This window comes from Equus przewalskii, chromosome 12 (genome assembly GCF_037783145.1).
Source record: "Equus przewalskii isolate Varuska chromosome 12, EquPr2, whole genome shotgun sequence".
In the NCBI taxonomy this organism is placed as follows: Eukaryota; Metazoa; Chordata; class Mammalia; order Perissodactyla; family Equidae; genus Equus; species Equus przewalskii.
The window spans coordinates 33,895,441-33,948,799 of NC_091842.1; the positions used below are offsets into that span (position 1 = coordinate 33,895,441).

Genomic DNA, 53,359 nt, shown 5'->3' on the forward strand with positions numbered 1-53,359 from the left:
ACCCCTAGCATCTCAGAATGTGACTGTATTTGGAGATGGGGTCTTTAGAGATTTAATGAAGTCAAAATGAAGTCATTGGGGCGGGCCTAATCCAGTCACTGGTGTCTTATAAGAAGAGCAGATTAGGACACAGAGGGAAGATGACGTGAAGACATAGCAGGGTGACGGCCATCTACAAGCCAAGGAGAGAGGCCTCGGAAGAAACCCACCCTGCCAACACCTTGATCTTGGCCTTCCAGCCTCCAGACCTGTGAGACGGCCGATTTCCATCGTTTAAGCCGCCAGTCTGTGACTTTGTCATGGCGGCCCAGGCCAGCCAAGGCAGAAGTGCAGAGTCTGGATGCGGATCCAGGCAGCCTGGGGTCCCTGTCGTTAGCCACCAAGCACCACCCACGGGTGCCGAAGCATCCTAGCACTCAGCTGGGGCTTTCTCCTTGTGGTCGTCAGAGAGACTGAGCAGGACTCAGAAGAAGAGCATCCTTATTCTGTAATTTAATGTTATTAATTCCATGCCCATGTGTCGCCCAAAACCACCACCTGGACTGCCAGAGTATGTCTCTCATGTTGGGAAATATAAATTTGACTAGTTAGGGAGCCAATCAGGGGGTCAGCAGTTAAGTTTTCCGCCGTGGCAGCCCAGGGTTCGCCAGTTCGGATCCCGGGTGTGGACATGGCACTGCTTGGCACACCATGCTGTGGCAGGCGTCCTACATATAAAGTAGAGGAAGATGGGCACAGATGTTAGCTCAGGGCCAGTCTTCCTCAGCAAAAAAAAAGAGGCTGGGCAGTGGATGTTAGCTCAGGGCTAATCTTCGTCAAAAAAAGAAAAAAATCTGACCAGGTAGGACCAGCCTGTGTCTGTGACAAGCCATGGGCCCATGATGCCCAGTGGTCGGCTCTCCAGCCCTTAGTGTGGCAGCTGAGCATCTCCAGATTCCCTGGGCCAGCACGGGCTCTACCGATCAGCTTGGACTTGACCGCCACAAGCCATCTTCTGGGATCTCAACCTGTGGACTGACCCCTCTGTGACCTCATGGTGGAGGGTGAGGCTTGTCAGTTGAATGTGCTTGTGTACCTTCTGGGGATCGTGTTCAAAGGCAGATTCTGACTCAGCAGGTCTGGGTGGGGCCTGAGACGCTGCATTTCTAATAAGCTCCCAGGGGATGCTGATGCTGCTGGCAGGCGGCAAGCGTGACTCGGGCGCTGGGGGTCATGTGAAGACTGACGGTGGCTGTGGGGCCCTGCCATGTGTGGGAACCCGGCGGTCAGAGAGGTGGCTAGTAACCCTGGCAGCAGAAGGTTTAGAGGCCATTTCAGGAAAAAACAAAACAAAACATCTCCTTCCATAATCTTTAGCCAAAGTCTCATTTGCCAGCTTTCTGGCCCCCAAATCTGGGGTCTGCCATGAAGGAGGACCTACAGTAACTGTTTCCAACCCATAGGACCGGTACCTAACAGACTTTTATAATTCTGGAGGAGCAGGGAGGCCTGGGGAACCTCGACACAGGTTCCTCAGTGCCATGCTGAAATGGGGTGAGCTGAGGGGAGCCCCCCGGCTGAACAGGGACGGGGTGAACCACCACTGGTGAGTCGTCAGCGCCTTCTTCTCTGGGGATCTCACACCCTGAGCTCTGACAATCCAGGTTCCAATCACTGCGTGATCCTGGACGAGACTTGGGCATCCATTCTAGAACCTTCTGACTCCTTCTTCAAGGATCACCCACCTTCCAAGCTTAAAAGACACACCTCTTGAGAGAGGCCTTCCACCTTGGATCCCCGTGACTGTTCTGTCGGCTCCAACTTCCTTTCCAAGCCTGTTGTTTGTCTTACAACTTTTTAAATATTGTGATCACTGACAGTTTCACTCCCTTAATAGCAGTTGCCACAACTCGTAAGTATATGTTTGTTTCTTGACTTATTTATCTCACGGCTCCTCCACCAAATTGCACCCTCCCCAGGGCCGGGGAACATGTCATTTTCATTCATCTGTATTTCATTTGTCAACCAGCACCTGCTATGAAGCCTGGCCCCTGGGACGCCCTCCATAAATAGTTGTTGGATGAAGAAACGACTCTTCTTCTAGACTTTAACATGCACGGAATTCACCTGGAGATTTTGTTAAAATGCAGACGCTGATTTACTAAGTCTGGGAGGGGCCTGAGAGTCCGTATTTTTCACAGGTTCCCAGGGGATGTGGCTGCTGCTGGTCCGTGGACCACGCCTTCAGAAGCAGTGGCCTGGGTAGTCTGTCCTTTTCAGCCACCCATCCCACCACCCACTGTCCCCTTTCTCATTGCTCCATGCCTGAGGAGAGGTTTTAAGCATTTCAGAAGTGAGGAAGGGGCTGCTGAAACCCAAGAAAGGATTAATAAAGAAGTCGGAGAAGTTGTAAGGAGCACGGAATGAATGAAGTTGCAGGAGCTTACCTGAGTAGAACACGCCAGGCATTCAGAGGTATCCCAAATGACCCACTTTGTCTAGACCCAGGGGGCTGAACAAAGATGGTCCCACCCTGCCAGCCCAGGGTCTCTTCCACAAGGAGGCGGGCTGTCCCAGGCCTGGAAAAGTTAACCCTCGCTTTCCCAGTGTGTCTCCATTCTCGAGGCCAAGTTCACCACGCACGCTTGGCCTTGCTCTTCTGGGGGTGGGTGCTCCACACTGCCGCAGTGAGGACCTCTGTCCCCACCCCACCCGAGCACACACAGAGCCCTCTCTGGCAGCAGAGAGATGCAGCTACAGAACCTGGTAGTGAATTGAGCTGATGACGGTCTCCTGGGGCCCACGATCAGCCAAGAAAACCCTTCTCCATAGGATGTCAACTCACCACATGCCAAGGGTGTCGGGAAATCCAATGTTAATTTGATGCTCAATGACTATGACCACGTTTGGTTAAAGGACCAGTGCACCTTTTTTTCAAAATGTGGTCCATACACCAGCGGGTGGGGGAAGAGCTCGTTAAATATGCAGATTCCCGGGCTCCACTCAGACTTGCCGTTCCAGCACCTCTGGAAGTGGGGCCCGGGAATGTGCAAGCTTAATAGGTCCCCTGGTTGATTCATCTGTGCTGCTACTTTTCAGAATCTCTGGGCTCACATATTTACTTCCTCCTCTGTCTACGTAGTTTTGATTTCCTTTTGTGTCAGGTCTATTGTGTGCGTGTCTTTGATCATAAGCTGCCTTAAATCCCTTTGAAAGCCCGCGATCAGAGTAAATAGATGAGGGGTCATACGTGACTAGGTCTCCTGGGGAACCACGTTGACCCTTCGATGCTCTTCGTGCCAGCAAGTCCACTATCAAAGGGACCTCACACCGAAGCTGCCCAGTGAGCACGTCCGTGTCACCTGAATGGAGCCCACTGGTCCCTGAGTCCAGCCCATCCTCAGCCCTTTAGGAAACATCTGTGCCCTCGGACATTCTGCTGGACCAAGCTAAGTCCTTCATTCTTGGCTCAAGAGAAGTGCCCATGACAGGTGACCCCCAGACTCTTCACACCTCAATAATTTTTAATATTTTCTTTATATATCTCTCTGCAGGAACTTTGGGGTCTCCTTTGGGTTATTCTTCTCCCAGACCCAGTGTCCTTCTAAAATGTGAGTGGAATCTTGGATCCCAAGTTGCTATCATTTCTCACCTCCTAATTTCTCTGCCTGAGCCCACTCTCGCCCTCCCCTACCTTCTCCACACAGCGGTCCATACAACCAGGTCGCTACGGACTTAAATCCTTCAATAGGGCTCCACTACTCCCAGAATGAAGCCCCAGCCTTACTTCGCCCACTCCCCAACCTCATCCTTGCTCTCTCCTTTCTAGCTGCACTGACTTCTTTCAGACCCTCCTGCCCACCACATTCCCACCCACAAGGCCTTTGAACGTGCTGCTTCCTCCACCTGGGACCCTGTCCCTTCCCTTTTGCCTGGCCAACTCCTAGTTATCCTTCCCGTCTTGGGCCTAGGCTCCAGCACCGCTTCCTCGGGGAAGCCCTCCCTGATGTCTCTGTCCGGGTCAAATTCCCTTCCCGCAGCCTCCTCTTCCTTCACAGCACACTCGTCATGCTGGTGGAGCTGAGTGATCGCTCAGCTCGTTAATTCATTCCAGTGGGGTGATCGTGTGCCCCAGTTTCCCTGGGGCAGCTCATATGTATGATTGTTGTCCCACTGCAATTATTAATAGAACCCCTTACACTCTCTGAAGTGTCCTACTTTGGATGATGAATTATACGGCTACCTCAGTGATGGTCCACGCTGCCAGACTGCAAACTCCATGAGGGCCCGAGCTGTGTTGGTTTCTGCCCATCCTTGTCTTCCCAGCACCTGGCTCCAGGGAACCAGGCAGAGCCTGTCCGGCTGTGTGTGACCTGCCTGGAAAGCGAGGGCGCATCGCTTCCACCATATTCTATTGGTCAACCACACACCAGTCGAGGAGCCCAAAGCTCTTAATGGGCTCAGTGTCAAAGAATTCGCAGACATGTTTTAAGACCGCCACACATCCCCAAGGGCTTGCATTTCATCCATTAACTCACTCATCAAATAGTTACTGATTCCGGTGTTCCCAGCTGAGTAAGGGGGTGAAATCCAGCCTGCGGACTGTTCACCAAGCCATAGCCCTACCTTGGGGTCGTGTCCGCCTGGAGAAGGGACATTTTTTTCCTTTGCACAAAAGTGCCGTCTTTATGCAAGCTGTGTGAACTGAGAGGGCAACTTTTTCTGAATCATTGGTTGGGAAAGGGCACCTTTTTCTAATTTTCACGAAGTCACCATAAAGACTAGCAGAATTCCTGGTTGATCACTCACTATGTGTCAGGCATCAGTGGAAAAGCCACGAGCAAGATGGATACAGCTTCTGCTTTCAGGGAGCCTGCGTTCTATTGGGGAACAAAGGCGATCAGGAGGAAAGCACATAAATACAAATACAAATATATAATTGCAGATTGTAAACAGTGTGATGGGGAAAGGCCCCTCTACGGAGCACCGGCCTGTGCTGGTTGCTGGAGGCTGCACCTGCCTTAGCCAGGCCCACCACAGCTCAGGGGACATCACGCAAGGGAGGAATGAACAAGAACAAACAGAAACACGCTGTGTCCAGAAGGATTTTTTTTTTTTTTTGAGGAAGATTAGCCCTGAGCTAACTACTGCCAGTCCTCCTCTTTTTTGCTGAGGAAGACTGGCCCTGAGCTAACATCCATCCCCATCTTCCTCTACTTTATATGTGGGACGCCCACCACAGCATGGCTTGCCAAGTGGTGCCATGTCCGCACCCGGGATCTGAACTGGCGAACCCTGGGCCACCGAAGCAGAATGTGCGCACTTAACCTGCTGCACCACTGGGCCGGCCTTCCAGAAGGATTTTAATCCCACCTAAGGAGGGAATTCCAAACTGTTCAGGTATAAGGACTTTAAGATCAAGAGTTGCCTTCTCCCAAATGGTTCAGGTACCTTCCTGCCCAGAAGCACAGGAATGGACGAGAATTCCAGGTCTCCTCTTGTCCTGACATTCTTTGAATTTTGAACTGCAAGGCCATGAGTGTGGTGTGTGTGTGTGTGTCTGTCTGTCTGTCTTCCACAGGGAGCAGAAGACACTTTCACTGCCCCATACCCAGAGATTCTTCTGGATTTGTGAGTCTGGCCTGAGCCCCGAGGCTGGGGTTGCCTGCTGGGGCCGAGGGTTACCCCGCTTAGGGGGATGTTTCCACGGGCGTACAGCCTAAGAGACAACCCACCTACACAAAGATATCCAGGAATCTTGCAAAGAAAATCAAAGCAGAACACGCAACAGTGTTAACCAGGATAATGAGTAGAACTGACCAGTGTTGGCTAGAAAGTTCCATGGGATCAAGTGTATTCTGCCCAGTTTGTCCTCTGCTGAACTCCCAGACCTTCAAGCCTGGCACACGGGAGGTTCACCCCAAGTACACTTTATGGGGATGACTGCAAAAATATTATTTCCCTGAGCATTGTTCGGCAGCAAGGGTGGAAGGAAAGGAGTTTTTTTGTGTGAAAAATTAAAAATATTTAGAAAAGTACAAAGGATGCTCTCACTGACTGAAGGAAAAATATTTATGATCGTGCTTAAGCTCCTAGAAAAATGAGAGGACACCCTGGGACATTATTAACCACGGGGACTTTTTTTCTTCTCCTTTTCCTTTTCAGTGTTAAACTACATTCCATTCTTTTCAGAAGATGGGCCAAGAGCGCTGGCCTTTACCTGCCCAGCATGTTGGGGGACACCTGGGGACTTTCTTCTGTGACTCCCCAAGAACCTCCCATGGGCCTTCCTGGGCTCCAGATGTTTGGGTGGTGGTGAGGCCGGTGGTGGAGTGCAAACTCCCCTCCTTGCTGTTACTCTTTCTGAGTGTCCTTCAGGGAAATTCCAATCTGGGAGCACGTGGAAACCCTCTCCCTGTGGTGCCAAACCTCCTGATGAAAACTGGGAACGACAGTCAAGCAGCCGCATGTTTGGGGGGCTCAATGCCAAACGTTTCTATAATGGGAAAAACCCACATGCAACCCCCCTCGGTTCGTCCTGCTCGCAGTACATTTGCGGTCACTACACGGGGCGTCTTGAAAAGACGTGCAAGTCCAGTGCAGCATGGCGATGGGCTGTACGTCCAGAGGTCTGGAAGTTCTGTGGCCGTTGTCTTTGGTGACTAGTCAGGCTTCTTTGTCATAAGTCAAACAGACGAGACTTGTGTTGCAAATTCTTGTTGGACTTACAGGAAGTTTTACCACAGGGAGAAGCGAAGAGACCCAGAGCTCCAAGGTTTAAGTGGGAGGACACCAAGCCTTGCTTCTCTGCTGGGAGCCATGGTCTCCATCCTGCCCCCAACCCCGTCTGGGGGAGTGGGCGACAAGGAAGAAGTGGTCCCTCCAGTGGGCACAACTCTTAATCCCGCTCTAGGAATTCAGATTTCTGGGCTCTTCACACAGCAGGCACTAGGGGCTTTCCCAGTGGTTTCTTCTTTGGCAAATGGGCCGCTGGCTGAGCCATGCCTAGAAGTGCTGACAGCAGGGCCTTTGGTTGGCAGAGGGGGAGTTTTGATCCAACACTAGTTTCCTGTAACTTTCACACTTGGGATTTTCCTAGGTAGCCCTCCTCTGAGGACCTGGCTCCATATCTGGAAGAGGAAGCCAAGAGAAAATGTTGTTTGCGAGGCCTTTGAATGTGTTTACTATATTCCTACCTCCAGAAGCATTGGGAGCTGTAAACCCAATTCAAAGATAGAGTTGGACCCTGAGAGATGAGGCGACTTGCCAAGATAACACGGCTAGTGGGAGATTTTTTGCTGCTGGCTTCATGACTTGCTTCCAATGAAATGTGAGCATGCAGAAGCTTTTAATAGCCAGTGTGTGGATCATCATCTTATTTTCCCAATTCCCTGAGACCAGCAACGGTCCACAGAGAGGCGGCTCCATCAGCCCGCATCCTGAAGACGATATGAACACAGGGTCACAATCAATCCATAACGGACATATAAGACGAGCAAGATGTATCAATACTCGTGTGGTAAGCCACAGAGATCCGGGGATCATTTGTCATCACGGCATAACCTAGCCTATCCTCACTGACACAAAGGCTATGATGAGAACCCAGCTCCCCAAAATCTGAGTCAGTGGAGATTAATTCTTTGTGTATTAGTTATCTATCACTGCGTAACAAATTACCCCCAAATGTAGCAACTTAAAGCAACACACGGTTTTGAACTCACAGTTTCTGTGGGTCAGGAATCCGGCATGGCTTCACTGGGTCCTCTGCCTCAGAACCTCTCACAAGGCTTCCATCAAGGTGTTGGCTGGGGCTGAGGTCTCACCTGAAGGCTCAGCTGGGGCAGGATCTCCTTCCCAGATGGCAAGGTTGTTGGCAGCGTTCTGGTGCTCGGTGGCTGTAGGAGTGAAGGCGTCAGTCCCTCGATGGCTGTGGCCAGAGCTCCCCCCAGTTCTTTGCCACAAGGGCCTCTCTAACATGGCAGCTTATGTCATGAAAGCAAGCCAATCTAGAAGGCAACAGAGTCTGCCAGGGGGACAGAAGTCACAGTTTTGGAATCTAATCATCGAAGTGACAGCCCATCATTTTTGCCTTATCCTATTCGTTAAAAGCAAATCATTATGTCCAGCCCACTCAAACGGAGGGGTGTACACAGGGTGTGAACTCCAGGAGGCAGGATCACATGGAATCCATCTTAGCAGCCTATGCACCAGTTTGTTTTCAAAGAAAACGGTTATTGATTGGAAATTAGTAAAACCTCTGACATCTGTCAAGATTGAACTGACCCACCAACCAAAAGTGGGCTTTGAGCATTGAATCACATTCATATTTGATCCATTCCCATCATGACTTAATGGATTTAGATCGTATTTTCTTGTAGATTCTCCATCCTTCTTGACAAGAGCTCACATATTCTTCTCCATTAAATATTCTGCTACACTCCAAGTTCCGTTAGGCCGTCTTAAGGCTGGGGATCAGATTTGCCTCCAGGCATGGACGCCCCCAGTCGTTCCTTCTGAGAACAGAAAACAGTCTACAGAAGCAGATTACAAGAAAGTGGCAGAACCTTCAAACGTTCAAGGCAGAAAGGACCACAAGAGATCACTGAATTCTCAATTACCTTCTCTCTTCAACCCTGAACCAACCCTCAGCCTTCTCCATGGCCTTCCATTCCTTCCTTACAGTTCTCTCTCTCCACATAAGACGAGCCTTTTATCAACCAGCTTTTGCTGTGAAGAAAACAACCATGATGCCTCAGTGACATGACAATAGACGTGCATCTCTCATTCACACGTCTGCACCTTGGCTGGAACAGCTCTGTGCCCCAGTGGAAGTTCTGCAGGTCACTGACCTAAGGTAGCTCTGTTCCCTGCGTCTTTCATTTTTCTGGGACCGATGGGCTACCGGAGGTATATTTCTCTTACGCAAATGGCAAAAGCACAAGAGGGCAGGCCCTACCGCCCCAGCGCATTCCCAGCCTTTGCCTCTGTCATATCTGCTAACATCTCATTGACCAAAGCCAGTCACATGGCCTAGCTCAAGGTCAAGCGGGGAAGGATGCTCTGCTCACCATGAGGCCATGGCTAGGGTGTGGGTGTGTATGACCGTAAAGAGGGGTGAAGAATTGGGTCCCAGAGCTCAATTGAACACACTTCTTTCCCCCACACCATGTTGAAGTTTCAATCTTGTATTATTGAAACGGCAGGGGTGGGGACACAAGTGGATATAAGGCAGGAGTCTGCCTCCAAGCTTACTGGAGAGACAGGTGTATATTTAGAGAGAGAAAACTAAGACGCGCCAACAGCAGGTAACGGCACGGGGAGGTGGAGCTCTGCAGAGGGTTTGGAAACGAGAGAGGAGCAATGGCTCCATTCCTTTCTTTGGGTCCTGGAGAGGCAGCTTGGTGTCTGGCCAGGTTCTTCCCAGTGTGGGGCACGCCCCACAGCAGGCGCACGGGCAGTGGTTTTAGGTGATACAGGGAGGAGGCGTCGCCTAGCTTTGCATCGTGGAGTGAGAACACGATTCCCTTTTCCGATGATCTTGCAACAGTTCTGATTACAAGAAGGAGAAAGTCTCCTTCTGCCGCTGTGTCTTTAAGGCCTGTCCTGCACTAGCCGCTCTCCCTTCTCTATAGATCCTAAATCTCGGGTTCACCGACTCTTTCAGGCAACGGTCTGGCAAGAATGTGTTTACACTGTTTTCTCTGGGCCGTGTTTATATTTGTAAGCTAGTCTTCTGTTTTTCATGGATGGCACTGGTTTCCTGTTTACCAGGCTGATAGAGGGCTTCCTTTTACATAAATATAGTTCAATAAACAGAGTTGATTTAAAGAAAAATATTAAGTGAATACTACTTCAGGTGGCATGTGGAGATGGCAGGAATGATGGCTTGCCCCTGGTCAGCATTTGGTAAGGAGCGGTAGAATGGGAAGAGAAGAGGGCTTCGCCGCAGCCAGTCTGGGTTCGAACGCCTGCACCATTGCTTGCATTTGGGCAAGTTAATTAGGTAGCTCTTCGGAGCCTCCGTTTCTTCACGGGCTGTGTCATATTGAAGCTGATGTTTGTAAAGGAGCACACAGTAAGCACTCAGCAAATAGCAGAGACCCACCTGCTCCAGCCCCTGCCTGGACTGTCCATTCTGGGAGAGCCGTTTGGGCTTTCTCCGTCCTCCAGGTGGCCATGGGACTGGCAGCCATCGCTGGCCCTGCTGGTGGGTGCACCCAGCCTGGCTTCCTCTGCAGCAGCCAGACCCCACTCTCTCCCCCCTTTATGCTGGGCCTCAGTTCAAATGAACACCTTCCTGCCCCCTCTCCAGCCCTACGAAGAATCCTTTGCTTGGGATACGAAAGTCTTGACTAGCCAGAGAATTTCAGAATGAAAAGAGATGTGACAGGTCAGACACTGGACCAACAGGGGAACCTCAAGACCTTGGGGTGGGGTGGCCCTTTGCAGGGGGTCTCCAATCCCAGAAGGATCTGTAACTTAGACCCAAACAGGCTCTCCCCTTGAGGGCTCCCCAACAGGACTGAACAAAGACAAGTCCCAGAAGATTTAAACATGGCGTCGTCCCAGCCCGACCAGCTACTGCACAGTAAAATAGCATTTTTAAAAAGGGTTTCTAATTCTCGTTAGTGGCACAAGTCACTTGTATTTTGGGGTGTGTGCAAATAACATTAACCTGTTAAATTTAAAATATCCTGTAACATGTTGTGCCCCTGTTTTGGAATTTCTTCAATTTTCCGGTATACTAAATCCCCCCCTTTCACAGCAGATCTGGCCTCCTTCCCCATCCCCCTAGAGCCTCGAGGGCACATTAGCCTTCTCAGTTTCCAGCTGGGGAAACTGAGGCTGGAAAGAACGGCAGTTCCCTGTCTTTTGATGTCATTTCCAGGGACAATAAATTCCAGGGTTGTGGGTTCAAAGGATATGGGTAGGGTTTTGTGAGGGTGCATATGTGGGGGAGGCAGTGACTGGGGGGGGCGTGTGTCTGGAGGAGTCCTGAGACTTGGTTCCTGGTGGCCCTGCCGCTTCCCCCCACGGCTACCGGGACTCGATGTCAGATAATAAAAACAACAGTAGCCAACCTTTGTTGAGCAGTTACTATGAGCCGGGCAGTATGCACGAAGGACCACGTTCAGGTCTTACAACCGCGCAAGGAAAGCGGTCCTATTGTGACCCCCATTTCCAGAAGAGGAAACTGAGGCAGGGAAGATTAAGTACATGATTGCAAAGTTAAGAAAAGTGCCAGAGAAGGGGTTCTAAAACAGGGAATCGGATTCCACAAATTTCGTTCTTAACCCTTAGCCAAGGGAAGAGAAGAAAAGGGGAGGAGAGGAGAGCGAGCTGGGAACCTGAAGTGCGAGCTCAGCGAAGGCCGACTCCTCGCTCCCGGGAGCTTCCCGCTGCTCGCTCTTTCCCCAACTGCGCGGCGGACTCCGCCCCAAACTTGGCCAAGTGGCGCCGGGAGGCGGGCGGGGTCTGGAGGCGCTCCTAGGGCTCCCCTTTCTCTCCAGTGTCTCCCACCGCCTCCTGCGGTCCCTCCCACTCCGCTCTCCCGGCTCCTGACATCACGCCCCGGGAGGCAGGATCGGGGAAGGAGGGGGACGTGGGGAGGAGGGAGGGCGCACAGTCCCAGCCCAGAGCTTCAAAACAGCCCGGCGGCCTCGCCTCGCGCCCCAGCCCGTCGGTCGGTCGAGCCGCCAGCGCCCGGTGAGTTGAGATGGCGCCCGGGGACCGCGCCGCCACGTCGGGGGGTTCCGGGCCCCGTGCGCCGTGGGGCAGCGCGGGCGCGTGCCTCCTGCAGGTCCCGGACCGAGAGAGGTCCCTGCAGTTGGTGGGGAGGGGCCGAGGCCCATCCATGCCCCTAATCCACTCTTCCTCCGCTGGTTTACCGGGGCGCAGACTTCCCGCCTGCGCCGAGCCCGCTCGGGACCCCGAATTCCACCTCCCCACCCCCGGCCAGTCTCCTTCGCCTTTTGCGCCGAGGCGGGCGGGAAAAGTTTGGGGAGGAGTCAGGGCGGCTCCCCTCGCCCCCGCCAACTTCACCCCCCGGGCTCTCGGAGGCCACGGCAGGCCCCCTTGTCGCATGAAGGTCCCCGACGCCCTCGGCGCACCGTTCCCCGCCTCGCGGCGGGCCGCCCAGGCTGGGGCGGTGGGTCCTCCGAGGCAGCACACCCCCTCGGCCCCGGCTGCGGCTCCGTGGCGCCCCCCAGCGACGAGGAGCCGCTTCCTTAGGTCTGGAGCGGCGAAGCCTGGAGGCGCAGCCAGGATGGCGCCTCTCCCCTCCCCTCTCTGATGGGGCTTCGTGGGGGGAGCTTTGAGGGCCCCGCTCATGGATTCCAGAGAAAGAGGAGGCTGTAACTCGTGGATTGAGGGACTATACACTCTCCCTAAATCCAGGGTCCTAAATACACTCCAGGGAGGTCCTAATTTGGGGCTGACGTGGAGACCTCCTAAGTGGGGATCAGTCGGTGGCACCTCAACCCGAGGGAGACCCCACAGAGCTTAGCCCTTCCTCCAGGCCACAGAACCCACCCCTTACTTTGGACCAAGGCTCAGTTTCAGGTTTGGGGAAAGGGGCGATGCCCTCTCCCACGCTCCCGAGATGTGTGTGCTGTGGGGTGGGGGGTGATGTTTGACTTAGCTGTGTGGAAAATGCGGAGACCAGCCGGCAAGGTGACAGGCAGAGGAAAGGTAAGAGGCTTGGAGCCGGCCTTAAGAAGCCCTCAGCCCAAATACTGTGTGATTCCACTGATGTGAGAGACCCAGAACAGGCAAATGTATAGGGACAGAAAGGAGAGGAGAGGTCCCAGGATGGGGGCCCCCAGGGGGAGTTATTGCTGAGTGGCTGCTGAGTTTTTCTTGGAGAAGATGACATTTTGGGGATGGGTAGTGGCGATGGGTAGTGGTGATGGTCACACGATGTTGTGAACATATTTAATGCGACTGAATTCTACACTTTCGAGTGGTTATAATGATCAATATTCTGTTATGTATATTTTATCACAATTTAAAAAAAGCTCTCCAGCCACCTCTGTGTTTCCGTCTGAATCAGTTAGAAATCCCAGAGGCCACTCACTGTTGCTGGCCACCTCTCCCCTGAGTCTGGCCTTGGGATAAGGAAGAGGAAGGAGCATGAGGAAGGGATGAGAACCTGGTTTCGCTAGGAGGCTGGAAGGGATGGGATGGGAACGCAATTGACGGAGCATTTGCAGCCCCGGCCGGCCCTCCGGTTCTCCTGGCAGCCTGGCCCCGGGCCAGCCTCACACTGTGCTGTTTCCATCGGCACTCCCAGGTTGCAGGTGGAGAAAGCCAGGCCAGAGCCCTCAAGTCGGTTTCTCAAGGTCGCTGAGCTAGTAAGTGACAAGAGCCAGACTTTGAACCTCCGTGCGCTTTCCCCCTAAGCCCTCCCCTTTCTTCCACCTGGAGATGCCCTGGGGGATTGTGGGGAAATGGAGGGAGAGCCTTCTGGGGAAATCGGGGCCCAGATGTCCTTGGGAGCCTTGGCAGATGCCCAGCCCGCAGCCGAGGGAAGAGTGTGGGGGTGGCGGGCAGGCGTGGAACCTGTTTTCCCACCGAAGCCTCTGGATCTGCCGCCGGGAAATGGGGCGTTGAGGGTGGGAGGCAGAGAGCGGGCCACATGGCCCCGAGCCACCTGCGTCTCTCCAGTGGGAAAATTGAGATTCACCTGAAATCCAGGGACAGGTGTTTGTGCTGGAAGCCACAGAGGTGGCCAGTGGGGTGGGTGAGGGCAGGGCCGGGCTGGGAGGCTCTGGGGCTGACACTGCCCTGCCCCACCCAGAGGGGAGGGGCTGCACCCACTCTGCTGGCATGGCGCCAGGTTAAGGTCCAGCTGATGAGGGGCTGGAAGGGCTCTGAGGTGTCTGATTGTCAATACAGGGCACATCCGTTCTGTCCTCCCGACCATCCCCTGCATACGACACACACGAGTGATTTATAAGGCCCTTTCTTCCTGAAATGGAAGTGAATACTTCACCTACGTTTCCTTTCTCTGCTTGGCACGTACTATCTTTGGTGCAAGAGCTAAAACCGCGTGCGTACGCGCACAGACTCAATTATCCAGCAAGAGGTGATCAGGGAGGCTCAGCCGGACAATTTTTCATCCCAGGCACGTGCTGACGCCCTCGTCCTCTGTGGCCTTCCTGGTTGACGGGGGCAGAGCAAAGCTCAGCTCTTTGTCATAGGCAACTCGGCCAGACATGACCTGGAAGGGAAGTCTGTCCGGACAAGAATATAGGAATGCCTTTCCAGGCCGGATGGGACGGCGCTGGATCGCGGGCTGGTCACTGGGGTTTGTCTGGGCAGCGGGAGTCCAGCCACCCTCCTGGCGGGGCAGACAATTTGTGTGTGCTGCAGCATGTGGCCGCGGCCCAGCTCTGTGGACAAGTGGGGCCTTGGACACAGGCTCGGGGGGCTACGGCGGGGTGGGTGTGGGCGCCCCAGCCATGGGGAGCTCCAGAGCGGGACTGGTAGCAGGCATTACCCAAAGGTGGGGCAGGGTCCCAGGTGTTTGGACTGCCCTTCCAGAGGATGCCGTTAAAGGTCGCCGATGGGACGCCTGGGCAGGAGGATGGGTCCCGGGGACGGCTTACTGGGTCTGGAAAGCAGGCGATGGCCAGTAGCAGTGGCGGGAACGAGGAAAGAGGGCAGCTGGCACCACAGGCGGACTGGAGGCCTGACTCTGGGACGTTGCCTTCAGCTTGTCCCTGGGGCGGCTGGGGGAGGGGTGAGGGTGGCGGGAGGAGGAGGTTCCCCTTCTTGCCCCAGGAGTGGTGGAGTCTGGCTTCCTGCAGGAATTACTCAAGTAACGCAATGTGGGCAGGACTGACCACGGCAAGAATCGTCAGAGGCATCTGGCTCTTGTTAGGGACAGGCCACGGGGGAGTCTAAAAATATCAGAGGCGGAGCTGCCACCCAGCGAGAGTGCCGGGCTGGGAACCCGATACCCAGGGCCGGGGTGCTTGGCGGTGATGGTGACGACAGCACTAGCATTAGCCTTGCTCTGTTCCAGAGTCATTTGGGCCCTTCCAGGCAGCCAAGCCTTGGGCTGACGCCTGGAATGGGTGAGAGCCCTCTGCATTCAGGACAGCCGTGGGCTAAGATCCGAGAATTTCAGGGGCATGAGGGCCTTAGAAAGTCCCAGTTTGACAGCCAGGGACACACAGAGAGGTGGAGTGACTCCCCTGAGGTCACCCAGCAAGTTGGGGGCAGAACCAGGACTGGACCTGGGTCTAGGAGCTTACTGGGTGGGGAGTGGTCTGTGGGATTCCAGGCTGGGACCCTCATGGCGTGTGTCATCCATGGGATGCGGAGTTTCCATGCCCCCACACTGGTGGGAGGTCCGTGGACAGGGAGCTGTGCTCAGGCGCTGTGCATCACTTCCTACTGGGCATTGGGTCAATCTCGGGCCCAGCTGTCAGGCTCTGGGGATGTTGGTCCATCCTGGGGCAGAATATAGAGAGGGGGGCGCTGGAGGCGAGCCGTCTTCCCACTTGAACGTGCTGTCGGTTTTGCGCATGTGGATCTCCAGTGCTTGATGAGAAGGTGTTGACCTGGAGAGTTGAATTCCGGGGCCTCCCCGTCCTTGGGAAGCTGGGCTTCTGTAGATCGAAAATGGAACTGAGGGCAAAGAGATTGCCCAAATTCCTGTTCCGGAGACTCCTGGGTCTAGAGCTGGAGAAATGGTCCCCAGGGTGATATTTGGCATCAGGATTGTCCTGAGAAATGTGGATGTGAATTAGCTGTCACCATGCAGCAGGGAGAGACGGACAAGTCCCTGAGTGCCACGGCTGATAGTCTAAGATTAAGCTCGTTTTCTCAATGGAGAAGTCACCTAAGATTTCTCTTTCTGATGCGACTGATGACAAACTTCTTTGGTGAGCTGTCTTTCCTTAAATCGAAGTTAATAAAAAAAAAATTTGCAGTGAATAAATAGGACCCAAAGTTGTCTCATTAATCTTATGTTAATGAATGTTTCCCAAAGGGTGTTATCACTGGTGGAACGCAAGATGATTTTAAAAGGCATGCAGCACATCATGAAACGAAAAGGAGTACTTATGTCTTTTTCTCGGTTGGTATTTGAAAAAACATACAGCGCACAAGCCCAGAGTTTTGCAGCTACTACAGCATAGAGTGAAACTAAAGTTGATGTGTTAAACTTAAAATGTTTTGTAAATAATCGAAGGATTTAATTAATTAGCACAGGTGATCCTTGGGTTTGGCAGAAATCTTAGCCCTGGAGTGACGGCCTTTTGGGAGGTCACGTGACCTGGGGTGGGATGGACACGGTTCACACTTTTGATGGCACAGCTCATCCTGAAATGTCTGTGAGCTCCCCACCCAAGCTCTCCTTCTGCAAAGAGGCCCCGATGGTCCGCTTTGCACTAGACCTGCCCCTCAGCTTCCGAGAGAGTCTCCCCATCTTTAGTGAAGGTCACTGTGCCGCCTGGATGCTGTGGGGGGTTGTTCTGAGCAGCGGAGGAGTCGGTATATGGATGTACGTGGAAGTGGTTTCAGATGTTTGTGGCTTGCTTGAACCAAAGGAAGACCGAGGGAGCGGCTGGCTGGCCCACTTTCATCTTGATGGGTGTAATTAAGTGACTCTGCAGTGAGCTGCTCCAAGCAAAGGGGATTTCCTTCTCTTCAAAGGAGGCTACAGTCTAGTGACGGGGCTGATGAGTCTAAGGATGTGTGTGCCAGGACTCGGGTCACGAGAGCTGGTTTAAGGGAAGCCCGTGGTGGTGTGCAAGGGTTTCCTAAAGCGTGTAGGACTGGCGATGGGCGTGGGAGAGTCCCTAGAATTTCCCCCAGCAGCGATGGTTCCAGGTGTGCAGAAGGGAACAGTGGGAGAAGGGACAGAGGTCACAGGCAGAGACCCCACCTGGGGAGCAGCGAGTGTCCAGTGGGCCTGCCGCGCAGGGCGTGTGGAGGCAGGGCGGTGCTGGGGATTGACCTGGGGAAGGAGAGGCAGGCCGTGGGCGAGGGGGCCTTCCCTCCACATCCCGGAGGCGTGATGGTGTTCACACAGCAGCGTTGGAACGAAAAAGAGAGAGAGAAAGGAAAAAAGTGGAAATCACCTAAAAGCGATCTAAATGTCCATCAATCATATTATGGAATATTTTACAAAAGTTAAAAAGAACGTGATTCATCTATGTGTACCAATACAGAAAGATCTGTAAGACACTGTTGAATTTAAAACAAGCAAGTCGCAAGGCCAGATGTGGGAAAATATGCTATTTACATGAAAACGAACAAAAGCTAGCTGTTTTCCTATGGCCTCCTACGTCTTGTGCGTATACAAGGAAACATGTCTGGAAGGATATATCAAGATGGATCAATGTGGTTGCCTCCGGTGAAGGGGAGAGGCAGGGACTGGAATGGAAGGGACCAGCAAAGGGCCTCCAGGCTTCTCTGTAACAGAGAGAATGTGCTCAGGAGTTACCTGTGTGCGTGAAGTTTAGTAACAATGAAATGGTCTCTCCTGAATTCGATAAGCGATGGGAACTTTGCAGGTTTCTGGGGGGGTGTGTGGGGGGGTGGTTTAGGATATGGGTAGTTAAGGGCTGTGCAGTAATCCAGGGACAAGGTAATGGGCAGTTAACTCAAGAGATGCCCTCTAGCCCCCATGGAACATTCCCCTTGGAACGTCCCACTGTGGATGCCTCGTGGGCGTAGTGGGTTTCCTGTCTGGGTGCTGTTGACAGACCCGTGGCGGTTTGGAGAAGAGGGGGCAAAAGTGAGTACATTTGGGGTGTGTTAATAGGGCCATCAGACGGTCCCTGGAAAGGTGTCCAAGAGACCATTGGGAAGGGGGGTCTGAGGCTTTGAAGAAAATTCAGAGAGACATAAAGACCTGGGTCTCGAGCTGTGTGTGAGGGTGGTGTTTGCAAGCAGCAGGAAATGCCTTAGTTTGCCAGTGTTATCAGTAGCAATCATAATAATTTACCGTTGCTATTATTGTGGCATTTACAGGGTGCCGATCAGTTCACCGGGCCAAGTGTTTCACATCCTTCCTCTCGTTTAAAATGAGCATCAACCCTCCGAGGCAGGGACCATTATGATCCCTGTTCTATAGACGAAAAAATGGAGTCAAAAATTTTGTTTAAAATCACACGGTGGCTGTGTCAGGATTTGAATCCAAGTCTCGTGGACCCCACAGGCCCTGCTCCATTTGATGTATGCCCGTCACATCCCTCTTTTTAAATGTAGATGTTGCATCCTTCTTTGGAAAGAATCCTGGTCCTTGGGGCCGAGAAAGTTCCTTTGTTGCAGATGTTCTGGTGGGTCCTGGGTGCCAGCGTTTTCCTCCAAAGTCAGCCATCTCAGCCCTGAGGGTCCCTGGATGACATGAGCTTTCCCTCAACAGCCTGGTCACAGAGGGCAGACCTACACGCTCACCCGGACCCTGGCCAAAGCCATCTTGATTGGCAGATGTCAGGTGTGTGTGGAATGGAGAAGGGCATTCTGGGAATCCTGTCTGCCTTAGATAGGAACCCCCTGTCTAAACGGTAATCAGTTCCATTACTTCTGGTGGTCTTTGTTGGAATGAGGCAAGGGCTGCTGGGGCAGGGGCTGGTTCTCATGAGCACCCAGGGGATCCCCAACATCCCGCACAGAGCTAGGGGTGCAGGAAGTGCTCGGTAAATCTCTGTTGGTGAATAGCTGACATGAGTCACTTTTCAGCAGACCCCAGAGGAGGAGACAGAAGGGGGGCCCCACGCCTTGGGTGAGGAGCCAGCTGGAGGCTGCCCCGGGGTGGGAAGAGGAGGGGAGAGGGGGGAGGGGTTCTGGGGACATGAGAGATAACCGGGGCCCGGCAGCTGCTCCCTCTCCCTCCTGCAGTTGGCTCTGCTGGAGCCGTGTCAGGCCCAAGTGGCATGGTCAGCGTCCGTTAATATCAGTGTGACATGGGGTCACATTCTTCTAGCCCAGAGCCCGAGAGAGGCTTAATCATCGACATGCCCAGAGTGTGGTCTGCACACCGACAGGCATTTGGAGACAGTTTCTATAGCATGCAGACGGGTTACAAACTGTAATTCGCTCATATTTATTCTAAAGTGTGTTACTGAGATATCAATCGCTTGGCTGGTGATGCCGATTTTCCTTTTATGGAGTAAGACACATTTCAAGATTAATCGAGTTCAGCTAATGTGTTGTAAAGACAATTATGGGTAATGAGTCGTAGAAGTGGTACCCAGACAGGGCAGACATAATGGCGTGGTGTGGACACTGTTGGTGTCCTACCCAGGCCCCCCTTCCTGGATCGTGTGCCCCCGCCCCCCCGCCCCAGCTGCCCTGAGTGTTGGCTGTCACTGCTTTCCCTTCCCTTGAGAATTTGGAGAAGCCCCTCCCCAGAGATGCCTGGGAAGTCATGCTCCCCATGCCCCGGGCTTGCAGACCGCACTGTGGTGTACCCACCCAGGGGTGTCCTGGAGCCTGGCCTGAGCGCCCCCTATGTCCATCCCAGGTGCCAATTTTCAGGCAGGAGATGGTGGGCCTCGAAATATTCATGCTTCCTGTGCTGAGGCCCACCCGTCCTCGAGAGCTGGAGGCCATGGGATTCTGAGGGAGAGGAGGACGCTGAGCCTTCTCCCCAGACCCTCTCACCAGAGACTCTGCCAGTCTTCACCACCTCCCCCCTCCTGGGGTCCTTCCTGGTGAGGCCTGGAGTGGCAGAGAGAGTCCCCGAAGATTAACCATCCTTCGCTCTGCTGTGTGCCAGGCACTGTGCTGGGCATCAGGAACACAGCAGTGACCAGACGGACATAAATCCTCCCTGCAGAGAGCTTCCACTCTAGAGGGACAAGACAGAAAAAAGAAGTGGGTGGAGATCACTAAGAAAATAGCCGACCTTATTTAGTGATTTGGAGAAAATGAAACGGGGCTCACGTAGATTGGATGGCCCTGGAGGGCTTCTCTGAGGAGGGGACTTTGGAGCTGAGGCTGAAGGCAGGGAGGAACCCAGTCCCTCCAAGGTCTCAGAACTTTCCAGAAAGAGGAAACGGCTCATGCAAACATCGTGCTGCCCTGAGGGGGAGTGAGCTCGGTCTGTTGGGGAGAAAGAAGGACGGTGGTTTGGGGTACTAACCCATCCCCAGCCATTCTTGTGGGCACTCGGTAAGGGCGGGGACTGAATGGTCCATGACCTCATGTCCTCAAGTAGCGCCTACTGTATACTCTGATTAGTCGAGACAGATGGCTGGGAAGTGGGGTCACATGCTGCCCACTTCTTGGGGCGTCCTGGAAAGCGAGGGGCTGGCTCAGTCCCCGCCCTGGGAGCGAGTGGTCGGTTGTGGCTGCACCTTGGTTGCCTCTGGGCCCTGTGGAGGGCGCGAGGGCTCCTCGCTCAGACCAGCTCAAGGTGTGTATTCCTGACCTGTGGTTTCCACCTTTCCCCCGACATCAGAGGCCGCGGGGGGTCTTGGGTGTCCTGTGGTGTCAGACCTGGGGGGATGGAGGTGTTGAAATACCAGCCCCCAATGAACTCAGAGGTCCCCTGTTTTATTTTTTAAAATCTCTTTTCAAGTGAGTTTTTTAAAGTGTACAATTCAGCGTATTTTAGTATATCCATAGATAGGTGCAGCCATCATCACGGTCAAGTTTGGAACATTTTTATCTCCTTAAAAAGAAAGCCTGTATCCTTTAGAAGTCACCCCCCTATTTTCCCATCCCCTCAGACCTAGTCAACCACAGATACCCTCAGCCTCTGTACATTTGCCTGTTCTGGACATTTCATATAAATAGAATCATAATATGTGGCCTTTTGGGTCTGGCTTCTTTCACTTCCCATGATATCTTCAAGATTTCTCCACGTCCTGGCGTGTATCAGTACTCCATTCCTTTTTATGGCCTGGTAATATTCCATTGTATGGACATAACCCATTGTGTTTATCCATTCATGAGTTGATGGACGTCTGCGTTGTTGCCACCTTTTGACTCTTATGAATAATGCTGCTATGAATATTCCTGTACCAGTTTTTGTTGGACATGTGTTTTCATTTCTCTTGGGTATAAACCTAAAAGTGGAATTGCTGGGTCCTGTGGTAACTCTATGTTTAATTGTTTGAGGAGCGGCCACACTGTTTCCCGAAGTGGCTGCACCATTTTACACTCCCACCGGCAGTGTATGAGGGCTCCAGTTTCTCTGCTTCTCAAGATTTTAGTTCAATGCCTAGTCCTGTCTAGTTTCTGGCTCCTAAGAAGCTTCTGCTGGTGAGATTCCTACAGGTCTAGAGCCGGTTCCTGGGGGCCAGGGCTCCCGGCTCTAAGCGCGGCCCCCCCAAAGGCTCTGGGACAGGCTGGGCCCAGCTGAGTGGGCTGGGGTGGGGCGTGGGAGGAAGGGAGGCACATACTCTGTGGGTCCCTGGGTGGGGACCACCGAAGATGGAATCAGGATCCGTGGAAGAGAGAGGCGTCTCTATGCTGTTTGCTGCAGGGTGGGACTCATGGTTTTAGGTGGCAGCGGACACGACATTAAATGACATCGAATCACTCAGTGGGAAAGTGATTCCCTCTTCAATTCTTTTTCAACTCTTCTGAGTCTCTCTGGGGGAGAATCTTAGTGGGTGCTCACGTGTTTAACGCCTCTGTGACCCTAATTCCCTTCCTTAACCAGACAGAGCAGAGCTCCAGCTCAGCCCTGAGGCAGACAACAGCGTCGAATCAGAACTTGTGAACCTGGGGGTGGGGGCACCATTTATTGTCACAGTCAGTCTCTATTTGTGGCAGCTGATGCTGGTTTTCCATTTTCAGGAGCCAAAAGATTTCTTTTTTAAAATACATGCATTTCTATTAGAGAGTGGGTTTATTTAAAGACAAATATGAAGGAGAGTCCACCGTGGTACTTGAGAAGGTGGCAGGCAAATGACTGAAGTTTGGAAAACCTTGTTCTAAAGTTGAGGGCCCAATTATCAGATGCAGGGCGGGAAGTGGCGAGGTCCCCAGTCCCAGGGCACAGACAGATGGAAACCGGAGGCTATGAAAATAATCCAGGCAGCGGCTGTGGACAGGGGTGACTCTGCAGGCTCACACGGCCCCTTTCAGCCAGGACTGCATGAGTTCGCGATTCTCATTGTGTGGGGTCACTTTCCCAATTCCACGGCGGGACAGTGTCATAGCTGCAGACGCAACATCATCAGAGGTGCCCCAGTCGAAAGGTTGAGGTTTTGGGGGCTGCCTTTCTTTCCGGCAGGGTGACCTTACCGCCCTCGAGCCTGCTGGTGGGAAAATGTCGCAGTGTGATGCCAAGTTCATGGGGATGGCTTCCCAGCTGGCTCAGCATCTGCCCTGGTCTTGAGTGTTTCATGGAGGGAATCCCTTCCTGTCACTTCCCCTAAACCCTCAGTTCAGGGCACGAACTGCCAGCTCTCGGGTTAGTGGGTCTGTATGGGCTGGGTACCCTGATGGAGGGATGCTCGTTAGTCAAGGTTCTCCAAGAAACAGAACCAATTGGCTCATGCAGTTGTGGAGACTGACTGCAGGGTAGGCAGCCTGGAGACCCAGGGAAGAGCTGACGTTGCAGTTTGAATCTAAAGGCCCTCTACTGGCTGAATTCCTTCTTGTTCTATTCAGGCCTTCAACTGATTGGATGAGGCCCACCCACATTATGGAGGACAATCTGCTTTTCTCACAGCCCACAGATTTAAATGTTTCTCTCATCGCCAAACACCCTCACAGAAACATGGTGGCCCAGCCCGGTTGACACATAAGGTTAATGGTTACAGATGCTTTAGGTGAACCAGACACACAGCATTAAGTAAAACAGAGTCCATTTTAAATGCTTCCCTTTTAAATTCCCTTCCACCCTTTCAAGGAGAAAAATCTCAGCTTTGTGTTAAGACGTCTTTAAAACTTCCCAAACACGTGCGATGTCCTGTTGCAGCCAAGAGAGAGAAAGCTGGCCTTGGGCTCAGAGCTGTCAGCGGCTACAGTTTCCAGCTGGAATCTAGTAACATTGTTCTGTTGTCATTGTATTTCTTTTTCCCAGCTCCCTCTGTTTATGGCAGGCAACCCTGACTTTCCATTTCAGTCCCAATACAAGGTTTCCTTTTATAAAGATGTAAGGTTAAAAAGCGAGCGAGCCACTAGTAACATGGGGGGTACACTGGTACGCCTGACATAATGAAGGCGGTGCAGAGATGGCTCGTTTGGGGAAACGTCAACGTAAGCCTAGCAGGGACCGTGTCTCACATGTCCCCACATTGTCCACACGCCCCGAGCTGCCTGTGGTCCTCCTTGTACTTCTCTCTCCCCTGGAGACAGCTCGGTGCTTTATTTCCACTTGGTGACTGCCGCCTGAGAGCGGTGGCCGTGGACAGGAGGAGAGAACCCTGGCCATGTGGGGACGGGAGAGGCCTGGGGGTGGCGGTTCTAAGAAAGCCCTGGACCGTGATGCTGGCCGTGATTGGTGTACATACACAGCGCCTGCCATGCACCAGACGCTGTTCTAAGCGCTCTGGCTCTATCATCTTCCAGCAGTCCTGGGAGGTAGGCGTACCATTGTCTGCCCCATTTTACAGATGAGGAAACTGAGGCACTGAGTGGTTATGCTGCTCGGCTCCAGGCCGGTCAGTCCGGCTCCGCCTGGGCTCTCACTGTGTTTGCACGCACTGCTTCCTGCTCGTCTTCTCCCCTTCGGCCCCTTCCTGTGTCCACTTCCACGGAGCTGAGCCCTGGCTTCCTGGGCTTGGGGCTCCTCGGGCCTGGCTGAATTGTAGGCAGTGATCCCTGGTTCTTAGCTTACCGGCAAAAGCCATCCACAGAAATGACAGCTGTTGTCACTTAGGAAAGAGGAAAAGGCATTTAGAGTGAGTGCCACGGATCTCCTGGGGATTTCTTGAAAGTCCCTGACACGAGATGCTCTGTGAGGGAAAGAACATTCGTAACGTAGTGGCTGTGGGGTTGGGGAGCACCCCGAGTTGGATACCTGCCTCCCACCACGCAGTCATGTTGCCTGCCTGCAGATCCACTACCAACCCTTTCTGGGCTGGGGTGTGGGTTTGCTGGGGGCATAATTCCAGGGAGCTCCCTGGAGGAGAGCAGCCAGCCTGACCTCTAATTGTGGGGTCAGGCAGCGGGCATCGGCAAAATGGCGGTTACTAGGTCTTCAGCAGAAGCTGCCAAACTTGCAGACATTCAACAAGTATTTGCTGAATAACCCTGGGTGCTGGGGATACGAAAAGGAGTAAGACATGGTTTCTGTCTGTGGGGACCTCTGACTCTAACGGATCCATGTCTCCCCCTTCAGTTAGCTCTTGCTGTGTAACAAAGCGTCCCGAAATGCAATGGCTTGGAACAGAAAACCCTGATTTAGTTCATGATTCTGCAGGTGGGCCCTGTGGGCTGGGCTCAGCTGGGCTCTCTCTGTGTCTGTGGTCAGCTGGTGGGTCCTTTGGGAGTTGGCTGGTCTAGGGCGGCCTCCACTGGAAAAGCTCGTCTCTGTTCCACGTGGTCTCCTGCCCTCTGGCAGCCCAGGCTGGGCTTGTCCGTGGGGTAGCTGAGCAGAGACAGTGGAAGTGCGTGAAGCCAGCTGAGGCCTTGGCTCAGAATTTACAGTGTCACTTCTGCTGCCTTTTATCAATAAAAGAAATCACAAGGGCAGCCAGGGTTCGGTGGGTGGGGAAGTCGATTCCACCTCTTAATAGGAGGATTCGATTTGCTGCAATTTTGCTAAAACCTTTTACGCTTATGAACATGGGGGATATTGGTCTGCATTTTTCTTTTCTCTTCCCGTCTTGCCTGGTTTGGGCATCAGGCTAAGGCAGGCCTATCGCATGAGTAGGGGTGTCCCCTCCTCTTCTGTTTCTGGAAGAGTTTGTGTAGAGCTGGCATTATTCTTCCTTAAGCATGTGGCAGAATTCACCAGTGAATTCTGGAGTTTTCTCTTTGGGAAGGGACTCTCGGCCCTTGATAAGTATGTCTTCCTCCTTTGGTTTCAAACTTGAAAGAGAAGTCTAGCTCCATTCTTTGACTTCTTCCTAGCTCTCTAGCTCCTTGAAATCTGATTCCTTCAGTCATTCATTCAAAACATCCTTCTTGAGCCCCGTCTATAGACCAGGCGCTGTTCTAAGTGTTGGGAACAGCAAACACGTGCCAGGTCCCCGCCACTGCAGCAGGAGAGGGAAATGACACCACGCACAGGAGAGCATCAGGTGGCGGGAGGCACCCCGGGGAGGAAAATGGAGAAGGGCTTTAGTTTATTTCACTGACATTATTATTACCAAGTTTGCCATTTGAGCTCTTTTTCCATCCTGATGCCTTTTTTCTGGTCTCTCCTCCCTCGGCTTCTGCTTCCAGTCCCCCCCCCCCCCCCCCCATCTACTCCTGGTTTTCTCCACAGCTGTGCCCACTCCTCAGCCTCCTTCACCGGCGTTTTCTCGTCCATCGCCCATCGCCTCCTCTCTGCCGGCTTTCTCCCTGGGTGGTGTTCTTTATCCGCCAGTGGCTTGTCTCCCAGCCACACACCCGGGACACTGGCATTTCCGTTCCCAGCTCCTGTTTTCGGAGTGACAGCCCCCCTCCCCCCCATGTTTCCAATTGCCTGGACACATTTCCACCATCATAAACCAGACATTTCTGAAACCCAGTGAACTGTTTGCCTCATCCTTCAAGTGCGCGGCTGCTGCTCCAACCCAAGCACGTCAGTGGAAACAGCGTCCACGGTGGCCCACGCGCGGGGCCCCCAGCATCCGGACCCCTCAGCCCCTCTGCGGGCCTTGTCACTGCCACTTGCTGCAGAGCTCTCCAGGTCCCCGCCTGCTGCCCACCGCCCTCTTCCTGCCTGAGTCCAGACCCTCATCAATCTCACCAGGGCTGCACCACCAGCTTCCCCCCAAACACCCGCTTCTAATCCATCCTCCAGACTGTGGGATGTTTTTTCTCTTCTAGAGGCAGATCTGATTATTTTCCTGCTTAAAAGCCTTCCCCATCCCCCTGCTGCCTCCACTTATGATGCTTCTGTGCCTTGGAGCGTCCTGCTCCCAGTGCCTGCAACAGCCGGTCCCCGCGGCTCTGCCTGGGAAACCGCCTATCCCTTGAGACCCAGCTTAGACGTCGCTTCCTCCAGGAAGCCTCTAAAACTGCCCTACCCCAACACAGGGCTCAGCACAGCTCCCTCGGTGTTTCCACAGCACATGTGTCGTTTCATGTTTATTTATTTATACACCCCGTTCTTTGTGTACTGGGCAGCTCCCAGGGGACACGGAGCCTGCCTGACTCATCCATGCATCACCAGGGCCCGGTACATGGTGGGTGCTCGGTGAATGCTCATGGAGTGAATAATTGCTCCATTTTAAAAAAATGAGCCAGAGGCTAGCAACCAGAAAACTGCAGTCTGAGCCTGATACCTGGATGATGTGGACAAATCCTTAACTTTGACTTCTCGCCTGCAAAGTGGACCATAGTCCTTGCCTACCCTTACGACAGGGCTGTCACCTCACTGGCAGGTGTTTACCTTACGTTCACTTTCAGCCTGCAGGACTCGTGGGTGACTTTGTGTTCTCTGCTTCCCTGTCGCCAACTTGCTCCACCGAGCGTGTCCCAATTCCTGGGCCCCAGAATAATGACACTTAGCAACGGCCAGCATCCAAAGCCACATGTGGCCCCAGGAATTTGGACCGATCTCCTGATCAGGGCTTAAAGTAACAGGACCTCAGAAGGGAAGAGAAAGCTCAGACAGGATGGGCCACATGGTGATTTCTCTGATGCCTGGTTTCAAATCCCAGCTGTAGCCTTTACTAGCTGTGTGACCTTGGGGAAGTTGCTTAACTTCTCTGAGCCTTATTTTCTGTACTTGTAAAATGAGACTAATCATAGCACCTACATCAGAGTGTTTGTGTGAGGAATGAATAAGTTAATACATGTAAAGAGCTCAAAGAGTGCCTGGTACACACTAGGCAACAAAGGTTAGCTATCATTATTGTTGATGTTGTGGTTATTCCAATGGATGAAAGACTCAGGCCTGGATATTCCGGGCTGGCTGCTGTCCAGATGCCAGGGCAGGAGGCTGAGCTGACCTCTGCCTTCCTGAAAACAGAGGCCAACGCCGCTGTCCCCTCCGACTGCTGTGGGCGGTGGGAGGGGCTTGGGTTCCAGCCAGCCTGGGGTTAAGCTGCCAGCTCCAGTGGGCCCTGGAGTCCCTCTGGCAGTGTGGCCTTCCCCGGGGTCAGTGCCCCAGGCTCCCTGGCCTTTTGAGCGGGAGCTGTGGGTGGAGCGCTTCTGGGTGGGGGATCTACCCCGGGCCCCCAGATGCCAAACATCTCAGGTCTGTTTGGAAAGGCCCCCCCACCTTGGGATTGTCCTTTTGCCTACAATTCCGGGAAAAGGCTCCAGCTCAGGCTGAGAACGGGGCCGTGGTTTAAATTGTAGGAAGAACGCCCGAGGGTGGGACTAGAATCGGGTGGGCCGAGGGCCCAGCGGTCATCTTAACATCGTGTTCTCTCCCCGCGGGAAGCAGCTGGCTCCCCCTCCTGCTCTCTCGCATGGAATGGCGATGGCACAGACGCCGAAGCAGCTTCCTTTAGCAGCAGCTGCGGGGCTGGGCTCCCGGCGGTGGGGATTTGAGTTTTTATGAAGGGAAGGGGAGGAGGGGACCCTTACACTGCCCGACGGCAGGTCCTGTGGCTTCTCTTCACCGTTAGACCCTGCTGGTGATGTCCCACCGTCAATGGCAAGTCAAATGTTGCTTCTGGGGGAGGGCGGGCCAGTGAGACACTGGCAGGGCTTTCTCCACACCCAGGGGTAGATGTGCGGCACACACACACACACACACACACACACACACTTCACGCCAACATTGGACCAAGGCATAGCAGGACAGCATTCCTAGTTAAGAGGCGGCAAGGAGATGCCAATTCATGGCTGTCCTGTTTGTTATCGGAGGTCTAGATGGACATTTCTGGGAGTACCATCCCTCATCCCGGCAACTATCAGCCTTTAGAACCTGAAATTCACTGAGCCCCGGATACTCCATTCTGTGTGCAGAACTTCCATAGCCTCCCCTCCCCCGACAATGCCTTGCCCCTCCCCCACTCCCTCCCCTTCCCCCTCCCGCCCCTGCTCACTCCAGTCCTGTTGCCCACAGGACGCTGGCTCCTGCACCCGGAAACCCATTTGCTGCTCCTCCCATTCCAGTTACCGATTCTTTTTCCTTAAAAAAAAAAAATTAAGTCTTTAGTTCAATGTCCCGTGTTCTCTGTTGTTTTATGTGCTTCTTTTTATGGGCGTTTTATAGACTGGGGAGTATTTAGGCTTCAATCTGAAGACACCGTACCAGGGTTCCGACGGTGCACGTAGGTCAAGCTGGGGGGCCAGGTGTTGTGTTCTGTGAGATCCAGCTGAGTTTCTGGGTGGAAAGGAGGTGCATTGTGATAAATGTAGAAAACAGAGCTGAGTGCCTTCGACTGTGGCTGAATGAGTCCTTTTGGCGATCAAGGGAAAAGCTTTATCAACAATCCAAACCCGTCTCACAGTAGATCCGTAGAGACAGCCCAGGCTTCAGCTGGGCGGTGAGCTCCCAGGGTGGAAAATGCAGGAGACTCTATTTTCTGTACAAGTGCAGACTAACGCGTAGTTCTTAATCAGGCCCAACCACGTCGCAGCTTTAGCTGAAGGCACCGTGCAGACAGGCCGCCTCCCCAGATCTCTTCTGCCTGGTGCAAAGCTCGAGGGAGACCCAGCCAGAGGGAACGGATGCAGAGGTGACCGGACACTGCCTGTGCCCTCTTGCCTGATTTTAATTAGGCCACCGTGTGAGCAGGAAACAGGATGGTAGAAATATGCCCTCCATTTGGAGTTGGAGAACCAGGGGTTGGCGTCCCAGCTCTGTGAACTTTGGCACATTGCCCGAAGACTTTGTGAGCCTCAGTCTTTCATCTGTAAAAGGGGATAATGATACCCTGCCCGGCCAGCTTCACAGGGTTGACACGCAGATCCAATGCAAGACACGCTGTGTAAACTGCAGCTCGACCTTTCATCATGAGGAGTTTCATTTCACGTGGGTTGAGCCCTCTGGGCACCGCCCCCCCGCCCCCCACCCAATCCCGCCACCGCCAACCCGGGGATCCGCTTTATCTCCTACACGTGTTGGGGTTGTGCTGGCATCCTGTGCCCTGCCCACAGTTAGAGGCGAATTTGCTGGTCTTCCCTGCAGAATGCTTGTCTTGCTGGTCCCGTGACAGCACAGCTGCTGAGGCTGCACATGGCAGAGAGCAGAGGAGGACAGAGTTGGGAGAGAGGGACTGGGTGGATCGAGGACGCCGTGAAAGATGAGTCTACCCACAGGCTTGTAACTGAAGCCGTACATTTACTCTGCATCTGGGGTTCTGCAGGGCGAGAGCTGGAATGATCAAAGATTGGGAAGGAACTGAAGAAACGTGGAAAAGAGATGGGGCCACGGTGGTGGTGGGGGGGCAGCTAATAAAGCTAGGGAAAAGAAGAGTTTCTCCAGAAAAAGAGGCAATCACAGTATACTATTTGGCTCTGCAGTGTACGATGCTGACACGGTCATAACGTAAGTGATAATTACTGATGTGAGCACGACAAGGCTGTACAGAGATGCTGGGTGAAAGATGACTTCCTAGGCCGGAAGTCAGTGATGTTATTAGATTAGATTGTAGATGCAGTGAGGAGCTGGAAGTGTGTGCAGATGGTTTGGAAACATGGAACCGTGGGGGGAGAACAGCTGACAAGGTTAAAAGCGATTGCTTCTGGGGATCGGGACGGGGGTGGGGAAGAGGCTGTGGGTTTTTGTCATATGCCTTTGGTTTGATTATCTTTTGTTTTTTTTCTTAATCATCATGTGTATTATGTAGATCAGAACCCATTTTTAAAAGAGAAGTTCTGCAAGTCTTAAGACTCTGATTTCTGGACAGGAACTTGAAAAGCTCATCTGTTTCGGTCTCCCACCTTCAGACAGGTAAAGGCCCAAACCCAGGTGGCCTTTCAGGACATCCTGCTCAGCCCCTGAAGGAATTGCCAAAGGAAAAACAACACGGTTGATACTAGTTGATGAAAGCAGTGCTAGAAAGTCACAGAGGCCTTTGTGAAATGGTCGTTGGCTGTTGAAAGATTCCCTTGCACCCTCTGAGGGGTCTCCCACTGAGGTCGAAAGGGCAGTTGGAGTGGGGCCAAGAGACCCCCTGGTCCTGGCCTTGCTCCTGCTTTGCTGTGGGATCAGAGCAAGTCATGGCCCTCTCTGGCCTCAGTTCCACTTCTGGACAATAGGGCTTTGAGTTTTCTGAGGGCCTTTACGGTTCATTTGTAGGACTATAAATGACAGCAAATAGCTTTCTGTGCACCGGGCACAGCAGGGCACAGAGGGGGAGCTAGATAATAAGCGAGTGAACAGATAAGGTACTTTCAGACTGTGAGAATCCTCTTAAGAAAATAAGCCAAGGGGATGGGATAGAGAATGATGGGAAAGACAGTGCTGGAGGGGGCAAGGGTCCTTTATGTCGGGTGATCAAGGACGCTTCTCTGAGGAGGAGATATTTCAATCGAGACCCAGACAATGCGAGAGAGGGCCTGCTGAGGGTGGAAGGGAGAGAGTGCTCCAGGGGACTGAGACCAGGCCGGTCCCGCAGAGCACAGAAGCCCACAAAGACAAGGGGAGGCAAGAGGGATCAGCAGTCAGTATGACAGTTTTTGAAGCGAAGATAAATTTCTGCGAATGGCAAGGATAAATTCGATGCCACCCTGGGTTTGGTGGGCCGGCCTTCATCCAACATCTTGCCCGGGGAGTTGTCTGATCTTCACTATCTCCAGAGAGGGTCCCAGAGTCCCTGTGCAGGAGGAAGACATGCCCTGCGTGTGTTGTAGGAAGGAGAAGGCACCCCTGGGAAGAGCCCTGGGAGTGGCGGAGGCTGGTCTACATAGGCCAGAACTGTGCTTCCAGGAGAACTAAGGGATGTTAGTCAAAGACTTGATGTGCAGGCTTCACCCACCTGGCCACACACAGAGCTGGTCCAGTACCTTCACGCTCTGAAGACCCTCTGAGGATCAAGGCTGGCACAGCACGCTCAGTGTCCAGGATGCTTTGCAGTAAATTCAGTTTAAATTGAATTGAATCAGATTAAGAAATTAAAAGTAAGATCAGTTTAACGTACATATCCTTTGACCCAGCACTCCCACTTCTAGGAATCTGTCCTTCAGATATACTAACACGAGTGTGCAAAGTGCAAGGGTGTTTATTGGCAGCGTAGTTTGGAGTGGCAGAAAGTCTGGAAGCGACCTAAATGGCCATCAGTAGGGAACGAGTTGAGTAGATTGTGGCAGAGCCAGACAAGGAAACACCAGGCAGCTATTCCAAGAACAAGATGGATTCATCCGTGCTGGAAAAGGATGATCTTGGAGGGCGTTATTAGATGAGAAGAGCTAGGTTGGAGGATGGGCTGTCACCTCCACACCCCTGCCCCCCACTAGCCCTGGAGCCCCCCCAGCCAGGGGAACTGGGGCTCTGTGAGAGCAGACACACCCACTCCCCAGTCCAGGGAGGAGGTAAGGGGAAGGGCAAAGCCTGTGCCGTGGCCCTTGAATGGCTGAGCTCCATCGATCCAGAAAGTGGACAGTGGGTGCCCCCTCCAGTCAGGAGCGAAGGAGTGAAGAGTGGGGCATGAGGCCAGAAGTGTTACTCTGGTGCAGCTCCCTCCACACGGAAACGTGAGGAGTGGGGAATAAGTATTTCCACTTAACAAATATCTCTGGAAGGATGCACAGGAAACTGGGGAGAGTGGTTCCCTGTAGGAAAGGACCTGGGAGACTGGCGTCAGGGTAAGTGATGACGGGAGACTCCCTTTGGTGTAGAGATGCAGGAGTAGGGGGTCATTTTCAGTCCCTCCTAAAGGGCTCTCCTCTATTTATGAAGACCTCCCTCCAATGCCTCTGGTGAGGCTGCTAGCAATGCCCTAGGTACACAAGGTCTATCTTTGATTTACCTCATTTTGTTTTCCATTGAAGTTTTGAATTCCAGGCATCATCACGGGAGAGTGCTAAGTAGGTGACATTTATTTCTCTATTCCCTAACTTTCCGGGACGCCCAACAGATCAAACCAACGTCTAGTCACCCTAGAATGCCCCGGGCCTTTCTCTTATTCTGGACTCAAGCCCTTACTTGACCTCTTATAAAAACTTACCCTTTTCTCTGAAGAGCATTATTCCTAACATCTGGAATTCCAACTGAAATCACTCCCAGGTGTTACAGCAGTGCCTCCCAGACGTTGGGCATTGGAAAACCACCCTCAGAATTAGTGCCAACACCAAGGACCACCTGTTCTTTTATTTACATAATATTTTTATTAAATGACTCACTTCTAAAATTTCAATAAATTTGTTTTAAAAGGATACTTTATACCACAGCTATAAACGGTATTACTTCTTATAAAAAGAAAGAACTTTAAAAATAAATATAATAAAATCTAAAGTGTTGTTAAATTCTAACTACACACTATGGCCTCCCCAAAGTTCTGCTTTTTCTTTTTGCTAAAAAAAAAAAAAAAAGAAAGAAATTGGATATCTCTCAATCATCTGGCCGCCTTTTGATCTCATATCTTTGTGAAACTCTGGTGCTTAGAAACTTTTATTCTTTACATATTAGACTTAAAAAGAAGCCCAGAGAGTGATGTCAGCATCATGGTGGAGTGAGCTCTCCCCTTAGAATCTCCCCTCTAAGATGCTGTGAAAAGGACATTCATGTACAAACAGAGGACACTCACGCAAAACACAAGACATCTGAGAGATCTACACAGCCATACATCTGAAGGTGAAGGTGCTGGACCTCAGAAGGAAGTGGAAGGAGGTAAGGGGATCTCCTCTGCCTCCTGAATGGCAGTGACCCCAGGACTGTGTGCAGCTCTGAGAGGAGAGGGGGGTGAGGTGGCCCTCTGTGGGAACACCTTCGCTCTCCAAGTTCTCTCACAGGCTGATGGAAAGCCCCACACAGAGCTGGCTAAGCTATTACTGGGTGTCTTCATCATGCCAGCAACCCAGAAAAGCAGATAGTGAGGGCAGAGCAGAACGCCCCCGGGATTGCATAGGCAAAAGAAAGTGCTCCTCCCCCCGCCCTGCACTCCAGCTCAGCTGGTGGGCCAGAGTGCCTGCCTATATGATAGAAAAGCAGTGGCTGTGAGTGAGCAAGCCAGGGTTGCAGCAGGTTCAGAATACACGGCTCTTGACCCCCACCCAGTGGCGGCAGGTGGAAGCTGCAACCAAATACTACCACTATGCAGAGGCACAAATCCACGCCATCAAACAATATGAAAAAATATTTTAATACTTCAGACCAGAAGGGAAATGACAAGTACCCAGAAATCAATTGTGAAGGCACAGAAATCTACAATCTAAATGACAGAGAATTCAAAATAGCTATCATAAAAAAACTCAATGATTTACAAGGAAATACAGATACACAGTTCAATGAAATCAGGAACTTCTTCACAAAAGAGACTGAAACTATAAGGAAAAACCAATCAGAAGTGTTGGAGATGAAAAACACAATGGATGAGATAAAGAAAAGTCTGGAATCCCTGAATAACAGAGCTGATATTATAGAGGACAGAATCAGAAACTTGGAAGACAGAAATAATAGAAATGCTTCAGATGGAGGAGAGCACTAAGACTAAAAAGAAATGAAGAAATTCTCCAAGAAATATCTGACTCAGTTAGGAAATGCAACAGAAGGATTATAGGTATTCCAGAGGGAGAAGAGAAGGATAACGGAGCTAAAAGCTTGTTCAAAGAAATAATAGCTGAGAACTTCCCAAATCTTGGGAAGCAGCTGGAAATACAAGTGAAAGAAGCTATTAGACGTCCTGATTATATCAATATTAAAAGACCTACTCCAAGACGTGTAGTAGTAAAGCTGGCAAAAGTCAATGACAAAGAAAAAATACTAAGGGCAGTAAGGCAGAAGAAAATAACTTATAAAGGAACCTCTATCAAGCTTTTAGAGCATTTCTCAGCAGAAACCTTACAGCCTGGGAGAGAGTGGAATTATGTATTCAAAATTCTGAAAGACAAAAACTTTCAGCCAAGAATACTCTATCCAGTGAATATATCCTTCAGATATGATGGAGAAATGAAAACTTTCCCAGACAAACAAAAGCTAAGGGAGTTCATTGCTACAAGACTCCCCTCCCCCACAAGAAATGCTCAAGAAGGCCATCATAACTGAAAAAAAAGAAAAGAAAAGAAAAGAAAGGGGTTACAAAGGCTTGAGCAAGGAGATAAATAGGTAGACAAAATCAGAAAATTGCAGCTCTCTATCAGAACAGGTTAGCAAACAATTATAATATTGAAGATAAAGGGAAGGAAAACATCAAAAATAAATATAATCTCATCATTTTTAACCACAAACTCACAACACAAGATGGAATAAGTTGTGACAATAATAACCTAGAAAGGGGAGAGGAGAGGGGTGGAATCAGCTTAGTCTAAGCAAATAAGAGGCTATCAGAAAATAGACTGTCACATCCATGAGATTTTTGATACAAATCTCATGGTAACCACTAAACAAATAATCAGAACAGAGACACAAGTGATAAATAAAAACTAAGAAAACCATCCTAGAGAGCTACCAAACTGAATCGGTAGTCTGAAATACATGGGACAAGGAACAAGGGAACAGCAGAAGAACTGGAAAATGAGCGATAAAATGGCAGAATTAAGCCCTTATGTATCAATAATCACTCTTATGTGTAAATGGATTGAGTTTTCCAATCAAAAGACACAGAGTGGCAGGATGGATTAAAAAACAAGACCTAAAAATATGCTGCCTCCAGGAAACTCATCTCAGCTCTAAAGACAAAAAAAGGTTCAGAGTGAAAGGATGGCACTTATAAATATGTATGCACCCAACACAGGAGCAGCAAAGTACATAAAGCAACTATTAACAAACCTGAAAGGAGATATTAACAACAACACAATAATAGTGGGGGACCTTACACTTGCATCACTGGATAGACCATCCAGACAGAATGTCCACAAGGAAATAGTGGATTTAAATGAAAAACTAGACCAGATGGACTTGCTAGATCTATATATAGAACACTCCATCCAAAAACAGCAGAATACACATTCTTCTCAAGTGCGCGTGGAACATTCTCAAGGATAGACCATAGGTTGGGAAACAAGGTAAGCCACAATAAATTTAAGAAGTCAAAATCATATTAAGCATCTTTTCCAAACATACTGCTATGAAACTGGAAATCAACTACAAAGAAAAAGCTGGGAAAGTGACAAATATGTGGAGACTAAACAGCATGCTACTGAACAACCAATGGATCATTGAAGAAATTAAAGGAGGAATCACAAAATATCTGGAGACAGATAAGAATGAAAATACACCATACCAACTCATACAGGATGCAGCAAAAGTGGTCCTAAGAGGGAAATTCATAGCAATACAGGCCCACCTTAACAAACAAGAAAAATCTCAAATAAGCAATCTTAAACTGCACCTAACAGAATTAGAAAAAGAAGAACAAACAAAGCCCAAAGTCAGCAGAAGGAGGGAAATAATAAAAACTAGAGCAGAAATAAATGAAATTGAAACAACAACAAGACAGTAGAAAGAATCAATGAAACAAAGATCTGGTTCTTTGAGAAGATAAACAAAACTGACAAACCCTTAGCCAGACTCACTAAGAAAAAAAGAGAGAAGGCTCAAATAAATAAAATTAGAAATGAAAGAGGAGAAAGTACAATGGATACCACAGAAATGCAAAGGATTATAAGGGAATACCGTGAAAAACTATATGCTAACAAATTGGATAATCTAGAAGAAATGGATAAATTCTTAGACTCATACAACCTCCCAAAACTGAACCAAGAAGAAATAGAGAATCTGAATAGACCAATCACAAGTAAAGAGACTGAAATGATAATCAGAAACCTCCCTCAAAATGAAAGTCCAGGACCAGATGGCTTCTCTGGAGAATTCTACCAAACCTTCAAAGAAGATTTAATACCTATCCTTCTCAAACTATTCCAAAGAACTGAGGAAGATGGAACCCTTCTAACACATTCTATGAGGTCAACATCACCCTGATACCAAAGCCAGACAAGGACAACACAAAAAGGAAAATTACAGGCCAATATTGCTGAGGAACATAGATGCAAAAATCCTGAAGAAAATATCAGCAAACCGAATACAGCAATAGATTAAAAAGATCATACACCACGATCAAGTGGAATTTTTACCAGGGACACAGGGATGGTTCAACATCCGCAAGTCAGTCAGTGTGATACACCACATTAACAAAATGAGGAGTAAAAACCACATGATCATCTCAATAGATGTAGAGAAAGCATTTGACAAGATCCAACATCCATTTATGATAAAAACTCTTAATAAAATGGGTATAGAAGCACAGTACCTCAACAGGATAAGGGCCATATATGACAAATCCACAGCCAACATCCTACTAAGTGGGGAAAAACTGAAAGCCATCCCTCTGAGAACAGGAACAAGATAAAGGTGCCCACTTGCCACTCTTATTCAACATAATACTGGAGGTTTTGGCCAGAGCAATTAGGTAAGAAAAAGAAATAAAAGGAGTCTAATTAGGCAGCGAAGAAGTGAAACTCCCACTGTTTGCAGACGACATGATTTTATATATAAAAAACCCTAAAGAATCCATCAGAAACTATTAGAAATAATCAACAACTACAGCAAAGTTGCAGGGTACAAAATAAACTTAGAAAAATCAGTTGCATTTCTATACTCTAATAATGAACTAACAGAAAGAGAAGTCAAGAATACAATCCCATTTACAATTGAAACAAAAAGAGTAAAATATCTAGGAATAAATTTAACCAAGGAGGTGAAAGACCTATATAATGAAAACAATAATGTATCTTTGAAAGAAATCGATGATGACATAAAGAAATGGAAAGATATCCCATGCACATGGATTGGAAGAATAAATATAGTTAAAATGTCCATACTACCTAATGCAGTCTACAGATTCAGTGCAATCCCAATCAGAATCCCAATGGCATCTTCATGGAAATAGAACAAAGAATCCTAAAATTCATATGCGACAACAAAAGATCCCGAATAGCTAAAGCAATCCTGAGCGAAGCTGGAGGCATCACAATCTCTGACTTCATAATATACTACAAAGCTGTAATAATCAAAACAGCATGGTACTGGTACAAAAACAGGCACACAGTTCAATGGAACAGAATTGAAAGCCCAGAAACAAAACCACACATCTACAGAGAGCTGATCTTCAACAAAGGAGCCAAGAACATACCATGGAGAAAGGAAAGTCTCTTCAACAAATGGTGTTGGGAGAACTGGACAGCCACATGCAAAAAGGATGAAAGTAAACCATTATCTTTTACCATACACAAAAACTAACTCCAAATGGATCAAAGACTTGAAGGGAAGACCTGATACCATAACACTCCTAAAGAAAAACAAAGGGAGTACACTCTTTGACGTCAGGCTTAGAAGGATCTTTTCGAATACCGTGTCTACTCAGACAAGGGAAATAAAAGAAAAAATAAACAAGTGAGACTTCATCAGACTAAAGAGCTTCTGCAAGGCAAAGGAAACTGGGAACAAAATGAAAAGACAACCCACCAACTGGGAGAAAACATTTACAAATCATATATCCGACAAGGGGTTAATCTCTGAAATACGTAGAGAACTCACACAACTCAACAACAAAAGAACAAACAACCCGATCAAAAAATGGGCAGAGGAGATGAACAGACATTTTTCCAAAGAAGATATACAGGTGGCCAATAGGCACATGAAAAGATGCTCAACATCACTAATCATCAGGGAAATGCAAATTAAATCCACACTAAGATATCACCTTACACCCATTAGAATGGCTATTATCACCAAGACAAAAAATAACAAATGTTGGAAAGGGTATGGAGAAAAAGGAACCCTCATACACCACTGGAGGGAATGCAAACTGGTGCAGCCACCATGGAAAACAGTGTGGAGATTCCTCAAAAAATTAAAAATAGAACTACCATATGACCCAGCTATCCCACTACTCGGTATTTATCTAAAGAACTTGAAATCCACAATTCAGAGACTTATGCACACCTATGTTCATTGCAGCATTATTTACAACAGGCAAGATGTGGAAGTAACCCAAGTGTCCATCAACTGATGATTGGATAAAGAAGACGTGGTAGATATATACAATGGAATACTACTCAGCCATAAAAAGACAAAATTGTCCCATTTGCAACAACATGGATGGACCTTGAGGGTACTATATTAAGCGAAATAAGCCAGACAGAGAAAGACAAACACTGTATGATTTCACTCATATTTGAAAGATAAAGTAACATACAGACAAAGAGAACAGTTTAATGGTTACCAGAAGGGAAGGGATTAGGGTGTGGGCACAAGGGGCGAAGGGGCACATTTATATGGTGACCAACAAATAATAATGGGCAACTGAAATTTCACAATGTTATAAACTATTATGACCGCAATAAAACAAAATTGGCACCTGTTAGACAGGCTAGCACAACCTGGATCTTTTTCCTTGGTGGACTCAGAAGGATTAGAGAGGACTTTCTTCGGTGTTATTTAATGCCCTATCAATGCACCATCCAAAATCACGCCTATAACATTTGAGTTCCACACTTTGTGAAAGGCTGAGTTTCTTTTTCCTTTTCTAGAAAGTTTTAGTTGTCTGTCCATTTGCATTTGTGTCATCTGAGCTGGACAATATCTGAAGCCATTATCATATATGATAATACGTGAAACCTGGAGTTTATGTTTACCCCGCCTGATGAGATTGGCATTTTTGGCATTCCAGCTGATAGTAAAGTAATGTGGCATTCTGTGTGGTACATGAGCCTTTTTTTCCCCAAGGGTCTGAAACACTTCTCTTTGGAGGCAGTGTATGTATGATGGCAGCTAAAAATGACGCAGGCCTAAACAAAGGGGGATTTGTCCTTTTTAAAAGAATTGAAAGAATCTCTGAGCTGGTTCATTGGGTTCCTCCAAGTGACGATGCACAGAATCACAGCTGGGACCACCCAGGCTGAGCTCTGCAGCCACACAGCTCCGGGCTCGCGGTTAGTGAGTCCTGAGTCTCAAGGAGTGGCCCCTGTGTGAATCCAGAGGCCTCGATCAGTACTATGAGCCCCAATAATGAGTCCCATGAGTGACTGCACGGTCAGAGCATGATCAGAGAGGACAAGTTCTCATGTACTGATGTCTTTGGTGCCTTTGGAGTATCACTTTCATCCAGTACCACTTTCATCACCTTGGGACAACCCTAGTTCTTGTGCAAGATTTCCAATTTCACTTTGCAGTCACTTCCTGTTGTATGTTATTCAGACTCTCCGGCCATAGTGAAAAATTCACTCTGAAATCTCAGTGGTTTAATATCCAAAAGCTTATTTCTAAATCACAGTATCTGTCCAAAGTGTGAGGCTTCAATGTATCATGGCTGGACCATCCCAGCTACTTCACCAGGGGAGGGAGCATGGAGAACTCACACCTGCTCTTCAGCCCGGAAATGATACACGCCAGCTTTGCTTACAGCTCATTGGCCAGAATTAGTCACAAGGATGCAAACTAACAGCAAGGGAGGCTGGGAAATGTAGTCTTCCCATGCCCAGAGAGAGGAAAATGAACTGGTGATGGTCTGCCACACATTGTGTTTGAATGGGGATGCTTATTAATGGGAGGGGTGTTTGAGTGGGGATTAATTTTATAAATGGTCAGATCATTAGGAGACATTTTTGTACTGGGATCAGTTTGCCTTGTTACGCAGCAGGGACTGTGATAATGAATGCTCGGAGGGTGAGCATCCTCTGATTCCGTGAAATTCCCACGGCATCGCCTGGAGGGGTGGGGATCGAGAGTAGCATTGTAGCTCACACAGAGCTACTCCTTCCTGGCCTGGTGCCCGCCCTGTGCTGCTTCCAAGAGGTGTGACGCTTTTCTGAATTAGGGATTTTCATTGGTCCTCACCCTTCCTCCTCCACAAGGAATTGTTGGTGTCTGGATGCAACATGGAACAGTTCCTCCTGCCAGACTTTGCCCGGTAAAGTCTCCAGGCGAGGGAAGATGAGAAGAGCTGTTTTCGATTTTCTAAAACCCCATTAAAAGTTCCTTGTTCTTCGTTTTACTTTTGCTTTGTCTTTGAGAAGTTTAAATTTCTCTCTCTCCCTCTTTAGCGCATCTCTCTCTCCGGGCTTTGAACGCGATCCCTCGCCCCGCGGTGCCCTGTGAAAATGTTGGTGCTTCTGGCTTTCATCATCATCTTCCACATCACCTCTGCCGCGTTGCTTTTCGTCGCCACCATCGACAATGTAAGTTCCCTTTTCTTTGGGCCATCCCAGAAGCCCTGGATCCTAGAGTCCATAGAAGCAGGATTGAGAAACCCCCAGGGTGATTATAATTTGGGGAGGTCCTCCCTACCAAGGCATGCCCGTCTCAGCCCGGGCCTGAGGACTCTTGGCCCAAGTGTGGGGGTTCGGAGCATCCCATGTTTAGGTCTGGATGGGCAGTGACCTTGGTCCTCTCATCTCTGAGTCCCCCACAGAGCCTGGCGTAATGTCTTGGGTGTTGGGAGCCCTTTCAGGATGCGGCTTAAATTCAGGCTTCCTCAGGTCAGTCCCTCAACCTTGGCACTGTTGTCATTTTGGGCTGGATCACTCTTGCAGGAGCCATCCTGTGCACGGTAGGATGTTTAGCAGCATCCTTGGTCTCCACCCACTGGATGCCAGCAGCACTCCCACCCCTAGTTGTGACACCAAAAATGTCTTCAGACACTGCCAAGTGTCCCATGGAGGGGCAAAGTCACCACTGGTTGCGGATCATTGCTCTAGATCCCCCAGGTGACCCACCCCAGGTGCTCTCTGCCCCTCCTGGCTCCGACACCTCCTTGCCAACAGGATCCCCGTTGCTAGCCCATCTGGCCGTCCCCTCCACCAGTACCCTTTAGCATCCAGCTCACAGCCACGTGGCGGGAATGTGTTTGGTCAATGACCTGTTGGCATGGATTAATATCCATCCTAGCAGGAATTAAAGCTATTTACTAGGGGTCGTCTATGCCCTGTACCCTGATCCGAAGCCCTGGCTTCAATCCTGATAATTGCAGACTGCAGGGACATTTAGAGTCAGAAACGCTGCCCAGAAAGCCAAAAAGTGCACCCTATATGTGGCCACCGGTTCTGCCTACACGTAGACTCCTGTTGACGAGGCATCATAATGATAATAGGCCGTCGTGACACATGTCGCCTAGAGTGCTTACCCTGGCCAGGTCCTGTGCAAGGCCCTTTATGTGCAGCACCTCATTGGATCCTCCCTCACATCTGCGAGATGGGTCCTCTCCTGCCACTATTTTATGACGAGGGCGCTGACCCTCCGAGCAGGTCGGACGCCCACTGGAGTTTACACGGCAACAAGTGGCAGAGCTGGCATTGGAACCCTTCCAGAGGCTTCCGAGCCTAGAACCTGTAAGGGGCGATGAGTCCAGTGGTCGGGTTTGGGTTCCTGGAGGTTCTCGAAGAGCTGCTGTGAGTGGCCAGGGCAGGGATCCCATTGATGCTGTGGGTTAAATATTTGGACCAATCATTATCCAAAGGGCCCGTGCTCTGTGAAATAAATGGTATTGAATGTGCTTTTAAAATCTCCTTTTTCTATTTCTTGCATCGAATCCTTGGGATTCTCAAAAGGTCCCAGACATAGTGAAAGGGATAGACAGACATCAGGGACACAAAAGCCATCAGCCACAGTCCAGTTGATCCCATGTTGGACCCCTGGGTATTTCTTTGACTGTGGCACTTACTGAGAAGGCCCAGATGGGCGTTTTTGCCAGTCAGGGCGTCGTGGTATTCATTGTGAGTTAGGAGTTGTGCTTGGCGCTGTAGCTGGGCACGTAGTGGGAGCTCAGCGAACGTTCGTTGCTGGCACGGATGGGTGGGGGAGATTCCAGTCTTTGGGTGGATGGAAAGCGGAAGGAGGGCCATCTCGGGGCAGAGAGCAGCAGAAGCAGAGAGAAACGAAAGCATCTGGATGGAAGACAGGAGAAAGGGATAGACAGACGTTAGGGGCAAAAAAAGCCCTGAAATCTGATCATTTCACCCACACCGCCTTTTCCCTAGATTTCATCCTCTTCCACTGCCCCCTGACATTCCCCTGTAGTTCTTGCGAAACTTACCACCGTCTGCTCTTGTTGCCGCCACGGAGCCTCATCTCCTCTCCCACGCCCGGTGAGGGCTGGACCTTCTCTTTCCTTGCAGCAGACCAGCAGCTTCGGCATCACCTGGGGGCCTGAGGGGAATGCAGAATCCCAGGCCCCGCCCCAGACCTCTCGAATCCCCAGGGGATGCGCGTGCACGCTGCCGATGGAGAAGCGCTCGTCGCAAGTACTTCTTTACTGCGTGCCGCAGCCCTAATTAGGAGTCAGCGTTTTCATCGTTAACACGCAGCCTTTCCCTGTGTTTCCGTTTTGTCCTCCAGGCCTGGTGGGTAGGAGAAGAGTTCTTTGCAGACATCTGGAGAGTGTGCATCAACAACACGAATTGTACAGAAATCAATGACACCTTTACGGGTGAGTGTGAAGCTGGCTGAGAAGCACTGAGTGAGAAAAGGATGCTCGGGAGAAAGACGTCCCGACTCTCTGATTCCTCACCCCTCCTCACTCCCAGCACACTGAGGCGGGCCTGGCTGAGTGCCCGGTGCGTGCTGGTGCAGGGGACACATAAGCTGGAGACAGGAGGGGTATGGAGAGGCCAGAAGCCGGGGCGGGGGGAGCACCAACCCCACCAAAGTTGGGCCCCACCCTTCTCTTCTCTGTTTCTTGGCCAAGCAGAGTTTCCCTTCCTCACCCTTTCTCAGCTTCAGCCCTCTTCTAGAATCTTCTCTCTGTTCCTCTTTTGTCCAAGTCTTGCCTCTAAGTAGGTTCCGAGACTAGAGTTTATATTTGGGTCACATCCCGCATCTCGGCAGCCTGCTGTGGCAGAAATCCAAGAGCCAGACCTTTATGTGACCTCACTTTGGGCGGGTCGTTTGAGCCCTCAGAGTCTTAGTATCCCCAGCCGTAAAATGGAGCTGGAGGCGGCGGACCCGCCGTGCTGCCTCTGCGCACGGGCTGAAGTACACAAAAATGCTTTATCAGTGCAGAAAACCCCACTTAAAAACGTGCTGCCCGCTCTCCTTCGCTGTGGATCGAGTGGTTGTTTTCGGTTGCGGAACTGATGGCAGAGGCTCTGTGGGAGCCGAAGCCTGATAAAATACGAGAGGCCCGCTTCCACTGGATGTCTCAGACAGACCACGCATCGCTTAGGGCAAGCGTGTCCCAAATAGGACGTGACATACTTATCCTAAAATGTTATTTGTGGTTTATCTGCTGTTCCCATTTAACGGGCATCCCGTTTTTGTGTTTGTTTTTGTTTGTTTGCTGAATCTGGCAATCCACGTCGGGGAGCGAGGGACCCTGCTCGCTGGGTCCAAAGACTCCCCATTCCCTCAGTGACAACCTCAACATTCGTAATGACAGCGGCAAAATACCAATGGAAGGCATCGATTCCTGAAGGTTTACTGCAAGTCGTGGGCTGAGGCCTTTACATAAGTGATCTCAGAGCCCTATCAGACAGGGACCAGTGGCCTGTTTTAAGATGGGGAAACTGAGGCACAGAGCAGAAACCCAAGGTCACACAGCCAGGAGAAAATGATGGAGCCAGGATTCCGATCTAGCAGTGACTACTTCTGAAATTTGTGCTCTCTGCCCCATACTGCAACTGTGCCACTGCCCGTCTCGGGTCTCTTCGACCGCCACAGTGCCCCATGACCCTGGATACAGCCATTCTCCCTGCCCAGCGACCCCCAACTGCCACCATGTGCGTGGGAAGCTGGTGAGCTCGCTGTGCTGGTGGCAATGTTTCCAGGCCTCTATGGTTTGCGTCCCACATCCTCTGTGTGTGATCATTCACCTGTTCTTTTTCTTTAAAGTGACAGAGGTCGGCAAGCTACCAGCCAAATTTAGTCCAAGGAGCTGAGAATGGTTTTTACCTTTATAAAGAGCTGTAAAAAAAAACAAACCACAGAACCCAACACCAAGAAGACATGCAATAAGGCACTGTAGGGCCACCGAGCCTCAAATATTTCCTGTGTGGCCTTTACAGAAAAACCTTCCAACCCTACTTAAAAACAGTTCACTTTTTCCTCACGTAAATTTATTTTCGGGGGAACTTTCTCTCCCTTTCATAAAAGATAAACTGATATCACTTGTCTCATAAAAGAAAGAAAAGTTTAAAAAAATGATACATTGAAAACCGAACGATGTTATTAATTCTGACCAGATGCACTTGCCCCCTGAAGGCCCTAAGCCCACTTCTGGTTCTTTCCTTGTTAAAAAACAAAACGACAGCCCAAACCCAGGTGTGAGCAGGTGTTGCAGAAGTGCTGAAGCGCCCCGTGGAGAACTCCTCCTCCAGGTCCTGAGACGGCCTGAAACAGGAGCAGACTGAGCCTCCCTCTCAGGAGGCGGGTTTTCTGGTTCGGCGCCCCAATGGGTTCCACCTCCATCAGCCTCATGGGCACCCGTGGCACGTCCGCACCCGCCCCCCAACTATGCGAAACCCTGTTCTAAAAACGTGCATCCGTCTTCCTCCTAAAGCCGTTGTCTCTAGGGAAGGCCGTGACAGAATGCCATGCACTGGGTGGCTTAAACCGCTGACATTTATTTCTCCCAGGGTGCCTGCAGATCCTGGTGAGGACTCGTCCTGGTCTGCAGGCAGCGCTCTCGCTGTGTCCTCATGTGGTGGAGCGCGGCGGGCGAGAGCAAGCTGTCATGTGCCTTTCATAAGGGCACTAATCCTGTTCCCAAGGGCTCCACCCTCATGACCTAATCACCTCCAAAAAGCACCCCCACCTTGGGGGTTAGGATGTCAACATATGAATTTTGGGGCCTGGGGACACATTCAGTCCACAGCAGACATGTTTTCCATCCAGTTATGCGCTGCTTAACGATGGGGATACGTTCTGAGAAATTCGTCGTTAGTTGATTTCATGGTTGTGTGAATATCACAGAGCACACTTACACACACCTACGTGGGGTAGCCTACTGCACGCCTAGGCTCGATGGTACTCATCTTATGGGACGACCATTGTATATGCAGTCCATCATTGTCCAAAACATCATTATGTGGCGCATGACTGTATTTGCCCCGTCACCTGGGGTACTTACTAAAAATACAGATTCCTGGTGCCCGGCCCAGAACAACTGTATCGGAATCTCAAGGAGAGAGGCCCAGGAGTCTCTGTTGTTAACAAGCCCCTGGATGATTCTTGAGATTGGGCAAATTTGGGAAGCGCTACTCTAAGCAAGAGGGTCACAACCTTGGCCCCACGTTGGAATCCCCTGGGGGACTTCACCCTCCCCCGACGCCTTGTCCCAACACCAGAGCTTCTGACCTATTTAATTTACTCTAATTTACAAACAGGGAAATGCACACTTCTTAAGGGCTCAGTGTTAGGAGTTTTGACAGTTACACATACGCCCATGTGAGCACCAACCAAAGCAAGACGGAACATTCCTGTCACTCCAGAAAGTTCCCTCGGGCCCCTTCCCACTTGGTTCGGACCACGCCCTGCCCCTGGGGCAGCCAGTCCTGATTTCTGTCGCTAGAGTTTCCTTTCGCCTGTTGTGGACTTCACGCGAATGGGGTCACACAGTGTGTATTTGTGTGTGTGCCCGCCTGGCTTCTTTACTCACCATAAGGAACGGGGCAGGGGGTCAGCTGCTCTCTGGATGATGCTAATGTGCAGCCAGAATGAACCAAGATCCATCGCTCTAAACACTTAGTACATAGTTACTAATCATTGCAAGTTTTAGGCAAAATTGCAAAATTGCAAAAAAAAAAAAAAGGTTTGCCCTTGGATTTTCCTCTGCAGCTTTGGGGGCAGTCCCCTCACCCGCCTCAGCTGCGTCCTAGTGATAACATTCGGCCCGCACACAGCACTCCCCTTTCGCCGGCACCCCCTGAAATCCTGCCATGGATGAATCCACTCTACTGTCCCCACCGGATGAGGTGGGAGCTGTTACTATCCGCAGTTTATGGGGGAGGAAACTGAGGCCCATGCAGGTGCTCCAGTCCATGCCCCTTGACCCTTCCGTGCGCCTGCGGTGCGGAGCTCCAGCCGGGTCCTCCCGCACGCAGCACCCTCCACCCGCGACCCGCTCCCTTCTCCGCTCAGCCTTCGCTGGACCGAGCCCCAGCTTGCCCACCCCCCATCTCTCCTGCCCCCTCTCTGAGGCTCATCTGAAACAGTTCCCTTCCCCTGTTCCTAAGCAGCAATCCAGGTTTGCTGTCTTCGAGGGTATTATGTCGTCCACAGCCCACTCAGTCCCGAGAGCCCCAAGTCCCCGAGAAGCACCCGGAGATCTTTCTAACATGCAGCCCCCCATCCCGACCCATCCCATCCTGTCCTCTTGAACTGGAATCTGAGAGTTTGTACTTTAAAAACCCCCCAACCATGAGCCACACATTCGGGAGCAGTGTCCCAGCCCAGAAAGGAGGCAGAGCAGGTGGCTCTTGCTCCATTTACCAGATGAGGACATGGAGGGTGGTCCCATCAAGGCACAAATGGACGCTAGAGGGAGGGTGTCGGGAGGACTCCTGGCTGCCCTCTGCGCTCACCGGACGCCCCGCCCATCTGCCTCCTGTCATCCCCGCCCTGGAGCTGCCGCTGTCCCGGTGCGCCCCGGGCCCGGGCGGTCCGCGGTCCTCAGTCGTGCGCCCCTGCCCTTTCCCCACAGGTTACTCCATGCTGCAGGCGGTCCAGGCCACCATGATCCTGTCCACCATTCTCTGCTGCGTCGCCTTTCTCATCTTCGTGCTGCAGCTCTTCCGCCTCAAGCAGGGAGAGAGATTCGTCTTAACCTCCATCATCCAGCTCATGTCATGTAAGTAACACCGCGGGCTTCCTGGAGGAGGCGCTCCCTCCCCGCCAGAAGCCAGGAGGAGTGGAGGCAGGTGAGGATTTGGAAAGAAGTCGGCTGCCCTGCCGTGGCAGGACACTTTATATTTTGGAGTTTGGTTTACGTTTAGTTAGGGGTCCGGGGAGGCATTCTGAAGATGTGGAGCCTGAGCTGGGATGTAGAATGAGTAGGAGTTGCTGTCTCGAATGTGCTGTCTTCGTCCAGAGGGGAGGGAACAGTGTGCCAGGCAGAGGGAACAGCATGACTGGAGCCTTGTGATGGGAGAGACTGACAGATGGTCAGTGGGGCTGCAGCGTAGAGATGGGGGAGCATGATGGGAGCTGGGGGTCTTGTAAGCCTTGTAGCATTTGGAGGTCTTCGTCTGAAGCTGGTGAGAAGCCATCAGCAGGTTTTAGGCTGGTTGGTGTCAGAAGTGCCCACTTTGGGCCAGGCCTCTGCGGGCTGCTGGAGATAAGAGATGAACTGGACCCGGCTGCAATCTTGGAGGAACTTAGAGAAAAAAGATGTCTCAGAGCACTTTTTTCTCCTTTTGAATTTTAGGCTGAAATCGGAGGAAGAGTCCTTATGCCACAACATGGTCATTCGTCATTGTTTCTCAGTAAACAGTCAAAGCTTTCTGATGACAAAAACTTGAAGCCCCTTCCACTGTATCCAATCCCTCTGGGGACCTTTCTGAAGTGCAAACCCCCAAAGCCCCATCCTGACCTTTTGAACCAGAATCTGCCAGCTTAGGACCTGGGAATTTGTGCTTCCCATGAGCCATGCATTTGGGAGCGGTGACCCAGACCGAGAGGCCAAAAGTGGTGCCAACTTTCCCAACGGCCCCAGCGAGGTGGTGAGGGACGTTGACCCTGCCCCTTCCTGTACTTTCTCTGTGTCTCCCCGTCAGAGGCACAGACACCCCACTGCTCTCCCATCAAAGGCAGCTGAATCCTGTCACTCGCATACAGACAGGGAACTTGGGGAGTTACCAGTCGAAGTTTATTTTCTGTCATTGTCCCCATTTGTCTATTTGTCTGTACGGCCAGTTAGTCAAAACTGATGACCTTCATATATATACGTAGGAAAATTCCCCAGCAACCCCTTTGGCCCGTCTGCCCCAAGCCTGCAGTGTGTCGATGCCACGTCAGCCAGGGATTTTCAGGTGTGAGCGACAGATACTCTGTAACGTATGTAAGAGATGGGATTCTGTGGTAGCTCGTAAGAATTGAAGGAAAAGCTGAAAACCAGATCTTGGAAAGTGGAGCCAGGCAGCAGGACCCGACAGGCAGTTTCGTCAGGAAGATGCCACCAGAATCGAGGAGCTTGGACAGTGTGACTTTGCTGTAGATTCGAGTCTCCAGGGGCGAGTGTCTGATCGGCTGAGATTGTCTTAGGAGCTCAGCCCCCAGCCGGAGAAGGGCTAGGCATCCTGATGGACAGTCTCATCCAAACCGCCTGGCCAGGAGAGACAATAGGTCCCCCAAGGAAAATCAGGGTCCTTAGCCTCATCCGGCCACTAATGTCTATGAATGTTGGGACTCCAGGTGATTCACTTAGGATGCTTTTGGCTGCAAGTAAGAGAAAATCCAATTAACAGTGATTTCACCCCACAAAGACCTTTACTTTTTTTTTACATAGCTAATACCCTAGAAGTGGAAGGTGCCAGAGTTGGTTTGGCAGCTCATTGGCATCATCAAGACCTGTACTTTTTTTTATCCTTCTACACTATCATCTTCAGAGTGTCAGTGATGACCTCCTCGTGGCCCCAAAAAGGCTGCCGCAGCTCCAGACATTCATCCTGACCTAACAGTCTTTAAAGCAGTAAGCAAGGGAAAGTACAGCAACAAAAAAAATGCTTTCTCCTCCTTCATCTCTCTCTTTTCAGGGAGTAATATTTTTCACTGAAGGATTTTCTGTGGCCAGAACTGGGACACATACAGATCCATAAACTATAACAAGTAAACAGGAATAGGATTGCCAAGGGAAGCTGGCAGACTATGGCCCAGAGGCCAAATCTGGCCCACTGCCTGTTTTAGTATATAAAATTTTACTGCATCACAGCCCCACCCACTCATTAGTGTCTTGTCGGCGGCTGCTTTCATGCTACAACGGCAGAGTTGTGTAGTTGTGACAGAGACTGTATGGGGCTCGCAAAACCTTAACTGTTAACTGTCCGGCTGACCCATGGCTTAGACCTTTTATGACTTATCCTCTGGGCTGGGTAGATGGCTGCCCAAACAAAATTAGGTTCAGCTGGCAAGAAAGGAAGGCAAAATGGCTACAGGGCAGGCAGCAATATTCTGCCACAAAATATTCGCTGTAATCTTTCCAATAGATAAAATAAATACCTACTGCTAGTAAAAGCTGATGTTTGTCCGCAGCTCCGGACATACCGGTCCATGGTTGACTTGCATCCTTGCTGTCTTCCGACAGGCCTGTGCGTCATGATTGCAGCTGCCATCTACACAGACCGGCGTGAAGACCTTCACAAAGACAACCTGAATTTCTATCGGCTGATCTCGGACGGCACATACGGCTACTCCTTCATCCTGGCGTGGGTGGCCTTTGCCTTCACCTTTGTCAGCGGCCTCATGTACCTGATATTGAGGAAGCGCAAATAGAACCCGAGGAGGCAGGTCGCTGTCGCTGCAGTACAGAATCCACACTCAGATAACCGTTTTGTATATAATCATTTTTTTTTCCCCGTGGTTTTTCTAGCAAACGTATTGTTTCCTTTAAAAGCCAAAAGAAGAGAAGCGTTCGGCATTCTTGAGATCACAGAATGGACTGTGAAGGCTGGAGTTCAGAATTCCTGCCCGTCCGAGAGTTCAACACGACAAAGCCCCAAATCCAGCAGTGCTCAGATCCAAAGCTATTCCGCCAGATGTTTCGTAACCACAGGGACGTGATGTGATATGATGTGACAAGAGACCGAGAAAGCCAGCTCTCGGGGGACGCCTTCCCCTAGGTTTGGGCCACACCAAGCCCCGCTCCCTTCAGCCGTCCTTCCTGAGTCTCTCCGCGTTGGTGGTGGAAGTGGGGGTGAGGGGATCCTGGTGAAGGATGAAGCCTCAGATGTTTAGCCGCGTTCCACGTGAGAAACAGGTCTCGCCCGCCGTGTTCTGTCTGTATCCAACCCTCCTGTAACGGGCTGGGTTCAGAGAGGGCCCCTCAGGTTCCCCAAGAACATCACCTGCTGCCTTAGGGGAGGTGATGGTTGATCTGGAGGTCAGGCTCCCCCTACTCTCAATGTGTGATCCCCGGAACGCCTTGTAAAATGCAGACTCTCAGGGTCCCTCCCCAGGCCTCCAGAATCAGGGTCTTCAGGGACAGGGCCCGGGAACCTGCATTTCTAACAAGCTCCTCCGTTATGCTTAGATGTGTTAAAATTGAAGACCACGGTCCCAGGACCGGACGAGCAGAGCTGCCTCAGAAATGTTAAAGATCTCATGTCGAGGTGGGCGGGTGGGTCTCGACCCCCCTAACCTTGGCCTCCCTCAGCTCTTGGTTCTTCACTGTCTTCCACAGCTGCTTCCATCTGGACCACCCAGGCTCCAGTCCCAGGCCAGGCAGGCGATAGCCAGACACCCTGGGGGCAGGGCTGGACAGCCCCACTCTAACACAGAGGCCTCTCCCTTCTCTTCCTGCCCTGCCTTCATGGCTGGCTGACCTCTGCTAATCCCCGTTGCAGAGCCTCAGAGGACTCATCCCCCATTCATTCATTCATTCATTCAGTCATCAATATTGATTATGGAATCTTGTGCGCCAGGCACAGGGGCAACCCTGTCGAGACCATCTCTCTCCGCATGGAACTCATAGTCTAATAGAGGAGATAGGTTAAAAACCAGTTAGGAAAACTAATTACAAACAAAATTGCAAAGAACACAACCAAGGATTCGAAAGAGAGGCCCACAGGGCGAGAGGGAGCCTGCTTTACCCCTGCTGACTTTTAAAGGCTCCTAGAGGCATTTAGATTGGCCTGAATACCACGCCACTTAGCCTGCGCAGGTGGCATTCATCGGGCCGTACCCGTCTTTGTTCCAGCCAGAGAACACTTACTTCCTTGGAGGGTCCCAGGGTCCTGACAGCACGTGAAGCCATGAGGGGGACCCCAGATTGCCGTGGTTCTCAAACTTTAGTGGCACAAATGCCGTCTGGTGGTGGGGGGCGGTTCTGCCTTGCCAGGGACTGGGCGAATGCGCATTCCGGCAATTGTGAGACTATACGGAGAAATACGGCTTTAGAGAGTTTGTCTTTAGGCGAAAAAGCGCTGTAAGGTGTGTGGGAAGGCAGGGGACTCCGGGAAGTGCCTTGAGAGAAACTCTTTGTGCCCCAGTGTCTTTTCCCTCCGGTATTTTGAGCGGGCTGCTGGGGAGGTGTGCCCCGGCCGGGGCTGGGGCCTGTCCACCTGTCTCAGCGCTCGCGCCATTTAAGTGCTGCTGCGCTTGACCTAAGTGTCTCGATGATGTGCCATCAGCCCTGTTCTAGTGGAGCTGGGGAGAGGTCTGGTCTGAGTAGTTTCAGGGCCACCGTGGAAAGCTCTTTAGTGCAAGATTGGGTTTTCTCTCCATCTATGCATTCATTCATTCATTCATTCATTGTTTGTTCATTTTGAGCAGAATGTTAAATGCTTTCTATGGTCCAGGCACCATATGGGGCTCTGAAGACAGGGGCAAGCAAATCTAGACATATTCCCCAGGAAGAAGCCATCCACACAGTGCAGGATGACACAGGGCCAGTGACAAGACAAACTGCCCCCTCCTGCCTCAAGGGAAAACTGTCAGTCGTCATGTTGTGGGTAGGAGCGGGGGTCACACCCCTGGGGTTTGCAGGATGCTATGAGATGCTACCTCAAGGAGGAAGGTGGGTCTAGGTGCCCCCAAGGTTTCTACCCAGGTGGCTTCTCTATAATTTCCTGGGAGCCACAGTGAAACAAACAAAGCCCCTTAGAGCGGGCAATCTGGAAAATCCCCAGGCAATGCATGAATTTCCTGCACAAAAAGCTTCAGGAGTATGTGAGTATCTGAATGAGCCCATGGGTTTTCCTGGCTGGTTGCCACTGCTGTGTAGCACTCAGTGGCTATGTCCATCTGTGAGGCCAGGGTTTTGTGAAATGGGAGCTGCCTTTTCCCCGCCGTGCGACATGCGCTGGGAGGCGAGAAGAGGTGATGGCGTGAGGGAGAGAAGTTCCGACCTCACCCGTAGGTAGAAGCAGTGCTCGCTTGGTGCTTATGGTCAGTTATTCAAGAGCAGCAACAACAAAGAAAATGAGCCGAGACATCCAAGAAGCACATCTCAGGACCAAATATCTTACTGGTAACACCTGTATTTGAAGGAACCGTAGTTTGCGCCTTTTCGGACATTTTTATAAAGTACTGTAATTCTTGCATTGAGGGGCTGTGGATGGAGGACCGACTAACTCGTTTTGTCATTTGCATTAAAATTCCTTTGGGTCTCTGTTCCAATGAGTTTGGAGAATGCTTGGTTTGTGGCTCTGTGCGAATGTGTGTACTGATACCCGAACACAGGACAATCGGACGCTTGCCCGCTCCCGCACACTCTCGGCTCCAGGTTGTGCGCCTGTGTGCATGTAATCGACAGGCTGCGGTCCCAGGATGCTCTGTATTAATTGATGATGAAGAAACCCAGACCCCCAAGCCTGTATGTAAACACACTAAACACAGAAGCTTAGATAGAAGCATCGTTTCAAATCTGCCTGGATGGGGAATGACTAAACTTGCTAATAGTTGAACCGTTACTTACAATAAATACAGCAAATTGGACAGTTTTGTGTACTGGGGGGCAGTGGTGATGGGAGACGCTTGGGGAAGGCCGAGAGGTTAAGTTTGAATCTTGGTTTGGGGACAAAGGTGATGTTAGGGTAGTTAGAGGCTTTCTACTTGATGTGTCTTTAAAATAGTCCATTTTCTATGTTTTGTATAATCTGAGACTGTACATGAAAAATAAAGTTTAAAACCAAATTGCCCGGAGCGACAGACTCTAATGTTCCCATCATCTAGGGTAAAATGCTACTATTTTGAGTGGCAGTGGGTCACGTGATTTCTCATCAAGGTGACAATGGGCCATTTTTCCAGGGAGCCGTTGAGCTCTCGTAATTCATGGGACAGTCCCCAGCTCCTTCTGCTTCTTTAAAGGGGCCGGCTTCCTGGGTGAATGACCTGCGGTTGCCAAGGGCCCCACGCTTGGTTAATGATCTGCCAGCACCGTCTTAAAATCCTTAATGCTATTCGAACAAACAGCCCACGTTTTCATTTTGCAATGGTCCCTGCAAATTATGTAGCTGGGCTTGTTCTTCTGTTTGGTTTAATAAAGACTTCCTTTAAAGTTTGGGGTGATGGTGGAAATAAGGCTATCTTTACAGCACACCACTAAAAAAAAATTCAGCCAGAATGAGACAGAGATTTTTCATTTCTACGTAAGGAATGCCA

General features: G+C 50.8%; 1 protein-coding gene across 2 annotated transcripts; it reads left to right on the forward strand.

Annotated features, from left to right (window-relative positions):
• The first annotated feature begins 11,295 nt into the window (after positions 1-11,295).
• Positions 11,296-52,891, forward strand: EMP2 (epithelial membrane protein 2). Of its 2 annotated transcripts, none has more exons than XM_008538357.2 (5): positions 11,296-11,685; positions 40,156-40,290; positions 42,446-42,536; positions 46,746-46,892; positions 49,344-52,891. In XM_008538357.2, the coding sequence occupies exons 2-5, from the start codon at positions 40,213-40,215 to the stop codon at positions 49,529-49,531; spliced, it is 504 nt and encodes a 167-aa protein (XP_008536579.1). In that variant the 5' UTR covers positions 11,296-11,685; positions 40,156-40,212; the 3' UTR covers positions 49,532-52,891. The 2 variants fall into 2 exon arrangements, with proteins under 2 accessions (XP_008536579.1, XP_008536580.1); XM_008538358.2 differs by lacking the exon at positions 11,296-11,685 and adding an exon at positions 29,109-29,503.
• The last annotated feature ends 468 nt before the right edge of the window (positions 52,892-53,359 follow it).

What these genes read in the sequence shown, in the direction of transcription:
- EMP2 (XM_008538357.2), top strand. Translation starts at nt 40,213, where the DNA reads ATGTTGGTGCTTCTGGCTTTCATCATCATCTTCCACATCACCTCTGCC. An exon ending in AATCAATGACACCTTTACGG is followed by an intron (nt 42,537 to 46,745) that starts GTGAGTGTGAAG and finishes CTTTCCCCACAG; the next exon opens with GTTACTCCATGCTGCAGGCG. An exon ending in CATCATCCAGCTCATGTCAT is followed by an intron (nt 46,893 to 49,343) that starts GTAAGTAACACC and finishes GTCTTCCGACAG; the next exon opens with GCCTGTGCGTCATGATTGCA.